Below are 72,089 nucleotides of genomic sequence, written 5' to 3'. Positions count from 1 at the left end.
ATCTGTGACTACAGCCCAGTGTTTAAGGTTTATTGGAGCCTGTCTTTTACATATTTTATTGTTTTTTTTCTGACAAAACTGCATAACATCTGACATGAAGTCCGCTTAGCAGTCACTGTCCCTGTAGATTGTTACTGTCCAGGTTCACCGCTGTCTCTTTTTGTTTTTAGTGCCAATCTGACAGCAGTGAAGGTTCCGCTGATAATGGCGGTCGGGTTCCGAATAGAATGTTCATGTCTGTTCTCATTGAAGTAACATCACGGAATATGCTAATTTCTTCTGACCACACCCGATGACTGAATAAAGGCGCCTCACCCACTTGTCTATGTCATCACTTTGTGGTGTCACAATGATCTAAGGGGATAAAAAAACGCTCCTGGCAGCTTTACAGTCGTCCCTTCGTGTTAAAGGAGCAGGATGATAGAGCCGCACCATGCCAGCCAGAAGAAAAGAAAGTGGAGCCCTTCAAGATGATGAAGCAAGAAAGCAGACTGTGGAAGGCCATCCAGGACCAAGAGCATCATGAGGGCCTGGTAACGTATACTACACAACTGTTCTGTATATGCTCATGCCATGTAAACCTATGGTGGCCGATTCATCAAGGCTGGTGGATTTCTATACCAGCATTCATGAAGCGCCTATTGGAGGAACGTGCACCAAATTCATTAAAAAGACTAAACCTCTTAATGAACTTGACTCATCCTTAAAGGGGTTGTTCACTTTCAATAAATGAATGTCCCTAGATGCAGGTCATTTAATTAAAAAAAAGAGGTTCCACCATCTCAGAGCTGCAGCAGCTCAGTGCGCTCAGCTGGGCAGTCCGTCTGATTACATTTGTTGGCTGCGGCAGTATTGAGGTGATGGCAGTGCCATACACAATCCCAGGAATGGGTCAGGACAGCACAGTTTGATTCTTTATACCTGCAGCCAGGGTCATTCATTTATTGAAATATCCCCTTAAAGCTGACGTACTACACCTCAAGAAATGTACTCCAGTCAAAAGATGGAGTCAATTTCAGTCCTAATTTACACCGCTTTTCCAGCCTAATTTGTAATAAGTTTTCAGGTAAAGCTAAGCCACAAGCGGTCCAGATAAGCTCTGTTCACTATTTAAGAAGTTAAAAGAGTGGGTGTAAAAAGGTCAGAGTATTTAAATGTAAGTTGTGCAGGAATTTACTGAGATTCAAACAGTTGTGCAACACATTTCCGGTGAAAACTGCTTGATGAAAAATGTTCCTTGAATAATATAACATTTCAGGTTAGTGGTAATAGATTTTGTTATGTTACGTTGATCCAGGGAACTAGTCTGACTGCCATATGTGGAGTCGGGAAGGAATTTTTCCCCTAATATGGGGCAATTAGCATCTGCCTCATGGGGTTTTTGCCTTCCTCTGGATCAACACATTAGATTTTAGGTTGAACTTGATGGACTTGTGTCTTTCAACCTTAAAACTATGAAACTGTCCCTGTATTGAGGTTCAAGGGTGAAGCCCAGGGTTCATTTGGAACCATCAGAAATGGTGTGTTTTGCGCCCAGTCTGTCCAAGAAAGCCTGTTTGAGCCAACGGCCTCAGAAATATCCTAACATTTAAGAAAGTAGCAATAGTTAGGGTGGGTGATCCATTCTAGCCTTAAGTTCGCCCCTCCAGTCAGCATCTACTATGTAGATGCAATCCAAGGCCCTGTAATAAGTCTTTATCACTGTACAGGGCTGTAAGAGTGAAGGCCAGAGTTCCTTTGGAACCTGTAGGATAGACTGGCTTTTGCCAAGTCTTTCCAAAGAAGCTTTTTTGAGCCATAGGTCTTAGACAGGTCCTAACAAGAAATTGGCATTACATAGGTTTTTCTTTAGTTAGGATTGATTCAACTACTCAAGCCTGAAGCGCACTCCTCCGGCCAGCAGCTACTCTGTAGATGCAACCCTGGGCCTATGGTAACTATCTATCCCAGTGCAGGGGTGTAATGGTAAAAACCAGGGTTCCCTTGGGATCTGCACAATGGAGTAGCTTGCGCCAAGTCTGTCCGAGGAAGTCTGTTTGAGCGAACAGCCTTAAACAGATCCCAGTATTTAGGAAAAAAAAAAGCTTTAGTTAGAGTTGAATCAACCACTATAGCCTCAAGCTCGCTCCTCCGGCCAGCAGCTACTCTGTAGATGCAGCCCTGGGCCTATGGTAAGTATCTATCCCTGTACAGGGGTGTAATGGTAAAGGCCAGGGTTCCCTTGGGATCTGCAGAATGGAGTAGCTTGCGCCATGTCTGTCCGAGAAAGCCTTTTTGAGCTGATGGATTTAAACAAATTTCAACATTTAGGAAAAAAACATTAATCTATTTCAGTTAGAGTTAATTCAATTACTCTGGCATAAAGATCTTAATTCACTTTGTCTAAAGGAAGTTAGTTGGCAAATTTTTATTGTGTGAGCAATGAGGTTATGAAACTGTCTACCACATGAACTTGAAATACTTAATTTTCTAAAAAAAATTCAAGGAGGGCATGTGTGTGCCTTTCTTGAATAATATAAAATTGCAGGTTATTCGTACTAGATTTTGATATGGGACATTGATCCAGGGAACTAGTCTGATTGCCATATGTGAAGTCGGGAAGGAATTTTTCCCCTAATATGGGGCAATTAGCATCTGCCTCATGGGTTTTTTCCTTCCTCTGGATCAACACATTAGCTTTTAGGTTGAACTTGATGGACTTGTGTCTTTCAACCTTAAAACTATGAAACTGTCCCTGTATTGAGGTTCAAGGGTGAAGCCCAGGGTTCATTTGGAACCATCAGAAATGGTGTGTTTTGCGCCCAGTCTGTCCGAGGAAGCCTGTTTGAGCCAACGGCCTCAGAAATATCCTAACATTTAAGAAAGTAGCAATAGTTAGGGTTGGCTGAACCATTCTAGCCTTAAGTTTGCCCCTCCAGTCAGCATCTACTATGTAGATGCAATCAAGGCCCTGTAATAAGTCTTTATCGCTGTACAGGGCTGTAAGAGTGAAGGCCAGAGTTCCTTTGGAACCTGTAGGATAGACTGGCTTTTGCCAAGCCTTTCCAAAGAAGCTTTTTTGAGCCATAGGCCTCAGACAGGTCCTAACAAGAAAGTGTTATTAGATAGGTTTTTCTTTAGTTAGGCTTGATTCACCTACTCAAGCCTCAAGCGCACTCCTCTGGCCAGCAGATACTCTGTAGATGCAACCCTGGGCCTATGGTAAGTATCTATCCCTGTACAGGGGTGTAATGGTAAAAACCAGGGTTCCCTTGGGATCTGCAGAATGGAGTAGCTTGCGCCAAGTCTGTCCGAGGAAGTCTGTTTGAGCCAACAGCCTTAAACAGATCCCAGTATTTAGGGAAAAAAAAGCTTTAGTTAGAGTTGAATCAACCACTATAGCCTCAAGCTCGCTCCTCCGGCCAGCAGCTACTCTGTAGATGCAGCCCTGGGCCTATGGTAAGTATCTATCCCTGTACAGGGGTGTAATGGTAAAGGCCAGGGTTCCCTTCGGATCTGCAGAATGGAGTAGCTTGCGCCAAGTCTGTCCGAGAAAGCCTTTTTGAGCTGATGGATTTAAACAAATTTCAACATTTAGGAAAAAAGCATTCATTTATTTCAGTTAGAGTTAGTTCAATTACTGTAGCATAAAGATCCTCATTCACTTTGTCTAAAGGAAGTTGGTTGGCAAATTTTTATTGTGTGAGCAATGAGGTTATGGAACTCTCTACCACATGAACTTGAAATACTTAATTTTCTAAAAAAAATTCAAGGAGGGCATGTGTGTGCCTTTCTTGAATAATATAGAATTGCAGGTTATTCGTACTAGATTTTGTTATGGGATGTTGATCCAGGGAACTAGTCTGATTGCCATATGTGGAGTCGGGAAGGAATTTTTCCCCTAATATGGGGCAATTAGCATCTGCCTCATGGGATTTTTGCCTTCCTCTGGATCAACACATTAGCTTTTAGGTTGAACTTGATGGAATTGTGTTTTGCAACCTTAAAACTATGAAACTGTCCCTGTATTGAGGTTCAAGGGTGAAGCCCGGGGTTCATTTGGAACCATCAGAAATGGTGTGTTTTGCGCCCAGTCTGTCCGAGGAAGCCTGTTTGAGCCAACGGCCTCAGAAATATCTTAACATTTAAGAAAGTAGCCATAGTTAGGGTTGGCTCAACCATTCTAGCCTTAAGTTTGCCCCTCCAGTCAGCATCTACTATGTAGATGCAATCAAGGCCCTTTAATAAGTCTTTATCGCTGTACAGGGCAGTAAGAGTGAAGGCCAGAGTTCCTTTGGAACCTGTAGGATAGACTGGCTTTTGCCAAGCCTTTCCAAAGAAGCTTTTTTGAGCCATAGGCCTTAGACAGGTCCTAACAAGAAAGTGTCATTAGATAGGTTTTTCTTTAGTTAGGCTTGATTCAACTACTCAAGCCTGAAGCGCACTCCTCCGGCCAGCAGATACTCTGTAGATGCAACCCTGGGCCTATGGTAAGTATCTATCCCTGTACAGGGGTGTAATGGTAAAAACCAGGGTTCCCTTGGGATCTGCAGAATGGAGTAGCTTGCGCCAAGTCTGTCCGAGGAAGTCTGTTTGAGCCAACAGCCTTAAACAGATCCCAGTATTTAGGAAAAAAAAAGCTTTAGTTAGAGTTGAATCAACCACTATAGCCTCAAGCTCGCTCCTCCGGCCAGCAGCTACTCTTTAGATGCAGCCCTGGGCCTATGGTAAGTATCTATCCCTGTACAGGGGTGTAATGGTAAAGGCCAGGGTTCCCTTGGGATCTGCAGAATGGATTAGCTTGCGCCAAGTCTGTCCGAGAAAGCCTTTTTGAGCTGATGGATTTAAACAAATTTCAACATTTAGGAAAAAAGCATTAATCTATTTCAGTTAGAGTTAATTCAATTACTCTAGCATAAAGATTCTAATTCACTTTGTCTAAGGGTATGTGCACACGATGCAGAAATGAAGCAGAAAATTTCTGCATCATTTCTGCATTTCCCTGGCAGAAAAAACGCATGCAGATTGTGCATGCGTTTTTCCTGCAGAATACATGCGGATCCACATGCGGATTCACATGCATTTCCGCATGCAGATTGACAAGCGCTTTCCAGGCGATTTTAGCATCACCTGGAAAGTGCTTGACAACTAGGTCACACTATATAAATCCATGCAAACAGCATGGATTTATATAGCGTGACCCGAGAGAGTGTATATACTTACCTCCGATGGCCCGCGCTGTCCTGCTTTACACTCCGTTCTCCCGGCAACTTTGAATTGAAAGACCTGCCGACGTCAGCGTCACGTGACCCGTCACATGACTCTGACGTCAGCGCAGGTCCTTCAACTCACTGCAAGTGCCGGGAACCAAGCAGGAGCGCTGCGCGGGCCGACAGATGGTAAGTATATATATATATTTTATTTTATTCTTGTTTTACAGCTTTTTTAATGGTACCTGGGTGTGGAGGAGACTCTCCTCTTCTCCACACTCGGGTACCATCCGCACATTAGAACGCGCCAATTACGCAAGTACAGATGCTGTCTTGCGGAATTGGCGCGTTCTAATGCAAGTTAATGGCGGCGAAAACGCTGCGTTTACGCAAAATTAATTGACATGTGGCGGATTTTTGAGCGCAGCGTTTACGCTGCGGAAAAATCCGCATCATGGGCACAGCACATGCGGATTTCAATTGGGGAACATTGCTGCCCTTCTACCATGCGTTTTTCATGCGTTTCCGCGGCGTTTACGCAACTGCAAAAACGCCGCGGAAACGCATTAAATATGCATCGTGTGAACTCAGCCTAAAGGAAGTTAGTTGGCAAATTTTTATTGTGTGAGCAATGAGGTTATGAAACTGTCTACCACATGAACTTGAAATACTTAATTTTCTAAAACAAAATTCAAGGAGGGCATGTGTGTGCCTTTCTTGAATAATATACAATTGCAGGTTATCCGTACTAGATTTTGTTATGGGATGTTGATCCAGGGAACTAGTCTGATTGCCATATGTGGAGTCGGGAAGGAATTTTTCCCCTAATATGGGGCAATTAGCATCTGCCTCATGGGGTTTTTGCCTTCCTCTGGATCAACACATTAGCTTTTAGGTTGAACTTGATGGACTTGTGTCTTTCAACCTTAAAACTATGAAACTGTCCCTGTATTGAGGTTCAAGGGTGAAGCCCAGGGTTCATTTGGAACCATCAGAAATGGTGTGTTTTGCGCCCAGTCTGTCCAAGGAAACCTGTTTGAGCCAACGGCCTCAGAAATATCTTAACATTTAAGAAAGTGGCAATAGTTAGGGTTGGCTGAACCATTCTAGCCTTAAGTTTGCCCCTCCAGTCAGCATCTACTATGTAGATGCATTCAAGGCCATGTAATAAGTCTTTATCGCTGTACAGGGCTGTAAGAGTGAAGGCCAGAGTTCCTTTGGAACCTGTAGGATAGACTGGCTTTTGCCAAGTCTTTCCAAATAAGCTTTTTTGAGCCATAGGCCTCAGACAGGTCCTAACAAGAAAGTGTCATTAGATAGGATTATCTTTAGTTAGGATTGATTCAACTACTCAAGCCTCAAGCGCACTCCTCCGGCCAGCAGCTACTCTGTAGATGCAACCCTGGGCCTATGGTAAGTATCTATCCCTGTACAGGGGTGTAATGGTAAAAACCAGGGTTCCCTTGGGATCTGCAGAATGGAGTAGCTTGCGCCAAGTCTGTCCGAGGAAGTCTGTTTGAGCCAACAGCCTTAAACAGATCCCAGTATTTAAGGAAAAAAGAGCTTTAGTTAGAGTTGAATCAACCACTATAGCCTCAAGCTCGCTCCTCCGGCCAGCAGCTACTCTGTAGATGCAGCCCTGGGCCTATGGTAAGTATCTATCCCTATACAGGGGTGTAATGGTAAAGGCCAGGGTTCCCTTGGGATCTGCAGAATGGAGTAGCTTGCGCCAAGTCTGTCCGAGGAAGCCTTTTTGAGCCAATGGCCTTAGACAGAACCCATCATTTAGTAATAAAAAAGCTTTAGTTAGAGTTATAGCCTCAAGCTCGCTCCTCTGGCCAGCAGCTACTCTGTAGATGCAACCATGAGCATGTGGTAAGTCTCCATTCCTGTACAGGGGTGTAATGGTAAAGGTCAGGGTTCCTTTTGACCTGCTTATGCCAAGTCTGTCCGAGGAAGCCGTTTTGAGCTGATGGCTCTACACAGATCCTAATGTTTAGGAAAAAAGCTTTTGTTTATTTCAGTTAGATTAAAAGTAAAGCCAACAAAAGAGAATTTAACTTTCCCCCAAAAATCAATTATTAATATAGCATTTACCTGCCCAGATCTCAGAACTAATGCACTATTAGGATGTAGCAATCCCATATAATTTTTGGGTAAAGTTTTAATACTATGTAATCACCCCCCTCCATTAATTGGTAATATGTGAGTGGTTGTCGCATCAGTATTTTGCACCTGTATTGCTGTCATCGTTATTATATGGTATGATTAGTACTGAGACCTAGGCAGGTAAACACTGTTGCCCTTTTTTTGCTGTGATAATTCTTGAATTTTGGTGGGAATTTAAATTTGTCTTTGCTTTTAATGTTAGTGTAGGGACTCGCAAGTATGAGGACCCTTGACGCGGGTTGCGAGCTTGTGTATTTTGGCCAAAATATTTACTAATACCTCATATATATCATATATATTTTTTGCACGTTATTTTTATTCAGGGTGCAGCCAGACCCATCAATGTTGGCCTTGTAAACTAGGGTGTCTGTCTTCATGGGGTGCACTTAAAAAGTGCTGGGCAGCCCGCCTAATCTAATAGTTTGGGCTTCACTAATAGGCTGTAAGCCAGACATTGTGCACTACCTATGTGTGACCAGTGCCCTATACAAGGCTTATTTGTGTGCAGTTTTAATACTAAGCAATCACCCCCTCCATGAATTGGTAGGTTGTGAGTGGTTGTCTCATCAATATTTTGCACCTGTGTTGCTGACTTCTTCATTATATGGGTTTGCTGCATCCTTGTAATTATTGTTGCTGTATTTGCGGTGTTAATTCTTGAATTTTGGTGGGAACTTTAATTCCTTGTTTTTGTGACTTTGCTTTTAATGTTAGTGTAGGGACTCGCAAGTATGAGGACCCTTGAGCAGGTTGCGAGCTTGTATATTTTGGCCAAAATATCGACCAATACCTCATATATATCATATATATTTTTTACATGCTATTTTTATTCAGGGTGCAGCCAAGCCCATCTAAAGGTGCATCTCACAAAATTAGAATATCACCAGAAAAGTTAATTTAATTCAGTTCTTCAATACAAAAAGTGAAACTCATATATTATATAGAGCCATTACACACAGAGTGATCTATTTCACGTGTTTATTTCTGTTAATGTTGATGATTATGGCTTACAGCCAATGAAAACTCAAAAGTCATTATTTCAATTAATTAGAATACCTTATAACAACAGCTTGAAAAATGTTTTCAAAATCCAAAATGTTATCCTACTGAAATGTATGTTCAATAAATGCCCTCAATACTTGGTCGGGGCTCCTTTTACATCAATTACTGCATCAATGCGGCAATGTGGCATGGAGGGATCAGCCTGTGACACTGCTGAGGGGTTATGGAAGCCCAGGTGGCTTTGATAGAAGCCTTCAGCTCGTCTGCATTGTTGGGTCTGGTGTCTCTCATTTTCCTCTTGACAATACCCCATAGATTCTCTATAATAGATTCTCTATGGGATTAGGTCAGGCGAGTTTGCTGCAAATCAAGCACAGTGATACTGTTGTGTGTAAACCAGGTATTAGTACTTTTGTCAGTGTGGACAGGGGCCAAGTCCTGCTGGAAAATGACATTTCCATCTCCAAAAAGCTTGGCGTAGCTAAGGTTTTGGTTCAGGGGGCCGAAACTTCTGAGTGGGCCTCTAACCAGGTAACCCTGATTACAACTATAGCGGCGCACCCAGATAGTGGATGTAGGAAAACCTCAGCAGATGACCGCGCTGTTACTAAAAATAATCTCTATACAAAGACCAGCACTGATATTACCGCCATATGGTGACATATATTGATAGATGCCAGTCCTGCAGAACATATAAGAGATCACAGCTCAGTTATATATAGTACCTTACAGCTGACGTTCTTTCTGATTAAATTGTTCACTTTTCCCGTCTTTTCCTTCTGGCCCAGACCGACACGACAACTTCTCCAGCCAGGACTCAGAGTCTCAGGTATGCAGAGATCACAACAAAGACACATTTGACTCCTTACATTTCAGGCACTGACCACATCTATCCCCAACCTGCACAAACTTCTCATCCTGCTGATACCCCAATACTGAGCCTCTGCTGCAAAATGTGTCCCTATTACTGCACCTACTGTGTGCCCTCTAGATGGTAAAACAAACCTCTAAAATAAAGTAATGCCGTGTGCAAGTGTCCTAGAAAACAGTGCCCACATTGTGCCCCCTAGAAAGTAATAGTGCCCCTTCGACAGTCACGATAACCTGAGTTCCCCTATAACAATAAGTGCCCACCTAAGATTTAATAATGTCCTGAGTCTCCCCCCATGTAGAGCTCCGCTCTAACCAGTATGATGTTCTCCTATTCACTATATAATTCCCCCTCACTGTATAGTACCCCCACACAGTATACTGACCCCTTAGTAGCCCCCAAGCTGATGGCTCCAACACTGTATAATGGCCTCCACACCATACAAAGATCCCACATTATCTCCCACACTGTATGATGGCCCCCACACTGTTCAAAGAACCCACATTATCTCCCACACTGTATAAATAGCCTACATATAGTATAATGCACCAGATAGTCCTCAATATAGTATAATGCACTCCCCATAGTCCTTCATATAGTATAATGCACCCCCATAGGCAGAGTCTGTAGTATAATGCCCCCCATAGTATAATGCACCAGATAGTCCTCAATATAGTATAATGCACTCCCCATAGTCCTTCGTATAGTATAATGCGCCCCTATAGGCAGAGTCTGTAGTAAAATGCTCCCCCCATTGACAGAGTCTGTAGTATAAAGCTCCCCCCCATAGGCAGAGTCTGTAGTATAATGCTCCCCCCCTCATCATAGGCAGAGTCTGTGGTATAATGCCCCCCCATAGGCAGAGTCTGCAGTATAATGCCCCCCCCATAGGCAGAGTCTGTAGTATAATGCTCCCCCCTCCTCATCGGCAGAGTCTGTAGTATAATGCCCCCCCCTTCCTCATAGGCAGAATCTGTAGTATAATGCCCCCCCCATCTCATAGGCAGAGTCTGTGGTATAATGCCCCCCCATCTCATAGGCAGCGTCTGTAGTATAATGCCCCACCTATAGGCAGAGTCTGTAGTAAAATGCACCCCTCATAGGCAGAGTCTGTAGTATAATGCTCCCCCTCTTATAGGCAGAGTCTGTAGTACAATGTCCCCCCCATAGGCAGAGTCTGTAGTATAATGCCCTCCCCTGCTCATAAACAGAGTCTGTAGTATAATGCCCCCCATAGGCAGAGTCTGTAGTATAATGCACCTCCCCCTTCCCATAGGCAGAGTCTGTAATATAATGCCGCCCCCCACCCGGCAAAAAATAAATAAACGGTACTCACCTCTCCTCCTGGTTCCCTCGCTGCTCAGAGCACCCAGCCCGCACACATCTTCAGCACAGCGGGCCGGGCGCCAAGTGATGATGCCAGGGACGTCAGTCACAGAAGGGACTAATGGGAGAGAGATCCGCGCTCCCTCTCTCATCAGTAAACTTGCGGCGGTGACGGGCGGTGGGGCCCGATGCTGGCACCAGGGGCATGCCAGATACAGTTACACTGGCGTAGCCCTGGATGGGCCCCCTAAGAGCGAGGGGCCCGGGGCCACCGCCCCTTTGCCCCCCTGGTAGCTATGATACTGTGGCGGAGGGAAGCATGAAATGCTCTAAAATTTCCTGGTAGACGGCTGCGCTGACTTTGGTGTTGAAAAAACACAGTGGACCTACACCAGCACATGACATGGCTCCCCAAACCATCACTGATTGTGGAAACTTCACACTAGACCTCAAGCAGCTTGGATCGTGGCCTCTCCACTCTTCTTCCACATTCTGGGACCTTGATTTCAAATGAAAATTGGAACTCTGGGACCTTGTGGAGTGTGTCAATGACTGCCTTCTGGACATCTGTCAAGTCAGCAGTCTTCACCATGATTGTGGAGCCTACTGAAACAGACTAAGGGACCTTTTTAAATGCTTAGGAAGTCTTTGCAGGTGTTTTTTGTTAATTATTTTAATTTACTGAGTTAATGACTTTTGTGTTTTCATTGGCTGTAAGCCATAATCATCGACATTAACAGAAATAAACACTTGAAATAGATCACTGTGTTTGCAATGACTCTATATAATATATGAGGTTCACTTTTTGCATTGAAGAACTGAAATAAATTAACTTTTTGATGATATTCTAATTTTGTGAGATGCACCTATATGTTATGGCCTTGTAAATTAGAGTGTCTATCTTCATGGGTTGCACTTAAATAGTGCTGGGCAGCCCATGTTCTGGCCTCAGCAGCGAATTTAGCTATCCAGGGAATCTAGTCACTTAATGTGTATATCAGTTCTGACATTATGTTGCTTGCATTTGAATCCTGTCTATTTTTTATTGTTTGATAACTGCACTGTCTGCTAGTGATTTAATGTATTTGCTCTCGGGCACTCGGAGCCGGGCAATAGGGAGAAGATGGGGGTAGTGGTGGCAACCCGGTCCGTGGCTCAGGGTGGTCAGGCCAGTGGCAGTCCTTTATAAGTTTTAAGTAATGTCCGACTACGCCACCCATGGATTGCGGTCAGTGCTAACCGCCGCTGCAGTGCAGACCTCTGGGGCAGATGTAAATGTGCAGCTCCGAATAGTACAACTCCCCACGGGAAGAGTAGGGCCCCAGGGTAGTGTATGATGGATGATGGAGGAGATGATTCCAACCGCATTAGCCAGGAAACGGAGGCCTCTTAAACAGTTCAGGGTCTTTATTAGAACAGGTAAAACGACCCAGAAACAGGCCCGGCTAGGAGGGGGCCTGGATGTCTGAGAGCAAGTGGGAAGCTGGCCCTGGTCAGAGTGAGGATGTCGGCCTACCGTGCTCTCTGTGCTCCTTCTGGCTATTTCCCTTCTGGTAATGTAACAGCCCACATTCCTGAGCTCACCGTGTCCTCTCGCCCTTATGGCTTGCAACTTGGGTCCCTTGCTACTCCCGGCCTGGTACGGCTCTGCTGGTCCCTTCTGCTGTGGCGGAGCCTCCGGGCTTCTTAGGCCAAGGAACATACAGTCCCCTGCGGACTGGTTATCTGCTGTAGGATGTGGAATCCTCACAGCCTCAGACACCAAAGTCTGGAAGATTAGTTTCTTTATCTGCCAGGACAGACTCACTTCGCCTTTTGTCGCTGGCTCATGGCTCTCCTACTGCCACACGTCCTCTTAGGCTGCAACACAACTGTCTGTCCCTGCTCTGGGACACCTCTCAATCCAGAGACAGGTTGTCCAGTTCTCTCTAACCCTGCCCCCAGTTCCAGCTTTTATAGGGGCAGCCTGCTCCCCCTACTGGCCTGTGACAGGAGGTATTGCATGCTAATGGCCCTTGACTAGAGGACCTCCCCCTTGCTCTCAGACACAGCTTTATTATACATTTGTGTTATCCAGGCCAGGGTGACACATTCCCCCCTAGTAAAATTTAGTACTCCGGGACTAAACAATAAACAAAGATCATATGCATGACCATAAAACATTATCAGGCAAGTGACGCACAGATTGAGTTCTTAAGGTCACAGTGTGGTCTGTGACCGGGTGTCCATTTTCACCAACACAACGGGGAGCCTTAACCAGGTGGGGGTCTGTCCTAGCCCCAAGTCCTTTACAGTCTTAGTTCATTCCTTGGTCAGGCTCCGAACGCAGTCCATACAAAGTCCCGGTTATTAAAAGTCCATAACCTTTGAGTCCGTACGGTAACTGTAAGAAACTGAAATACACAATTACTAATCATGCATGTAAATTTGCAAACATTTCAACACTTGGCAACAGGGTTATTTACAGTTTTAGTGCACCCTATATTCTCCAGCGAGCGGGTTTCTGCCCCTTTGTGCTTCTGGTTGACCTGCGTAACCCACTGTCTGGTGGTGGACCAACCTGGTTTTCTTCACTAGCGTTAGGGGTAGAGCTACCAGCTTGGTGTACAGGTAGGGCAGGCAGCTGTCTACGGGTCCTTTGGCTCATCGCAGGCATGGCAGGCTCACTGTCAGCAGAGGGTTGATTCTCCTGGGCTGCTGGTACAGGCTCTTCTGCCTCTGGAACTGCTTGCTCTTCTTCACCTTCCGGCTCTGGTGTAGGTTGTTGCTGAGCCGGTTGCAGGAAATGCAGGACGGGTACCACTATGGCATCGTTTATTCGAGTCCAGGACTGAGGGAACTCTCAGAGAACGGTGCTGATCATTTCTTCCTTGTCCTCTGCGGGTTCAAGGTCACTTTGATCCTCTTCTGCACTACGGAGTTGTTCGGGGCACCTTTTTAGGTGGTCTCTGGAGACGGTACTAGTGGTTTCTCCTCCATCCTTGGTGATCACGCACACCTTCGAGTTGTCATGATCAGACTGCAGTACGGTGTAGGGTTCCCTTTCCCACTGGTCGTCCATCTTATGTAGCCTTCTCTTTCGCTTCAGGACCTGCTCACCAGGTTCTAGGGGACCAGCAGGGGCGTGCTGGTTGAAGAGTCTTTCTTGCCTTTCTCTCACCTGGGCCAGGCTCTTCTCCACACTCTCCTGTACATTCTTGTACTGCAGTCGCCTCTCCGTATCCCAGTCCCAGTCCAGGGAGGTGTCCTCAGATGTTAGGACTCCCATCTCCAGATCTAGGGGCAGCTTACCTGGTCTGGCTCGCATCAGGTAAGCCGGGGTGCAGTTTGTAGCGTTCACCGGGATATGGTTGTATAAGTCTATCAGGTCCGGCAGTTTTTCTGGCCACAGGCTGCATTCCTCCAGGGGCAAAGTCTTCAGGAGATCAATGACTATATTGTTCATTTAATCACACATCCCGTTGGTTTGTGGGCGGTAAGGCGTTGTCCGAATCTTCTTACAGCCATAGAGGTTGCAGAACTCTTGCAAGATTTCAGCTCCGAACGCTGGACCCTGGTCCGTCAGGACCTGTTCCGGATACCCGTGTGGACGGCAGAAGTATTGCTGGAAGGCTCTGGCCGCCGTTTGGGCTGTCAAGTCTTTTACCGGGACCACCACTAGAAAACGGGAATAGTGGTCCACGATTGTCAGGGTGTAGATGTATCCTGACCGGCTTGGAGCCAATTTGACGTGGTCCAGAGCTACCAGCTCAAGAGGCTGCTGGGTGACGATGGGCTTCAAGGGTGTCTTCTGGCTGGTGCGGTCTTTTCTCCTTAAGTTACAAGGGCCACAGTCCCTGCACCACTTCTCTACAGCCCCTCTCATGCCGACCCAAAAGAGCCGTCCTCTTAGCAGGAACTCCAGTTTCTTCCAACCGAAGTGCCCCGCTCTGTCATGGTAAGCCCCCAGGACCATAGCTGCATCCCGCCTTGGGACCACGACTTGCCAGGTCAGCTCTTGTGTCCGGTGGTTGACAAGTCTTCTGTACAGCTTGCCTTCATAGAGGAACACCTTGCTCTTCTCTTTCCATAGCTGCTTGGCTTCCTCTGGAGCATCCGGATCTAAGCGGGCATCTTCCTGGGTCAGCAGATCTTTCACCAGGCGGATTGCAGGGTCACTATCTTGGGTCTCGGCCCAGCTGTGGTGAGGTAGGGGATTGATCATAACGGTTGTTAAATCTTCCTCCTTCACGCGGTGGGAGTATTGAGCGGCCCCATACCGGTGAAACGCGGGGAGTTCTACCTCCTCCAGCTCTTCTGGGTCTTCGTCACTTTCAGGTAAGTGAGGCATCAGCGTTGGCATTGGTTTTGCCTGCCCGGTACTTGATCACGAAGTCATAATTGGAGAGATGGGCCATCCACCGCTGTTCCAGGGCACCAAGTCTTGCATTGTCTAGGTGTGTTAACGGGTTGTTGTCCGTGTACACAGTGAACTTTGCGGAGGTCAGGTAATGCTTAAAGCGTTCCGTTAGGGCCCACACCACCGGCAAGAATTCTAGCTTGAAGGAGCTGTAATTCTCCGGGTTCCTCTCGGTGGGCCTCAGCTTCCGACTGGCGTACGCGATCACTCTTTCTCTGCCCTGTTGGTTTTGTGACAGTACGGCTCCCAGTCCCACATTACTGGCGTCTGTGTGGAGAATAAAAGGCTGGCCATAATCAGGGTAGGCCAGGATCTCATCCCCTGTGAGGGCCATCTTCAACTGACGGAAGGACTCCTCTTCCGGTTTATCCCACTTGAAGGGTGGCTTTTGGCTTCTGGACTTAGACTGTCCTATCAGGAGGTCCTGCATAGGAGCTGCCATCTTAGTGAACCCGGGGATGAACCTTCGGTAGTAGCCTACCAACCAGAGGAATTGCCTCACTTCCTTGATGTTCGAAGGGCTTGGCCAGCTCTTGATTGCCGTGACCTTGTCAGGGTCGGGGGCTACTCCTTCCGCACTTACCACGTGCCCTAGGTACTGGACCTTCGGTTTCAACAGGTGACACTTTGATGGTTTCACCTTCAGGCCATAGCCTGCCAGGGCTTCGAACACCTCGGCCAGGTGCTTTAGATGGTGCTCGTAAGTCTTCGAATAGACGATCACGTCGTCCAGGTAAAGGAGGACAGTCTCGAAGTTTCGGTGCCCTAGACAGCATTCCATCAGCCTCTGGAAGGTCCCTGGTGCGTTCCAGAGCCCGAAGGGCATACAGTTGAACTCGCTCAGTCCCATCGGGGTGGTGAAGGCGGTCTTCTCCTTGTCAGCCTCTGCCACAGGAACCTGCCAGTACCCGCTAGTAAGGTCCAAAGTAGAAAAGAAGTTAGCTGATTTTAGTGCGGCTAAAGACTCTTCTATTCTAGGCAGCGGATATGCGTCTTTGTGGGTGATACGGTTGATTTGTCTATAGTCCACGCACATTCTCATGGTGCCGTCTTTCTTTTTTACCAGAACCAGGGGGGCTGCCCAGGGGCTACAGCTATCTCTAATGTCCCCAGCTTCTTTCATTTCCCGCAGCATACCTTTGGCGTTCTGATAATGTGCAGGGGGTACAGGCCTGTGTCTCTCTTTTATTGGTGGGTGGCTCCCTGTGGGGATGTGGTGTTCTATCCCTTTTACTCTGCCGAAGTCTAGCGGGTGCTTACTAAAGACTCTCTCGTACTCCTGTACCACCCGGTAGACTCCTTGTTTTTGGTGCAGGGGAGTGGAGTCAGCACCCACATGGAGTTTCTGGCACCAGTCCTCCTTTTGTTTCTGGGAGCCATTACTCTCCGCCTGTGGAGAGGGAGGCAAAGGTTCCACGGCCCTGATAGCTTTGTGCTCAACAGCAAACAGTTTGGCAAGTGTAGCGTACCTGGGTAAGTGTACCTCCCTCTCCCCAATGTTGAGAATGTGAACGGGCACCCTCCCATGACGGACATCAACCACCCCCCAGGCTGTCAAAATGGTGGGCCTGCTGTCTGAGTACACGGGTTCTACTATGGCTTGGTAGTCTCTACCTCTCAACCCGATTGCAGTCCGACACCAGATCATCATTTCACTTTTGGGAGGCATGGAAATGGGGAATGGGTCACTCAGTCTTATGCTACCGATCTCACCACCAGACAGTTCTACCTGCTGCCGTCTCATCAGGGCTTTTATCTCCTTGCTGAGGACTCTCTGTTGGCTGGAACTAGCATTCACTGCCACCTGTTGTAGAATTACAATTACCTCTGAAAGACAATTTTCAATCACGTTAGTACCCACAGTTATTTTAGGGTGACTTTCACGACGGTCAATGTCCACAATAATCACTCCCTGTGCCGGTAGTTCAACTTTACCAATTTTAATGGTCATTTCCTTGAACCCCATCTGCGGCACGGGCAAGCCATTACTGGCGATGATGCTCAAGTCACTGTCTGGGTACCGTGTTATATCAGCATCAGTCCAATACTGCTTAAAAAGTACATAAGGGATAGTAGTTACTTGCGACCCGGTATCCAGCAAGGCGCTCATGGGGATACCGTTCAGCACCACGGGTAAAACCGGGCGCCCCCCCCAACGTACTTATCACGCCAATTATAAGGGCCTGGTGATCTTATGCCTGGGGGTTGGCTCTCTGCCCCAGGTTGGACCCGTTTAAATTACAGTACCTGGAAATGTGTCCGGGCTGGTTGCATCGACGGCAAATGGGCTGTCCATCCTCTGCGTAGCGATCTGTGGGCCTTCCTCGGAACGACGGGGTCCTCCTCTGTCGACGCCACGGGACATCCTCCGGACTTGAAGCCAACTCGATGGGTCTTAACGGGTCCACTTGTAACGCCTGGACGGTCCTGGTCAATGCCGCAACGCTCCTGGTCAGCTCCTGGACTTGGTGATGCAGATCTTTCGACGGGGCTTGGTTCAGGGCCTGTGCATCGTCCCCCACAGAGGAGGGCGCCGCCTTCTGGTGGTAGGTGAGAGCAGGGCGCCGGGGGTTTATAGTGCCACTTGTTGCGGGTTCACGGAGCACCCTTATGGCCCTGTCCTTGAATTGGGCAAAGGTCAGATCAGGGTTCTGAAAGAACATGAGGCGCAGCTGGGTCCTGTGGGCGCTAGACAGCAGACCTTCTATGAACTGTTCTGTTAGTAGCTTATCCGTATCCTGCACGCTGCCAGGGTCAGCTTGTTTGATGGCTCTCAAGGCTTCCTGCAAATTTAGGGCATAGTCTCTGATGCTGTCCTGTGCCCGCTGCTTACATCCGTAGAACCGCATTTTAATTTCAGCGGAGGTACGTGTATCAAAGGTACCCCGCAGCCGGGCCAGAATGTCCTTTACGGTCCTTTTCTCCTCAGCGGGCCATTACTTTACCTCCCGCTGGGCTGTGCCAGTTAACTGCCCTGTCAGTATGCTAATCTTCTGTTCCTCTGTCAGGGGGTAAACTTGGAAGAAACTGTACAGCCTTTCCTTAAAGTCAGTTAGGGCATGGGGCTCCCCTGAATACTTAGGCAACCAGGCCGCTCCATTGACGTAGGGCAGGGAAAATGGCATCACCGCTGCTGCAGCTGTGCTGGTGGTAGTGGGCGCCTCAGTGTCCGACATCTTCCTCCCCCCTAGTTAAGCGTGGCCTACCTTCTGACGATCCTCTTCTGTAGGCCGCGACTCCACTGGTGCTGCTCCGGACGAGGACCTGCGTCGCGTCCTGATGACGTCAGCGTCGCTCTCTCTCCCTTCCAGGACCTTGCGCAGCGTCGGTGCGTGGGGCGGAGATTCGGGTCTCGAGCGGTTTGGACGTCCACGCCCCTCCTCTTCCCGCGCAGCGTCCTGAAGATGGCATCCGTTGGCGGGAAAACGGCTGAAGATGGCGGGAACCGACGGAAGATGGCGGGAGACGGTTGAAAATGGCGGGAAACAGCTCCGGGTGGTGGAAAAACTCTTCTTCAGGTACGTGTACAGTCTTTTTCAGGCACGCAATACCCGTTTGTGGCGGGTTGGTTACAATCCTGCCGACTACGCCAAAGCTGACTCGCCCCCTGGGCCGTGGGGCACTCGGAGCCGGGCAATAGGGAGACGATGGGGGTAGTGGTGGCAACCCGGTCCGTGGCTTAGGGTGGTCAGGCCAGTGGCAGTCCTTTATAAGTTTTAAGTAATGTCCGACTACGCCACCCGTGGATTGCGGTCAGTGCTAACCGCCGCTGCAGTGCAGACCTCTGGGGCAGATGTAAATGTGCAGCTCCGAATAGTACAACTCCCCAAGGGAAGAGTAGGGCCCCAGGGTAGTGTATGATGGATGATGGAGGGGATGATTCCAACCGCGTTAGCCAGGAAACGGAGGCCTCTTAAACAGTTCAGGGTCTTTATTAGAACAGGTAAAACGACCCAGAAACAGGCCCGGCTAGGAGGGGGCCTGGATGTCTGAGAGCAAGTGGGAAGCTGGCCCTGGTCAAGATGAGGGTGTCGGCCTACCGTGCTCTCTGTGCTCCTTCTGGCTATTTCCCTTCTGGTAATGTAACAGCCCACGTTCCTGAGCTCACCGTGTCCTCTCGCCCGTATGGCTTGCAACTTGGGTCCCTTGCTACTCCCGGCCTGGTACGGCTCTGTTGGTCCCTTCTGCTGTGGCGGAGCCTCCGGGCTTCTTAGGCCAAGGAACATACAGTCCCCTGCGGACTGGTTATCTGCTGTAGGATGTGGAATCCTCACAGCCTCAGACACCAAAGTCTGGAAGATTAGTTTCTTTATCTGCCAGGACAGACTCACTTCGCCTTTTGTCCCTGGCTCGTGGCTCTCCTACTGCCACACGTCCTCTTAGGCTGCAACACAACTGTCTGTCCCGGCTCTGGGACACCTCTCAATCCAGAGACAGGTTGTCCAGTTCTCTCTAACCCTGCCCCCAGTTCCAGCTTTTATAGGGGCAGCCTGCTCCCCCTACTGGCCTGTGACAGGAGGTATTGCATGCTAATGGCCCTTGACTAGAGGACCTCCCCTTTGCTCTCAGACACAGCTTTATTATACATTTGTGGCATCCAGGCCAGGGTGACACACATTGTGGTCCTGTTCTTGTCACAGTTTGGGCAGCGACCATTATTTCCTCTTCTCTTCTGATCGAGAAGTTCCCTTATCACTAATCTTGTAAAGTGGCACAGAGCGGTAGTCGTGACTGAACGTCTGTCTGATTTCGCTCTGGCACTTTACAGACAATGGGTGTCCCAGTCCCAGTGTGCTCTAGGGTGTGGGGTGCAGCACATTCTCTTGTAGGCCGCAGGCCTCCACTGCCTTCAGGCTTCTTTCCTCAGAAGCCGCCGCACACAATTTAGGGGACACAAAGTTCTTTGTAACAGTCAAACATATACTTGACAGTTCTAGTTCATCAGGTGGGTACAGACAGGATAAGGCACAGCAATTCACATTATCCTCCTTCTTAGCATAACTCCTCTTCAGCCCTGTTGCTAGCTCATCCTGTATTTCTCGTCCACCTCTGCAGTGCACCCGGGACTGGCCTTCAACTTCCATCTATGCAGGTCCCTGTCCATCTTCCTTTGTACTTCAGAGCACACAAAGTGTCCGGCAGCTCCTATGCCAGACCTTAGGCTCTGGACGTGACTGGAGCGACTGCTCTGGATCCCAGTAATGCCTCCCACTGCCTGGAACAAGTGACACATGCTGCCCCTAGCAGCCCACCGCACCTGAACTTCACCTTCACTATGCACTTCACTAACTCTCACTGAACTCACACTATTCTGACTCCATGACTAAGCTGCAAGCATAGGGCGCTGTGAGACACCGTTTCTAGGCTGTCTCTTTACCGTACTCACACATAGTGATGTCTTCAGATAGTTTAACTCGACTGCAAGAAGCACATTGTTGAAGATTCAGAAGAAGATTTATTTTCTAGCAGAATACTCGATGATGTGCAAATGTACAGCAGGTAAAAAGACTTTTTTAGAAACGGGCTGGAAGCACATAAGCTTCTAACATGGCTGAAGATGGTGAATGAGGAAGAAGAATGGAGAAGAAGGGAGGGGTTACTGACATCACAGCTACATCTGAGAGAGACAGGGAGAGACAAAGGACAAACTTATAAGAAAGGAAAACCTTACTGCATAGCAACAAAACAGCAACTTAATGATAGTGCAATATGGTCTGTAAGATTCCCAAATCATGGGACATGGCGCACACTATCAGGAAGTGCCCCTCTTTTTATTAACACTAGTGCCCATCCACTGCACTAGTTCTATCAATAACTATTTCCTATCTCATATACTAAACCTATTATCCTTATCCTATGTGTTATGCAATTCAAAAATTCTATAAACAAATTAGGAAATCCCAGAATTATAATAGAAACCCTAAAATACAAATGTTATTAAATCTCATTAAAAGCGGGACATATATCACCCTAAGTGAAAACAAATTAGTCACACCCCTAACGATAGACCCTTATTCAGACTGCCGGAAGAGGCAGTTCTCAATCAGAGGCAGGCCACACCCATTGAGTACTATATACAGTGGGTACGGAAAGCATTCAGACCCCTTTACATTTTTCACTCCTTGGTTCATTGCAGCCATTTGGTAAATTCTAAAAAGTTCTTTTTTTTTTTCTCATTAAAGTACACTGTGCACCCCATCTTGACTGAAAAAAAACAGAAATGTAGAAATTTTTGCAAATTTATTAAAAAAGGAAAACTGAAATATCACATGGTCATAAGTATTCAGACCCTTTGCTCATATTTAAGTCACATGCTGTCCATTTCCTTGTGATCCTCCTTGAGATGGTTCTACTCTTTCATTGGAGTCCAGCTGTGTTTAATTAAACTGATAGGACTTGATTTGGAAAGGCACACACCTGTCTATATAAGACCTCACAGCTCACAGTGCATGTCAGACCAAATGAGAATCATGAGCTCAAAGGAACTGCCTGTTACGATGTTAGTAGATACCCTGAAGTCCAATGGCGTGGGCCAAAAGCAGAGACTGAGACAAGAGTAGTGTGAAAGTCTATTTTAAACTCAAGTGCAAAAGATCACAGCAAACAGTTTATGAAGGTAAGTTCATTCCAAACAATACTTCTTAGAACCTAATCTGTAAGGCACGGCCTTCATTACTATTAGGGTATGTAAACGTTAACGATAGTCCAAGTTTACTTAGGTACAGTAATATGCAAACAGAAATAAGGATAGTAAGCAGACGTAGGCATTCCTCAGTTGATTGTGGACTCACGTAGTGCAGAAGAGAAGACATACTGGAATATGGATCTGGATATTGAAGAATGCAGGAGGTGCAGCGGAGGAAACAGCGATGTCTTAAACCAGAATGAGGGAAATTATGCCAGAATGGGGACAATATGCCAGAGAGGGGCCCATGATGGGGGAAAATGTTATAGCATGAGGTCTGACCCAATTCCCAACTCCATTTGCTGAAATGCAGCCCCAAACTTACAGGACCCTTCACCGTGGTTATGCATCACTATTGACCACAGACACTCATTATTGTTCTGCTCTCCAGCCCTTCAGTGAACAAACTCCCTACAGTAACAACCACATTTTTCATATTTTGGCTCAACCGCGCACATCTTGCCAATCCCCCCCCCTCCTTTCCCGTTTTCTCTGTTTTAATGCAGTGACTCAGCGTCACTTGGCCTTGTTTTGATGTGGAAGATATGGCTTTTTCACCATAATTCTGCTATGAAGACCACTTCTGGCCAGTCTTCTCTGAACAGTAGATGAGTGAAGCTGAGTCCCACTGGTTGCTGCCAGTTCTGAGCTGATGGCACTGCTGGACATCTTCCGCTTTTGAAGGAAAGTAACCATAATGTGTCATACATCTGCTGCACTAAGTTTCCTTGGCCGACCACTGCATCTATTGACCTCAACCTTGCACATTTTCTTGTGCTTCTTCACTAGTGCTTGAATGACACATCTTGAACCCTCAATCTGCTTTGAAATTTGTGCCTTAGAGACCTTGCTGATGTAGTATAACTTCCTTGTGTATTCTTGCTCAGTCTTGCCATGGTGTATGACCAGACACCTGACTGTATTATTACAAAATCCCTGACTTTGCGCAGGTGTACCTAGAAGAATTGATGCTGTTTTAAAGTGAAAAGTTGGTCACACCAAATATTGATTGGATCTAGATTTTTCGTTTGTTCATTCACTTGTATTTTGTTAATTGATTAAATAGATCATTAACATTTCTATTTTTGAAGCATTCTTACTTTACAGCATTTTTTCTACACATTTCTAAAAATTATTTTTATGTGTCTTTTATTTGCTCATTAATAATCTGATATACCTTTTGGTATTTTGTGTATAGTTGTTTTTTTGCTGTTGGGGTAAATTGTAGGATATTGATTTCAGAGGGGTTTCCTGATCCTTTGATTGTAGGAATGAGTGGTATATATGTGCTAATAAATTAGGACAAACGTAGGAAATTTAGGAAAAAAATTGGACATATCGGCAGTAATAACATGCTGATTGTGATGTCATGAAGATGACTTGAATTTCCACCATTAAGAGAACAGCATTGCTGGTCATTTATATTAAGTAAATTGGATATTCATTCTTCTCGATTGTGATGTCATGAAGATGACTTGAATTTCAACCAATCAGAGATCAGCATGTTTCAGATCACCCAGATAGAACAGTCCATGAAACATGAGTCACGGCCACTGTGAGGTCATAATGCTGATTAGAATTTCCACCAATCAGAAAACAGAATTGCCCAGAAGAACCACCCAGGAGGTATGAGTCATCGCCACTGTGAGGTCATAATGCTGACCAATCACAGAGCAGCCATGCCCAGATTTTCCACCAATCACAGAGCAGGCACCCCCAGATTTTCCACCAATCAGAGATAAGCAGTGGGTATAAATAGCAGCCACACCCAGATTTTCCACCAATCAGAGATCAGCAGTGGGTATAAATAGCTGCTGCCGCCTGCCCGGCTTAGCCTTGCACTGGTTGGGTCTCTCTCTTTTTCTCTCTCTTGGTATCTCCCGGTATCTCTCCCTCCCCTCTCTCTTCTCTCTCTCTCTCTTTGACCCAACGGCCCTCTTAAGGGCTACCCCAAATGTGTAAAAGATAGAACCAATATTTGTGTTGTTTGTCCGTTTTATGAGCCTTTGATTAACCCCTTCCCACTCTTTGCTATATATATATATATATATATATATATATATATATATATTTATTATGTGCAGGTGGGCCTTAAAGGGATTTTCCAGGACAAACATTTTGATGGCTTATCCCCTGGTTAGCTCATTAATATCAGATTTGTGGTGGTCCGGCACACGGCACCTCCACTAATCAGCTGTTTGCAGCTTCGGCCGAGGTCAGATGTAAACAGTGTTGAGGAGCTGAAAAATCACTGATCTGTTCACTCTGTAGTGGCCGCTCCCTGGTGCTGCAGATCAGCTCCTATTACATGAATATTAGCTGATCTGCAGGACCCACAGTACAGTGAATGGAGCTGTGATGTTCAATCTTCACACTATTTACACTTGAGCGCTGCAATCAGCTGATGGGTAGAGCCGGTGCCGCGTGTCGGAGCCCCACCGATCTGATATTGATAACCCATCCCCAGGATAAATCATCATTATTATACTACTCATACATGAAGAAAGCGAGGTGGCACACCGATTTAATAAAATCTTCTTTTATTCCATTTCCATTAAAAATACAGGGAAGCTGCGCCTTTTGCGGACGACGGCCGTTTCGCGTGTCTATCACGCTTCTACGGGTCGAGGCATATGGTCATGGGGGTGTGCAGGGGTTAAAATACTCCCGACCCCACACCCTGCACCAAACAGCCATACAAAATGTTACAACAAAAAATACATTAAAAACAACCACCCAGGAGGTATGAGTCATCGCCACTGTGAGGTCATAATGCTGACCAATCACAGAGCAGCCACACCCAGTTTTTCCACCAATCAGAGCAGCCATACCCAGATTTTCCACCAATCAGAGATCAGCAGTGGGTATAAATAGCCGCTGCCGCCTGCCCGGCTTAGCCTTGCACTGGTTGGGTCTCTCTTTTTTCTCTCTCTTGGTATCTCCCGGTATCTCTCCCTTCCCTCTCTCTTCTCTCCCTCCCCTCTCTCTTCTCTCTCTCTCTTTGACCCAATGGCCCTCTTAAGGGCTACCCCAAATGTGTAAAAGATAGAACCAATATTTGTGTTGTTTGTCCGTTTTATGGATGGAGCGAGACATGATGTCCCAGATGTGTCCCGGATTCAGGTCTGGGGAACGGGCGGGCCAGTCCATAGCTTCAATGCCTTCATCTTGCAGGAACTGCTGACACACTCCAGCCACATGAGGTCTGGCATTGTCCGGCATTAGGAGGAACCCAGGGCCAACCGCACCAGCATATGGTCTCACAAGGGGTCTGAGGATCTCATCTCGGTACCTAATGGCAGTCAGGCTACCTCTGCCGAGCACAAGGAGGGCTGTGCGGCCATCCAAAGAAATGCCACAGAACACCAGGATTGGCAAAGTCGCCAGTCTGAGGATCTCATCTCGGTACCTAATGGCAGTCAGGCTACCTCTGCCGAGCACAAGGAGAGCTGTGCGGCCATCCAAAGAAATGCCACAGAACACCAGGATTGGCAAAGTCGCCACTGGCGCCCTGTGCTCTTCACAGATGAAAGCAGGTTCACACTGAGCACATGTAACAGACGTGACAGAGTCTGGAGACGCCGTGGAGAGCGATCTGCTGCCTGCAACATCCCTCAGCATGACCGGTTTGGTAGTGGGTCAGTAATGGTGTGGGGTGGCATTTGTTTGGAGGGCCGCACAGTTCCCTTTATTTTTTGAGCAGTGCATATACATATATAAAATGTTCCTCCCCCACCATGTGACATACTGCATACCTCATAGGGACAGCAGTCAGGAAGCACCAGTAGTACCAGCAGCTTCCACAGTACAATGCAAATGTAGCATTCTCAGCGTGTACTGACCAATGCTGTCCACCAGGTGGCATCAGCAGGAAATTACAGGGATGAGACAAGCACTGCATGACAGCCCCGCCCCAATCTGCCCTATACCAGACACGCCCCCTACCAACGCCCCACCCCCGCTGCCATGACAACCGAATTGTTTAATGGCAGAATGAGACCTTATATGAGCAAAGAAGTAGCGGCCGGAGAGCGGGGTCCGCACAGGTGAGCGCCCCCATAACACAGTGTATGTACTGCACGTCAGCTCTATGGCAGACTGTCACCTGTGCTGGATCCAGTACGTGTTACACTTATATCTGTACAGAGACACAGAGGACGCAGCGGGGCCCTGTCGCCAGATATATATATTTCTATATATTTGTGTGTGTGTATATATACAGTATATATATATATGTGTGTGTATATACAGTATATATATATATATATATGTGTGTGTCTATATACAATATATATATGTGTGTGTCTATATACAGTATATACTGTATATGTGTGTGTGTATATACAGTATATATATATGTGTGTGTCTATATACAGTATATATGTGTGTGTGTCTATATACAGTATATATATATATGTGTGTGTGTGTATATATACACAATATATATATGTGTTGTGTATATATACAATATATATATATATATATATATATATATATATATATGTGTGTGTATATATACAGTATATATATGTGTGTGTATATACAGTACAGAAAAAAGTTTGGACACACCTTCTCATTTAAAGACTTTTCTGGATTTTCATGATTTTGAAAATTGTACATTCACACTGAAAGCATCAAAACTATGAATTAACACATGTGGAATTATATACTTAACAAAAAAGTGTGAAACAACTGAAAATATGTCTTATATTCTAGGTTCTTCAGAGTAGCCACCTTTTGGTTTGATGACTGCTTTGCACACTCTTGGCATTCTCTTGATGAGCTTCAAGAGGTAGTCACCGGAAATGGTCTTCCAACAATCTTGAAGGAGTTCCCAGAGATGCTTAGCACTTGTTGGCCCTTTTGCCTTCACTCTGTGGTCCAGCTCACCCCAAACCATCTCGATTGAGTTCAGATCTGGTGACTGTGGAGGCCAGGTCAACTGGTGTAGCACCCCATCACTCTCTTTCTTGGTCAAATAGCCCTTACAAAGCCTGGAGGTGTGTTTGGGGTCATTGTCCTGTTGAAAAATAAATGATGGTCCAACTAAACGCAAACCAGATGGAATAGCATGCCGCTGCAAGATGCTGTGGTAGCCATGCTGGTTCAGTATGCCTTCCATTTTGAATAAATCCACAACAGTGTCAGCAGCAAAGCACCCCCACACCATCACACCTCCTCCTCCATGCTTCACGGTGGGAACCAGGCATGTAGAGTCCATCCGTTCACCTTTTCTGCGTCGCACAAAGACACGGTGGTTGGAACCAAAGATCTAAAATTTGGACTCATCAGACCAAAGCACAGATTTCCACTGGTCTAGTGTCCATTCCTTGTGTTCTTTAGCCCAAACAAGTCTCTTCTTCTTGTTGCCTGTCCTTAGCAGTGGTTTCCTAGCAGCTATTTTACCATGAAGGCCTGCTGCACAAAGTCTCCTCTTAACTGTTGTTGTAGAGATGTGTCTGCTGCTAGAACTCTGTGTGGCATTGACCTGGTCTCTAATCTGAGCTGCTGTTAACCTGCGATTTCTGAGGCTGGTGACTCGGATAAACTTATCCTCAGAAGCAGAGGTGACTCTTGGTCTTCCTTTACTGGGGCGGTCCTCATGTGACCCAGTTACTTTGTAGCGCTTCATGGTTTTTGCAACTGTACTTGGGGACACTTTCAAAGTTTTCCCAATTTTTCGGACTGACTGACCTTCATTTCTTAAAGTAATGATGGCCACTCGTTTTTCTTTACTTAGCTGCTTTTTTCTTGCCATAATACAAATTCTAACAGTCTATTCAGTAGGACTATCAGCTGTGTATTCACCTGACTTCTGCACAACACAACTGATGGTCCCAACCCCATTTATAAGGCAAGAAATCCCACTTATTAAACCTGACAGGGCACATCTGTGAAGTGAAAACCATTTCCGGTGACTACCTCTTGGCTACTTTGAAGAACCTAGACTATAAGACATATTTTCAGTTGTTTCACACTTTTTTGTTAAGTATATAATTCCACATGTGTTAATTCATAGTTTTGATGCTTTCAGTGTGAATGTACAATTTTCATAGTCATGAAAATACAGAAAAATCTTTAAATGAGAATGTGTGTCCAAACTTTTGGTCTGTACTATATAATCAAAAGATGTCAGCAGAACATCGGATGGAGTCAGTTTATTATCTGCAATGGAGCAGCTTAACATTGTATGTACCTTTGACATTGCTATGTAGTCCAAACCATCAGAGCAGTTAAAGACCACACACTGCACGGCCAGCACCTTGGCCAAATCTTTGGTGGTCTCAGTTTTTCCTGTGCCGGCCGGACCTTCTGGAGCTCCACCAAGATTTAGATAAAAAGCACCGATCTACCAATGAAACATGAAAGAACTGGTATGAAATATCAATAATAATTGCTAATAAGTTTCATGCATCATACAAAAGTCAAAAACATTTCTGAGCATAACCCATCACATCATAGCAGAGTCCGCTAGCATCGGTCAGTGAGCGGAGTGATGACCAGGCGTGGGGAGCTGCCCAGGTACTCATAGGCGGACTTCACATTGCAGTTGATGATTCGCACTCTCGCATTCTCATTCTCCCAGTAATAGCGGAGTTGGGCAAGCCACCGGAAGTCTGTTCATGAGAAACTCCTGAGGAATGTAGGAAAAGATAGTCAACCTCTAAGACACTGCAGAATCACAAGGGAGAGTTTCTAAAGGGAAGGCAAATGCACATACATTATAGGACAAAACTCCTAGTCACCGAATTCTGCTTTTTTCATTTAGTCCCATTGCCCACGGTGTATAATATCCGGACTCTCAGCCCCCAGTTTATAAAATCCGGCCTCTCGCCTCCCCCGGTGTATAACATCCACCCCTCGCCCCTAGTTTAGTATAACATCTCTCCCCTCGCCCCCCGCCAGTGTATAAAATCCATCCCCTCAACCCCACTGTATAACATCCAACCCCAAGCGCTCCATTGCATAACATCTGGCCCCCAGGGTATAACATCCGGCCCCCAGCCCCGGTGTATAACATCTGTCCCCTCGCTCCCTCCCCCTGGTGTATAACATCCGGCCTCTCGCCCCCCCGGTGTATAATATCCGTCCCCTCGCCCCCCCCCCGCCAGTGTATAAAATCCATCCCCTCAACCCCACTGTATAACATCCAACCCCAAGCCCTTCTTTGCATAATATCCGGCCCCCAGCCCCGGTGTATAACATCTGTCCCCTCGCTCCCTCCCCCTTGTGTATAACATCTGGCCTCTCGCCCCCCCGGTGTATAATATCCGTCCCCTCGCCCCGGTGTATAATATCCGTCCCCCCGCCCCTGGTGTATAATATCCGTCCCCTCGCCCCTGGTGTATAATATCCGTCCCCTCGCCCCTGGTGAATAATATCCGTCCCCTCGCACCTGGTGTATAATATCCGTCCCCTCGCCCCTGGTGTATAATATCCGTCCCCTCACCCCTGGTGTATAATATCCGTCCCCTCGCACCTGGTGTATAATATCTGTCCCCTCACCCCTGGTGTATAATATCCGTCCCCTCACCCCTGGTGTATAATATCCGTCCCCTCGCACCTGGTGTATAATATCCGTCCCCTCGCACCTGGTGTATAATATCCGTCCCCTCGCCCCTGGTGTATAATATCTGTCCCCTCACCCCTGGTGTATAATATCCGTCCCCTCGCACCTGGTGTATAATATCCGTCCCCTCGCCCCTGGTGTATAATATCCGTCCCCTCACCCCTGGTGTATAATATCCGTCCCCTCGCACCTGGTGTATAATATCCGTCCCCTCGCCCCTGGTGTATAATATCCGTCCCCTCACCCCTGGTGTATAATATCCGTCCCCTCACCCCTGGTGTATAATATCCGTCCCCTCGCACCTGGTGTATAATATCCGTCCCCTCGCCCCTGGTGTATAATATCCGTCCCCTCGCCCCTGGTGTATAATATCCGTCCCCTCGCCCCTGGTGAATAATATCCGTCCCCTCGCCCCTGGTGTATAATATCCGTCCCCTCGCCCCTGGTGAATAATATCCGTCCCCTCGCACCTGGTGTATAATATCTGTCCCCTCACCCCTGGTGTATAATATCCGTCCCCTCGCACCTGGTGTATAATATCCGTCCCCTCGCCCCTGGTGTATAATATCCGTCCCCACGCCCCCCGGTGTATAATATCCGTCCCCTCACCCCGGTATATAATATCCGTCCCCTTGCTCCTCAGTGTATAACATCCAGCCCTCGGACAGTATAACATCTAGCCCCTCGTACCCCTAGGGTATAACATCTGGCCCCTCGGCCTTGTATAACATTAAGACTCTCGCCCCCCACCAGTGTATAACATCAATCCCCACGCCCCCCGGTGTATAACATCCGCCCTCCCATGCTGTGTGCTGTTACTAACATATGACAGAACGGCTGGTGGTGCAGAGCTCTCTGATACCAGCGCGGTCCTGTAATAGGAGCCACCGGGGTAACAAGTCTGGATATTACATTTCTTCCCTCCTAAATCTTCCCCCATCACATGTGAGTGATATTATTAAGGAGTGGAAGGAACTGCAGCACCTCAGGAGACCCCGGAACATTACAGAGCGGGGTCACTGAGTGCTGAGGAGCAGAGGGCAGAACGCTCTCCTGACTCCATAACTGCAGAGTCCAGATCTACTTTGGTAACAACATCACCGCAAACACTGCGCCCCCGCCTGGAGCTTTATGGCCGAGCAGCTGCATGCAGCCTTACATCATCAAGCACGATGCCGAGCGTCGGATGGAGTGGTGTGAAGCCGCCACCACAGGACTCTGGAGGAGACCTGTTCTGTGCAGTGACGGATCACACTTCTCTATCTGGCATCTGATGGACGAGTCTGGATTTGGTGAATGCCAGGAGAACGTTACCCTATTAACTGCATTGTGCCCGCTGGGCAGTTTGGTGGTGGAGGTATGGCCTTGTTTTTAGGGGGTGGTCTAGGCCCCTTAGTTCCAGTGAAAAGATATCTTAATGCTTCAGCACAAGACATTTTAAACAATTGTAGCTTCCAACCCTAAGGGAATAGAAGAGCAGAACTGTTTCCCACACGTTCTCAACCTCAACCCCACTAAACACCTTTAGGATGATTAATTAGAACAAATACTGGAGAATGGCAGCATAAATATGTCACCGCCACATAGGGAAGAACAATGTCAGGCACACATCAATTACATTGCCATATGTCTGCTCAGGCTTAGAATGGCTGACCACTCGGAGAATGACATAATACCTACAAAGAAACCGAACAAAAGGTCATTAAAGGAATTGACATAAAACCCCTTTATTAGTCCATCCATGGTTATAGAACGACACTGCACAGAGGAGGGCACACACACCATTGATAGAAAATATTACAAACCGCACCTAGGCCATCCAAACCACTGACTATAAAGATCAATTGTGGCAATGAGTCATATACAGGGGATGCCGACACCTACAGATGCCAAAACATTCCTATATAGGGACCACCATCTCAATATGCAGAAATGACTACTGCCCCATAGACGTCATTGTAAGTACACCCCAAGATTGCTTTACTGTGACAAGATCAATTGTGTCCTATGAAAACTCAAAGAAAAGAGGGGGGAACATAACATAGATATGGAAAGAACATAGGAATGTGGTGAAATGTATGAAGGTGCTCGGCATACTGAGCTGTGATATCTGTAGAGGGACGGACTCCATATTAACATCCTGGATATGGATTAGAATAGGAGGCCATAAAAGCCCCTGTAGGTGTAATGTGGAGGGGGCACAATACCTTTCTCCATGTAGTGTATAATAAATAGAACATGGTATTGGAAAGTTTGCTGCCAGCCATGATGTTTGCACAAACCTGTTTCGATCATTTCTGTGACCACGTCACGAGCGTGCCCCTCTATGGTGACGAGAGCCCCCAATGTGCTGCGAGTCTGCTGGGACAATTTGCCTCCTCGCAAATTGCTCCAAATACCCAGATGTACCTCTATAAAACCCTGCTACAAACAGCATGGAAAACTCAATGCAGATGGATTAATTTTATGCTGGTATTATGGGAAATCCCATACAATGTCTTCCCTTATTGGTAGATATGACGAGAGTAGAGATGAGCGAATGGATTTGCAGGACTCTGGTCCAACAGTCCGGTCAGTATTCCACGGCCGCAGGACCGGAGCCCCGTGAACCGGCATCTCCGGCTCCTCTTTTGATGTCGATGTCATAGTTGTGGTGTGAGGCACAAATGACATCACGCCTGGCCGGCTAATCAAAAGAGGAGCCAGGGATGCCGGCATGTAAGAGGCGGTTAGCAAGGCTCCCATCCAACAGCCACAGACTACTAACCTGCTCTCTTAGACCAAGGTCCTGCAAATTTAGTTGCGCATCTCTAGACAAGATGCATGAATCAATGCAAAATCCCAACAATACTATGGAGCCTTTTGGGTACCTTCAAGATATTGAGCCGCTGTACAACTGCAACCCCCAGGAGAAGACCCCTGGGCAAGAACACTACATGGGCTCTTTGCAGTCTAATAACGTACTGTGAAATAAGCTGCTTGCATCTTTGGATGTGAATGTGGGTCCCCTTACCTCTGTTGCACCAATGGTATATCCCCCCCTGGAAACTCCTATAAGCTGCGTCTCTGGGTATGACAGTCTATTAGCAGGAGAACTCATGAAGTCTGTCTATGAATGTATATATATGTATTTCTCCCAGAAAATTATTACAATTACACGTTTTGTTGTTCACATGTTTATTTCATTTGTGTATATTGGAACAACACAAAAAGAAGATATTAGTCAACAATTTTGGTTCTCAAGTCCTCAGACAGTTCTCTTCTCCTCTTTCTGTTCTCCCTGCTTAGTGTGGCACGTAACAACGCAAAGACTGAGTCAACTTTGTATCAGGTTTCAGGTGTGATTTTCATATTGCCCGCACCTTTTACTTGCCACAGGTGACTTTGAACGAGCATCACATGCTTGAAACAAAATTGTTTACCCACAATTTTGGAAAGATGCCAACAATTTTGTCCGACCCATTTATGGGGTTTTGTGTGAAATTATATCCAATTTGCCTTTTTTTGTGTTGTTCCAATACATACAAAGGAAATAAACATGTGTATAACAGAAAATACACATGCAATTTTTTATGGAAAAATACTTCATTTTCTGGAACAACTTCAAGGGTGCCAACACTTCCGGCCATGACTGTTTATAGTGAAGCAACCTTGATCAGTAAAGGAGCTTATGCCGTACCTCCGGGCCACTGTCGATAGCTTCATGCACTTCACTTGTCCAGAACATGAGACACACAGAGCACGACCTGTCCCGGCCATTCCCTCACCCAGTCTTTTCTTGCAGTCGCAGGGTATGCCTTTTAAAAAAGAAAGTTAAATTACGTTGACAGAAGCATTTAAGAGAGGGACAACCTTACTAGTATTATCTAGCAAATTCATTTCTACCGATTGCAGGTAGAAGATCTGCTACCTGGCTCTATTGCAAGAGATACATCATCCACAAATCATTCACTGCCGCCAAATAATCTTATACAAATATAAAAGAACTAGATGGTGGCCCGATTCTAATGCATCGGGTATTCTAGAATAGGTATGCGGCCGACCGGGTGCAATCAGCAGAGCTGTGTTTAAATTTGGCGCCAAAATCGCTGATTGGTCGCGTTCGGCAACCGCGACCAATCAGCAAAGCGGTGTTTAAATTTGGCGGCAATATCGATGATTGGTCGCGGGCGGCGGCCGCGACCAATCAGCGAACCGTGTTAGTGAGGACTGGAGAGCGTGTTGAAATTTGGCACCAAAATCGCTGATTAGTCGCGACCAATCAGCCGAGCGGTGTTTAAATTTGGCGCCAATACTGCTGACTGGTCATGGCCGCCGACCGCGACCAATCAGCAGAGCGATGCAGAGCGGGGTTTAAATTCGGCGCCAAAATCACAGATTGGTCGCCGGCCGCGACCAAACAGCAGAGCATTCTTTAAATTTGGCGCCAAAATCGCTGATTGGTCGAGGCCGGCGACAGCGAACAATCATAAGAGCGTTGTTTAAATTTGGCGCCAATCTCGCTGATTGGTCGCGGATGGCGGCCGCGACCAATCAGCAGAGCGGCGTTTAAATTTGGCGCCAATCTCGCTGATTGGTCGCGGCTGGCGGCCGCGACCAATCAGCAGTGCGGTGTTTAAATTTGGCACCAAAATCGCTGATTAGTCGCGGCTGGTGGCTGCGACCAATCAGCAGAGCAGGGTTTAAATTTGGCACCAATAATGCTGATGGGTCTTTGCCGGCGACCGCGACCAATCAGCACAGCGGGGTTTACATTTGGCCCCAATGCTGCTGATTGGTCTCGGCCGGCGACTGTGACCAATCAGCAGAGCGTTGTTTAAATTTGGCACCAAAAACGCAGATTGGTCGCGGCCGGTGGTTGCGACCAATCAGCAGAGTGAGGTTTAAATTTGGCGCCAATACTGCTGACTGGTCACGGCCGACATCCGCGACCAATCAGCAGAGCGTTGTTTAAATTTTGCGCCAATACTGCTGATTGATCTCGGCCAGCGACCGCGATCAATCAGCAGAGCGTTGCTTAAATTTGGCGCCAATCTCGTTGATTGGACGCGTCCGGCGTCCGCGTCCAATCAGCACAGCAGTGTTTAAATGTGGCGGCAAGATCGGTGAATGGTCGCGGCCGCTATTTAAATGTGGCGCCCAAATCGGTGATTGGTTGCGGGCAGCGGACGCGACCAATCAGCAGAGCGGTGTTTAACTTTAGCGCCAAGATCACTGATTGGTCGGGTGTGGAGAGCGCGACCAATCAGCGAATCGTATTGGTGAGGAGCGGGGAGTGGAATCGTATTAGAGAGGACAGGGGAGCGCCCCTGCCTGTGCGGCTACTTCCGCTGCGAGAACCCGGGACATGAGCGGGCGCTCGGAGCAGAAGTATCCCGACCCGCAGCGCCGCTCCCCGGTCCTCCCTTCACACCCTAGCCGCTGATGTCCCCACAGTATCCGCAGGGTGTTACAAAGGTCCGGACATTTGTGTTCAAAATCGCTGATTGGTCGCTGGCGCTGCCCGCGACCAATCACCGATTTGGGCGCCAATTTTAAATATCGGCCGCGACCAATCACCGATCTTGGCTCCACATTTAAACACCGCTGTGCTGATTGGTCGCCGACGCTGGGCGCGACCAATCACCGATTTTGGCGCCACATTTAAATTTAAATAGCGGCCGCGACCAATTGGATGTCAGCACCGCTCCCCGGTCCTCCCTTCACACCCTAGCCGCATGGATGTCAGCGCCGCTGCCTGTGCGGATAGTTCCGCTGCAAGAACCCGGGACATGAGCGGGCGCTCGCAGCAGAAGTATCCGGACTCGCAGCGCCGCTCCCCGGTCCTCCCTTCACACCCTAGCCACTGATGTCCCCACAGTATCTGCATGGTGTTACAAAGGTCAGGACATCTGTGTTAAAAATCGCTGATTGGTCGCTGGCGCTGGCCGCGACCAATCACCGATCTTGGCGGCAAATTCAAACACCGCTGTGCTGATTGGTCGCCGACGCTGTGCGCGACCAATCACCAATTTTGGCGGCACATTTAAATAGCGTCCGCGACCAATCAGTACAGCGGTGTTTAAATGTTGAGCCAAGATCGGTGATTGGTCGCGGCCGATATTTAAATTTGGCGCCTAAATCGGTGATTGGTCGGCGGCAGCGTCAGCGACCAATCAGCGATTTTTAACACAAATGTCCGGACCTTTGTAACACCATGCGGATACTGTGGGGACATCAGCGGCTAGGGTGTGAAGGGAGGACCGGGGAGCGGCGCTGCGGGTCGGGATACTTCTGCTGCGAGCGCCCGCTCATGTCCCGGGTTCTCGGAGCGGAAGTATCCGCACAGGCAGCGGCGCTGACATCCATGCGGCTAGGGCGTGAAGGGAGCACCGGGGAGCGGCGCTGACATCCAATTGGTCACGGCCGCTATTTAAATGTGCCGCACAAATCGGTGATTGGTCGCCGACTTGGCCCGCAACCAATCACTGATCTTGCGGCCAAAGTTAAACACTACGGTGCTAATTGGTCGCGGACGCTGACAGCGACCAATCACCGATTTGGGCGCCACATTCAAATATCGGCCGCGACCAATCACCGATCTTGGCTCCACATTTAAACACCGCTGTGCTGATTGGTCGCCGACGCTGGGCGCGACCAATCACCGATTTTGGTGCCACATTTAAATAGCGTCCGCGACCAATCCGCACAGCGGTGTTTAAATGTGGAGCCAAGATCGGTGATTGGTCGCGGCCGATATTTGAATGTGGCGCCCAAATCGGTGATTGGTCGCTGTCAGCGTCCGCGACCAATCAGCACTGTAGTGTTTAACTTTTGCGGCAAGATCCGTGATTGGTTGTGGGCCAAGACCGCGACCAATCACCGATTTGTGCGGCACTTTTAAATAGCGTCCGCGACCAATTGGATGTCAGCGCCGCTCCCCGTTCCTCCCTTCACACCCTAGCCGCATGGATGTCAGCGTCGCTGCCTGTGCGGATACTTCCGCTCCGAGAACCCGGGACATGAGCGGGCGCTCGGAGCAGAAGTATCCCGACCCGCAGCGCCGCTCCCCGGTCCTCCCTTCACACCCTAGCCGCTGATGTCCCCACAGTATCCGCATGGTGTTACAAAGGTCCGGACATTTGTGTTAAAAATCGCTGATTGGTCGCTGGCGCTGCCCGCGACCAATCACCGATTTGGGCGCCAAATTTAAATATCGGCCGCGACCAATCACCGATCTTGGCTCCACATTTAAACACCGCTGTGCTGATTGGTCGCGGCTGATATTTAAATTTGGCGCCCAAATCGGTGATTGGTCGCGGGCAGCGCCAGCGACCAATCAGCGATTTTTAACACAAATGTCCGGACCTTTGTAAGACCATGCGGATACAGTGGGGACATCAGCGGCTAGGGTGTGAAGGGAGGACCGGGGAGCGGCGCTGCGAGTCCAGATACTTCTGCTGCGAGCGCCCGCTCATGTCCCGGGTTCTCGGAGCGGAAGTATCCGCACAGGCAGCGCCGCTGACATCCATGCGGCTAGGCTGTGAAGGGAGGACCGGGGAGCGGCGCTGACATCCATGCGGCTAGGGTGTGAAGGGAGGACCGGGGAGTGGCGCTGACATCCAATTGGTCACGGACGCTATTTAAAAGTGCCGCACAAATCGGTGATTGGTCGCTGTCTTGGCCCGCGACCAATGACTGATCTTGGCGCCAAAGTTAAACACTATTGTGCTGATTGGTCACGGACGCTGACCGCGACCAATCACCGATTTGGGCGCCAAATTGAAATATCGGCCGCGACCAATCACCGATTTTGGCGCCAAATTTAAATATCGGCCGCGACCAATCACCACAGCGGTGTTTAAATGTGGAGCCAAGATCGGTGATTGGTCGCGGGCAGCGTCGGCGACCAATCAGCACAGCGGTGTTTAAGTTTTGCGCTAAGATCAGTGATTGGTCGGGTCCGAAGACCGCGATCAATCATCGAATCGTCTTGGTGAGGACCGGGGAGCGGCGCTGCCTGTGCGGCTACTTCCGCTGCGAGAACCCGGGACATAGCGGGCGCTCACAGCAGAAGTATCCCGACCCGCGGCGCCGCTCCCCGGTCCTCCCTTCCGCATGGAGGTCAGCGACGCCGGCGGTCCTTCCGCTGCTACCGGCCGGGAGATGAGCGCCTCGCGGCGCTCATCTTCCGGCTGCATCTCCATCCCGCAGATGGGTCCGTCGGTCGGGTTCCTTCTGCTGTTGCCGGCCGGGAGATGAGCGCCTTGCGCCGGTCATCTCCCGGCTGCATGGCCGCTCAGCTCCGTCCCGCAGATGAGCCGCTAACGGCCGCCATCTTTTTTTAGAAATCCCCCGGCGCTGATTGGCCGCTGCCGGACCAATGAGCGACGCGGGATTTCCTGGACAGACAGACACACAGACAGACAGACAGACGGGATAAGACGATTATATATATAGACTAGATTAGTTCCAATTAATGCTTTTGGTCTGTAGGTAGATCCGTACCATTCGTGACCGAGCAATAACATCATGCACGCTCCTTAACATGACATCTTCCCCTTGGATGAGCCACTTCTCCACGGCCCCCCGAGCCTCGGAGGTGGAGATGGTCTGGATGAGCTCTACGCGTTCCCCCTCGGTGCTGTACATGGCTTTGATGTCCAGGTTAGGAAGGAGCTCCAGCTTTGCTATGCCTTCAAAGCCCTTCTTTAGATGTGGTTGGACCCGCAGAGGATCTTTAGTCTCAGAGAGAATTTCTAGCATTTCGTCGTTGGACAGGAAGAAAAAGCTAAAGCGAAAATGCACAATATGATAAAGATGTCATTAAAGTATTGGGTCAGGCGCCATTTGTATTAGTGTCTATGTGAGAAAATAGAAAAGCAAAGCTTTAAAGTAAAGATTCAGTCCCCATACACATTGGATTAAAATAGTTTAAACCTGACGATTGCAGCAGGACCGGCCTACCCACTGATGTGTATGGGGGTCTCCTGACTCTCCCCCGATAGAGGATGTCAGGGCCAGAAGGATCGGGCAGATGGGATTTCAATACCCGGTCTTTTGGTTCTCAGGGGAGATAACCCGCTGCCGGAGGTGTCCAGTACCGACTTTCTCCTCTCTCCCCATTAAAACCACATGACTGTTCAGCAGAATAGGTGGGAGTCAGGAGAAATAGCCAAATAACCATTCAGACCACGGGTATCTCATATGTCATGCGTATGGTTAGCTTAAAGGGGCTATCCAGCTTTGGGAACTTTTTTTTATTTAACTGAAATGTGTATTCCCATCTCCAGGATTCTACCCCAATATGTAGTATGCGTAATAATAATAATATTAGCAAATACCTCCAATTAGAAGTTTAGTATAGTTCTTCTGATTTGTTTTGTCGCTTACCCCATGTGCAGGGCATTGCAGTAGCTTAGGTTACGACCACTAGCAAATAACTGTCACTATATGAGTGGTCGTAACCATGGATACCGAAGCTACTGCAATGCCTTGCACATGGGGAAAGCGACATAGTGAATCAGAAGAACTATACTACACTTCTAATTGGAGGTATTTGCTAATATTATTATTATTACTACGCCTACTACATATTGGGATAGGATCTTGGAGATGGGAATACCCATTTAATTGCGAGTATTTGCGACAATTCAGTTTCATTAAAAATGTTGCACCGTTAGGCTTTTTGTTTCCTGCACATTCAGCTTTGATGTGATCTGTGGTCATAAATCGGCTAAGAGGAGCTGAAAAAAGACAGATTAAAAATAAGTCCAATAGCCAGCGCAACACAGAGCCAATAGAAGGCAAACAGTGCAAAATTATTAATGAAATCCAATTACAAAAATGATTTCAATGCGTTTAAATAAGAAAAAAAAATATTTAAGGAATATATACAATCATTGCAACAAGTGAAAGGACTATACCGTGGGAAAAAAGCCTCTTCTTCTCCAGCCCTTTCATGATTTTATCCAGAAGCACATTGCTGTCCTGAAGTTTCTCCAGAAGTCCGGTCAGAGAAGTGGCGCTTAAAACCTAAAACAAAGTAGATAGCCCATAAGTAAGATTCCATTATATAGTTATAGAGACTGAAAAAAGGTCACATTCATTGACTATTGTGCCAATAGTTTATATTAAAAGAAAAATTAGAACCTATTTGGATAGAAAATAGAAGATGCGGGAGGCTGGAGTCCAGGCAGTGCGGAGCCCCATAACCCGGGATCCTTGTGATGGAAGCATCAGGACACGGACTCTTGGAAAACATCAATCCTGGATGCAAGATGACCGTGCTTTCTTGTATCAGTCCACCATGAAGCATCCATTTACCTTCGGGTCTTTAACGCAATGTTTCATGATCTCTCTCCAGTTTCTGTCCACAGTCTGGAATAAGCGTCCTTCTTCAGGCATTTGCTGCATGATGTCCTCAGAAGAGAAGATTAAAGCCACTGGGTCGGCACCTTCAGCCATTCATCAATGGTTTCCTGGATCCTTATCAGTCGTTCCTCCCATTGCTTAAAGGAGGAGAGCAAAAAGTTAATTACACATAAAATGAAAAGGATAGAAAAAAAATGCTATCATTTTAGAAGATAAATTATCAATGGATATGAATTCTGAATTGTTGGACATTTGTAGGGAAAGTTTGGCGAGACTCCTTGATACCATCCCCTTTACATGTAAGCTGGAGCCGCATGTAACTTTAGCCTCGGAGATCCTAATGAAACCTTAGCTTCTGCTAATAAGCAAGTGAAGATTTTAAGCTGAGTGACAACATTTACTGTGGGTGGGAACTCCTTAATCCCTTCAGGACCGGATAATTTTTTGTTTTGCATTTTTTCCTTCCCTTCTTCAAAAAGCCATACATTTTTTAATTTTTCCATTGATATAGCTGCAAGAGGCTATGTAATGTGCTGTAGCTTAACCCCTTCCCAACATATGACATACTGTTAAGCCATATGCCATGTTCCTGCAGATGTGCAAAATTTGGACCTGGGCCCCCACCAGCATGTTGGTCAGATGTATGGGCCCTTGTAGCATTCTAGATCCGATAATGATGCGCGTGTTCGTCCCTGCCTTGGATGTTTCCCATTGTAGCCCCATCCTATAATAATGTCTCTCATTCTAGGCCCCTTCCTGGTATAATGTTCCCCATCCTGCGCCCCTTCCTGTTATAATATCCCCGATCCTGGGCCTCTTCCTGTTATAATATCCACCTTCTGTGTATAATACCCCCCATCCTGAGCCCCTTTCAGCAATAACGTCCCAATCCTGGGCTCCTTCCTGGTATAATGTCCTTGGTCCTGGGCCTCTTACTGTAATAATGTCCCCCATCCTGGCCCCTTCCTGTAACAATGTCCCCAATCCTGGTACAATGTCCCCCATCCTATAACAATGTCCTCCATCCTGGTATCCTGTCCCCCATCCTAGGCCCCATTCTGGTATAATGACCTCCATCCTTGTGCCCTTCCTGGTGTAATGTCCTTCATCCTGGCCCATGTCATGGTATAATGACCCCCATTCTGGTATAATGCTCCCTATCCTGGGCCCTTTCCTTGTATAATGTTCCCCATCCTGGGCCCCTTCTTTATATAATGCTCCCCATCCTGGGCCCCTTCCTTGTCTAATTCTCCCCACCCTGAGCCCCTTCCTTGTCTAATGCTCCCCATCCTTGGCCCTTTCCTGGTATAATGTTCTGTCGTTCTTTTCTAATACATTAAATAAACAAAAATAAATGATTCTTCTTACCTTCCTGCGCTCCCACGACATGCGGCGTCTTCTTCTGTAGCTGATTTCAGTGTGCCGGTAGAGGCAGCGCATGACGTCACTTCCATGCGTCGCTCGTGACTGGCACGCCGACATCAGCTACCGGCCTTTGATTGGCTGGCGGCATGCATTGCAGCTCAGGGACCCGGCATGTTCCTGCGCAGCAATATACTTCAGCCGAATGTGCGTCCTCAGACTGTGGAAGTGCCATAAATATATGAGATGGGAATACCACTCTGCCACTGTGCGTTCCTTTATGCACTTTACCCTCCTTTTTGGCACTCTTTGTGGTAAGAGACTACCTTAAAAAATGTTTTATATGACATGTATCTGATTATTTGTGGGCAGGAGCATTATTTAGATGGATACCTGATGCATATGGCAAGTGTAAATCCAATGACTATGGAATACTTATGGATTACTTTTTGATATATTATTACACTCATTGGATTGTCTTGATATACTAACCTTATGCTATATTATCTATATTGCTCATGTCCCACTGTGACCATATGCGTGACCATATATGTATACTTTGTAACATATCTTGCTACATTGGTAATCTAATTAGTGTCTTTATACTATCCGTATTATGTCATTTCTCTTTTTACTATGTACGTTTTTTAACTTGATGGAATAAAAATTTATATTTTTTACGCCAATTAACTCTTTCTTCTCCTATGTACCCATGTGTTTCATGAGTTGGCTCAGTTTGGCAAATCTGGGATATATTTCCCCCCGGATATGCCAACTTTACCCCTATAGGGTCTATTTAGTTGTATCACTCTGAGTCTATGTCTGATCCAGAGATACAATAATGAACATGAATCCTTATATATCACGGATCTTGCAGCCGCCTTTACCTGCTTGGACATAAGTGTTACATAGTTACATAGTTTAAAAGGCCGAAAAAAGACAAGCGTCCATCCAGTTCAGCCTATTTCTTGTGCACTGCAGCTATTCCGCAGCGTTGATCCAGGGGAAGGCAAAAAAAACCATGCGGTATAGGCCAATTTACATCATTGAGGAAAAATTCACTTCCCGACTCCAATCTGGCAGTCAGATTAAATCCCTGGATTAATTATCACTAAGCATAAGATGTAATTTTATTGTTCTCAAGAAAGGCGTCCAGTCCTCTCTTGAACTCATTAAGTGAGTTGGACATCACCACTTCCTCTCCCAGAGAGTTCCAGAGTCTCACGGCTCTGACCGTAAAGAATCCCCTTCTATGCTGGTGCAGGAACCTCCTTTCCTCCAGACGCATAGTGTGCCCCCTCGTCTTTGTCACCATCCTTGGTATAAACAGGTCATGGGAGAGATCTCTGTACAGCCCCCTGATGTATTTATACATGTTTATGAGGTCTCCCCTAAGCCTTCTCTTTTCCAACGTAAATAGGCCTAATTTGGACAACCTCTCTGGGTATTCTAGTCCCTCCATTCCCTTTATTACCTTAGTCGCCCTCCTTTGTACCCTCTCTAGCTCCAATATGTCTTTCCTGAGTACCGGAGCCCAGAACTGTGCACAATATTCTAAGTGCGGCCTTACCAGCGCTTTACACAGAGGAAGAACAATGTTCTCATCATATGCCCCTATTCCTCTTCTGATGCATGCCATGACTCTATTTGCCTTCGCAGCTGCTGCCTGACACTGGGCACTCCAATTTAATTTGCTGTTAACCAAGACGCCCAGGTCCTTCTCCATGTCAGATTTCCCCAACGGTTTCCCATTTAATATGTATGGGTGACTGCTGTTTTTCTTTCCCATGTGCATGACCTTACATTTATCGGCATTGAACCCCATTTGCCATTTTTTGGCCCAACTCCCCAATTTATCTAAATCCTCCTGTAGCTGTGCCCTATCCTCATCTGTATTAACTACGTTACAAAGTTTAGTATCATCTGCAAATATTGCTATTTTACTATGCAACCCTTCCACTAGATCATTAATAAGTATATTAAATAATATAGGGCCCAAGACAGACCCTTGAGGCACCCCGCTAGTCGAGACGCAGTTATAAAAGGAATCCAATTTGTCCGCATTAATCAACTGCAGGGCATCTTGATTGGCAAATAGATTGATCACGTTGGGGTACCAAGTGTTCAGCAACTTTTCTTCTGTCTTGGCACAAGCCAAGGATCCGCTGTTCCTCAGGGATTCACATTCTACAGGACCCCTGGACCCGACAAAGAATAAAGCACTTTATCATATTAAACCTGACAGGGCACACCTGTGAAGTGAAGACCATTTCCGGTGACTACCTCTTGAAGCTCATCAAGAGAATGCCAAGAGTGTGCAAAGCAGTCATCAAAGCAAAAGGTGGCTACTCTGAAGAACCTAGAATATAAGACATATTTTCAGTTGTGTCACACTTTTTTGTTAAGTATATAATTCCACATGTGTTAATTCATAGTTTTGATGCCTTCAGTGTGAATGTACAATTTTCATAGTCATGAAAATACAGAAAAATCTTTAAATGAGAAGGTGTGTCCAAACTTTTGGTCTGTACTGTATATATCCACCCATATACAGTATACATATACACACATATACAGTATACATATATACACACCCATATACAGTATACATATATATACACACATATACAGTATACATATATATACACATATACAGTATACATATATACACACATATACCAGTATACATATATATACACCCATATACAGTATACATATATATACACACATATACAGTATACATATATACACACATATACAGTATACATATACACACATATACAGTATACATATATACACACCCATATACAGTATACATATATATACACACATATACAGTATACATATATACACACATATACAGTATACATATATATACACCCATATACAGTATACATATATACACACACATATACCAGTATACATATATATACACCCATATACAGTATACATATATATATACACACTTATACAGTATACATATATACACACCCAGTATACAGTATATATATATATATATATACACACCCATATACAGTATATATATATATATATATATATATACACACCCATATACAGTATACATATATACACACATATACAGTATACATATATACACACATATACAGTATACATATATACACATATATACACACATATACACACACATACCAGTATACATATATATATACACACGCCCATATACAGTATACAGTGGTGGCCAAAAGTATTGGCACCCCTGCAATTCTGTCAGATAATGCTCAATTTCTTCCTGAAAATGATTGCAATCATAAATTCTTTGGTATTATTATCTTCATTTAATTTGTCTTCAATGAAAAAAACAGAAAAAGAATTGTCCTAAAGCCAGATTGGATATAATTCCACACCAAACCTAAAAAAGGGGGTGGACAAAAGTATTGGCACCTTTTGAAAAATCATGTGATGCTTCTCTAATTCGTGTAATTAACAGCACATGTAACTTACCTGTGGCACCTAACATGTGTTGGCAATAGCTAAATCACACTTGCAGCCAGTTAACATGGATTAAAGTTGACTCAGCCTCTGTCCTGTATCCTTGTGTGTACCACATTGAGCATGGAGAAAAGAAAGAAGACCAAAGAACTGTCTGAGGACTTGAGAAACCAAATTGTGAGGAAGCATGAGCAATCTCAAGGCTACAAGTCCATCTCCAAAGACCTGAATGTTCCTGTGTCTTCCGTGCGCAGTGTCATCAAGAAGTGTAAAGCCCATGGCACTGTGGCTAACCTCCCTAGATGTGGACGGAAAAAAAAATTGACGAGAGATTTCAACGCAAGATTGTGCGGATGGTGGATAAAGAACCTCGACTAACATCCAAACAAGTTCAAGCTGCCCTGCAGTCCGAGGGTACAGCAGTGTCAACCCGTACTATCCGTTGGCATCTGAATGAAAAGGGACTGTATGGTAGGATACCCAGGAAGACCCCACTTCTTACCCCGAGACATAAAAAAGCCAGGCTGGAGTTTGCCAAAACTTACCTGAGAAAGCCTAAAACGTTTTGGAAGAATGTTCTCTGGTCAGATGAGACAAAAGTAGAGCTTTTTGGGAAAAACCATCAACATAGAGTGTACAGGAAAAAAAAGAGGCATTCAAAGAAAAGAACACGGTCCCTACAGTCAAACATGGCGGAGGTTCCCTGATGTTTTGGGGTTGCTTTGCTGCCTCTGGCACTGGACTGCTTGACCGTGTGCATGGCATTATGAAGTCTGAAGACTACCAACAAATTTTGCAGCATAATGTAGGGCCCAGTGTGAGAAAGCTGGGTTTCCCTCAGAGGTCATGGGTCTTCCAGCAGGACAATGACCCAAAACACACTTCCAAAAGCACTATAAAATGGTTTTAGAGAAAGCACTGGAGACTTCTAAGGTGGCCAGCAATGAGTCCAGACCTGAATCTCATAGAACACCTGTGGAGAGATCGCAAAATGGCAGTTTGGAGAAGGCTCCCTTCAAATATCAGGGACCTGGAGCAGTTTGAAGTGACCGCGGGCAAGGCCGCGCATTGGTATCTATGATCTGGCCCAGCAAGATCCCCACACACAGACTCTATCTTGACAACCGTATCTTTACTCGCATACATTTTTAACACAGCAAAGAAAAAAAAACAATAAATGACAACCGTAAATATGCACAGTAATAACTTGTACTGATAAGCTGACCCTCACTGTCCCTACTCACACGTTACCAGTCCTTTACTCCAGAAGGATGTGTCCCCCGTCGCAGGCCTGTCTGTCTTTGCAGGAAGGCGTCCCAGCCGGAAAAAAAACAGGAACAGCAGAATTCGCGGAAACAAAGGAAGGGATACTTCGGCCTCTCGCCAGAGGTCCCGCTTACAGTCTCTCTGATCCGGATAGAAGCTCTGGTGGGTCCCCTTATGTAGTCCACACTCCAGTAGCAGGGAGTGTAACAGCTGAATCCTTCAGCAGTGCAGGAGCTGGGGAAGGCTCCGAGGATATGGTGTCAGATAGAAGAAATCACGTTGAGAGTCTCTCCTGCGCCACACACGAGGGCCTGCACACCGTCCTGGCTCTTTTCACAGACCACAGCAGACTCTGCGCGCGCTTTTTCCTGCTTCCCACTTTGGTCACGTGACTCTCTAGGGCGGGACACAGGAGGCTCAGTCTTTTTCTCTGTCATCACACCCTGCGCAGGTGCAACCTCTGGCCACAAGGTGGCAACATCATCCTGTGTAATCACTTCTGTAACAGGCTCTATATCAATTATCACAGAACAGCCAGAGACGGCCAGCTCACTACAAGTTTGCCAAAGAAGAATGGTCTACAATTCCAGCAGAGCATTGTAAGAAACTCATTGATGGTTACCGGAAGCGGTTGTTCACAGTTATTTTGGCTAAAGGTTGTGCAACCAAGTATTAGGCTGAGGGTGCCAATACTTTTGTCTGGCCCATTTTTGGAGTTTTGTGTGAAATGATCAATGATTTTATTTTTGCTTCATTCTCTTTTGTGTTTTTCCTTGCAAGCAAATTAAATGAAGATAATAATACCAAAGAATTTGTGATTGCAATCATTTTCAGGAAGAAACTGAGTATTATCTGACAGAATTGCAGGGGTGCCAATACTTTTGGCCAGCACTGTACATATATATATACACACACATACAGCATACATATATACACCTATATACAGTATACATATACACACATCTACAGTATACATATATATACACCTATATACAGTATACATATATACACAGTATAGATATACACACACATATACAGTATACATATATATACACACATATACAGTATACATATATACACACACATATACAGTATACATATATACACACCCATATACAGTATACATATATACACACACATATACAGTATACATATATATATACACACACATACAGCATACATATATACACCCATATACAGTATACATATACACACATCTACAGTATACATATATATACACCTATATACAGTATACATATATACACACCCATATACAGTATACATATATACACAGTATAGATATACACACACATATACAGTATACATATATATACACACACATACAGTATACATATATACACACCCATATACAGTATACATATACACACCCATATACAGTATACATATATACACACCCATATACAGTATACATATATATATACATACAGTATGCATATACACATATACAGTATACATATATATATATATATACATATAGAGTATCTATAATATAACGCTACAAGCGTCCCTCTGTCTGAAGCCTTTATAGTCTGCGCTAGTGCGACACGCCTGCACAGTCTGGCTCCAGACTGAAGAACGCATGGAGCCGTTACAGGTAAGAGGAGTGTATGGTGCTGGAGATCACGGTATGCGTATACACTGAACACATACCGCGATCTCTGGCGCCATACTTACATACTTACCTGACCGGGATGAGCGCTACCGCGGCGCTTCTGTTCGGTCCGGAGTCCGGGGGAAGAGGGAGGCATTGAAATCGGCACATGCGCATAGCGCTATCCGGCGCCATTTTACTGAAGACACATTTGCAATGTGTCTTCAGCAAAATGGAGCCGGACAGCGTGGTATGAGCACACGCGTACTTCGGCGCCGCACTCCTCCCCCGGCCTCCAGCAGAACGGGAAACAGCGCTGGAGCACAGGGAAGAAAGGTGAGTATAAGTGTTTATTTTCTTGTATGTGTGTGTAGCATGATAAGGATGAGGGGTGCCATACATACCAGGATTGGGGGGTGAGGGGTGCCATACATACCAGGATTGGGGGGTGAGAGGACCATACATACCAGGATTGGCGTGTGAGGGGACTATCCATACCAGGATTGGGGGGTGAGGGGTGCCATGCATACCAGGATTGGGGGGTAAGGGGACCATGCATAACAGGATTGGGGGTGAGGGGACCATGCATAACAGGATTGGGGGTGAGGGGTGCCATGCATAATAGGATTGGGGGTGAGGGGTGCCATGCATATCAGGATAGGGATGAGGGGTACCATGCATACCAGGATTGGGGATGTGAGGGGGTACCATAGATACCAGAATAGGGATGAGGGGGTACCATGCATACCAGGATTGGGGGTGAGGGGTACCATGTATACCAGAATTGGGGGGTGAGGGGACCATGCATACCAGGATTGGGGCTGAGGGGTGCCATGTATACCAGAATTGGGGGGGGGACCATGCATACCAGGATTGGGGATGAGGGGTGCCATGCATACCAGGATTGGGGAATGAGGGGTGCCATGCATACCAGGATTGGGGGGTGGAGGGACCATGCATACCACAGTAGGATGGGGGCAGCACAAATACCAGGATGGGAGACCATATACCAATAAAAATGCTCGCCACCCGGGCGTAGAACGGGTTCAATAGCTAGTACATATATACACGCATATATACAGTAATACAGCATATACATACACATATATACTGTATACACACACACATACACATATATACTGTATATCCCCCCACACACATATATACAGTAATACAGCATATACATACACATATATACTGTATATACACACACACACATATATACAGTAATACAGCATATACATACACATATATACTGTATATCCCCACACACACACACATATATACAGTAATACAGCATATACATACACATATATACTGTATATACACACACACATATATATATATATCTGGCGACAGGGCCCCGCTGCGTCCTCTGTGTCTCTGTACAGATATAAGTGTAACACGTCCTGGATCCAGCACAGGTGACAGTCTGCCATAGAGCTGACGTGCAGTACATACACTGTGTTATGGGGGCGCTCACCTGTGCGGACCCCGCGCTCCGGCCGCTACTTCTCTGCTCATATAAGGTCTCTCTTTCTGCCATTAAATAATTCGGTTGTCATGGCAGTGGAGGCGGGGCGTTGGTAGGGGGCGTGTCTGGTATAGGGCAGATTGGGGCGGGGATGTCATGCAGTGCTTGTCTCATCGCTGTAATTTCCTGCTGATGCCACCTGGTGGACAGCATTGGTCAGTACGCGCTGAGAATGCTCACATGGTGGGGGAGGGGCAGCTTATATATGTATATACACAGTCACAATGCAGTTAGGGTTATGTTCACACAGTGTTTATTTAAACGTTTTTTTCCACATTATAAAACTCAGTGTTGTCAGGAAAAGCATTGCATGTATTTTTGATGTATGCCTCATACAAAATACATTTTTGAAGATTTTTTTTAATCTTCCATCCTATACTCGGGCACTGGCTGTATATTGTTGAGGCCCCGGGACTTGCTTAGATCCGCTGGGTGGCATTGCCAGCTACATTGCAGTAAATGGGTGACCTGAAATCCCACATTTATCCTGTGACCAGTTAGGGACTGTTTTTTCTTAAAGAAGGGGCTCGAGTTATTAATCCCAGACAATCCATTAATGGAGTTTCCAGTAGTATAATAATGATGATTTATCCTGGGGGTGGGTTATCAATATCAGATCGGTGGGGCTCCGACACGCGGCACTGGCTCTACCCATCAGTTGTTTGCAACGCTCAGATGTAAATAGTTTGAAGATCTGAACATCACTGCTCCATTCACTGTACTGCGGGTCCTGCAGATCAGCTAATATTCATGTAATAGGAGCTGATCTGCAGCACCAGGTAGCAGCCACTACACAGTGACCAGATCTGTGATGTTCAGCTCCTCAACAATGTTTACATCTGACCTCTGCCAGAGTTTCAAACAACTGAGTAGTGGAGGTGCCACGTGCCGGACCCCCACAAATCTGATATTAATGAGATAACCAGGGGATAGGCCATCAATATGTTTGTCCTGGAAATTCCCTTTAAGGCCCACCTGCACATACTATGTATATAATATATATATATATATGGCAAAGAGTGGGAAGGGGTTAATCAAAGGCTCATAAAACAGACAAACAACACAAATATTGGTTCTATCTTTTACACATTTGGGGTAGCCCTTAAGAGGGCCGGAGAGAGAGAGAGAGAGAAAGAGAGAGAGAGAGAGAGAGAGAGAAGAGAGAGAGAAGAGAGAGAGAAGAGAGAGAGAGAGAAGAGAGAGAGAAGAGAGAGAGAAGAGAGAGAGAGAGAGAGAAGAGAGAGAGAAGAGAGAGAGAAGAGAGAGAGAAGAGAGAGAGAGAAGAGAGAAGAGAGAGAGAGAAGAGAGAGAAAGAGAGAGAGAGAGAGAGAAGAGAGAGAGAAGAGAAGAGAGAAGAGAGAGAGAAGAGAGAAGAGAGAGAGAAGAGAGAGAGAGAAGAGAGAGAGAAGAGAGAGAGAAGAGAGAGAGAAGAGAGAGAGAGAGAGAGAGAGAGAGAGAGGGAGACCAAGAGAGAGGAAAAAAAAGAGAGACCCAACCAGTGCAAGGCTAAGCCGGGCAGGTGGTAGCGGCTATTTATACCCACTGCTGATCTCTGATTGGTGGAAGATCTGGGTGTGGCTGCTCTCTGATTGGTGGAAAATCTGGGTGTGGCTGCTCTGTGATTGGTTAGCATTATGACCTCACAGTGGCGATGACTCATACCTCCTGGGTGGTTCTTCTGGGCGGTTCTGTTTTCTGACTGGTGGAAATTCTAATCAGCATTATGACCTCACAGTGGCCGTGACTCATGTTTCATGGACTGTTCTATCTGGGTGACCTGAAACATGCTGATCTCTGATTGGTGGAAATTCAAGTCATCTTCATGACATCACAATCAGCATGTTATTACTGCTGAGATGTTCAGTTTTTTCCTAAATTTCCTACGTTTTGTCCTAATTTATTAGCACATATATACCACTCATTCCTACAATCAAAGGATCAGGAAACCCCTCTGAAATCAATATCCTACAATTTACCCCAACAGCAAAAAAACAACTATACACAAAATACCAAAAGATATATCAGATTATTAATGAGCAAATAAAAGACACAATCACATAAAAAGAATCTTTAGAAAGGTGTAGAAAAAATGCTGTAAAGTAAGAACGCTTCAAAAATAGAAATGTTAATGATCTATTTAATCAATTAACAAAATACAAGTGAATGAACAAACAAAAAATCTAGATCCAATTAATATTTGGTGTGACCAACTTTTCACTTTAAAACAGCGTCAATTCTTCTAGGTACACCTGCGCAAAGTCAGGGATTTTGTAATAATACAGTCAGGTGTCTGGTCATACACCATGGCAAGACTGAGCAAGAATACACAAGGAAGTTATACTACATCAGCAAGGTCTCTAAGGCACAAATTTCAAAGCAGATTGAGGGTTCAAGATGTGTCATTCAAGCACTTGTGAAGATGCACAAGAAAATGTGCAACGTCGAGGTCAGTAGATGCAGTGGTCGGCCAAGGAAACTTAGTGCAGCAGATGTATGACACATTATGGTTACTTTCCTTCAAAAGCAGAAGATGTCCAGCAGTGCCATCAGCTCAGAACTGGCAGCAACCAGTGGGACTCAGCTTCACTCATCTACTGTTCAGAGAAGACTGGCCAGAAGTGGTCTTCATAGCAAAATTGTGGTGAAAAAGCCATATCTTCCACATCAAAACAAGGCCAAGTGACTCAACTATGCATTAAAACAGAGGAACCAGGGTGTAGAAAATTGGCAGGATGTGCTCTGGACGGTTGAGTCAAAATATGAAAAATGTTATTACAGAAGAGATTTTGTTCACTGAAGGGCTGGAGAGCAGTACAATAATGAGCGTCTGTGGGCAATAGTGATGCATAAGCACGGTGGAGGGTCCAGTAAGTTTGGGGCTGCATTTCAGCAAATGGAGGTGGAAATTGGGTCAGAATTATTGGTTCCCTCAATGCTGAGATATAGAGGCAGATACTTATCCATCCTGCAATATCATCAGGGAGGTGTCCGATTGGATCCAAATGTTTTCTTCAGCAGAACAACAACCCCAAACATACAGCAAATGTCATTAAGAATTATCTTCAATGTAAAGAACAAGGAGTCCTGGAAATGATCTGGTCCCACCTAGTGGAGTAACTAGAGTCTGATAGGCCCCCACCGGCATGTTGGTCAGATGTATGGGCCCTTGTAGCGTTCTGGATCCTATAAAGAAATATGTGTTCTCTCCCTATGTAGTAATGTCCCCCATCCTGGCTCCTTCTTGTAATAATCTCCCACATGCTGGGCCTTATGCTATGACATTTTCCCCCACCTGTGCCCCTGTCTGGTAATGTCCCCATTCTGGCATCATTTACTTCATTCTGGTTTAATGTCCCCATCCTGGTATAGTGTCCCCATTCTGATATAATGTCCCCATTTTGGTATAATGTCTCTAACCTGGTATAATATCCCCCATGCTGGTGTAATGCTCCCAATTCTGCTATAATGTCCCCAAAGCTGGTATAATGCCCCACATCCTGGTATGGTATCTCCAGTTCTGGCATAATGTCCCCCATGCTGCTATAATATCCCCCATACTGGTATAATATCATCATTGTGATGTAATGTCCCCATTCTGATATAGTGTCACCCATCCAGGTATGGTGTACCCCATTCTGGTATAGTGTCCCTTATTCTGGTATAATGTCCCCAATTCTGGTATAATGTCCCCAATTCTGATATAATGTCCTCATTCTGATATAATGTCCCCATCCTGGTATAATGACCCCCCATCCTGGTATAATGACCCCCCATCCTGGTTTAATGACCATCATACTGGTTTAATGCCCCCCATCCTGGTACAATGCACTCCATTCTGTTACAGTGTCTCACATTCTGGCATAATGACCTAATTCTGGTATAATGTACCCATTCTGGCATAATGTCCCCCATCCTGGTATGGTATCTACTGAGATGCCATCCTGGGGATGGGTTATCAATATCAGATAGGTGGGCTCCCACACATGGCACTGGCTCTACCCATCAGTTGTTTGCAACGCTCAGATGTAAATAGTTTGAAGATCTGAACATCACTGCTCCATTCACTGTACTGTGGGTCCTGCAAGTCAGCTAATATTCATGTAATAGGAGCTGATCTGCAGCACCAGGTAGCAGCCACTACACAGTGACCAGAGCTGTGATGTTCAGCTCCTCAACAATGTTTACATCTGACCTCTGCCGGAGTTTCAAACAACTGAGTAGTGGAGGTGCCACGTGCCGGACCCCCACAAATCTGATATTAACTCCTTACTGATGTCAGGCGTAATAATATGTACCTGCGACCTGGGCCTATTGGACCAGGTGCGTATTATTATGCCTTGGCGATCGCACCCATACAGAGGCTGTGCTGGCGCGATCGCTGCCGGGTGTCAGCTGATTCTCACAGCCAACACCCGATGCTTTGTGCCAGGAGTGGGGCCGCACCGCTCCCTCGAAATGTTGCGAACTAAGTCGATCGCAGCATTCCGGGAGCAGGGGGGAGGTAAGCGCGACTCTCTTACCTTGAATCAAAAACTGCACTGTGAGCACGGGGTCCCGATCGTTGCTATGATGACCCGATGTCGTCATGACAACATCCGGGTCACCAGAAAGTTACTTTGATCATGCGCAGTGCACAATCAAAATAACTTGTGCGTGTGCAGCGCTGACAGGCTGCATGCATAGAGATGCTGCTGCTGCATCTCTATGCTGTACAAGCGATCGGCCTGCAAAAAATGAAAGTCCCATAGTGGGACAAAGTGTAAAAGTAAAAAAAAGTGTAAGAAAGTGAAATATATATATATATATATATATATATATATATATATATATATATATATATATATATATATATATATATATACACATAATCAAAATATTTGGGTATATATATATATTGTATATGTGTGTGTATATATATGTATACTGTATATGTGTGTATATATACAGTACAGACCAAAAGTTTGGAAACACCTTCTCATTTAAAGATTTTTCTGTATTTTCATTACTTTGAAAATTGTACATTCACACTGAAGGCATCAAAACTATGAATCAGCTTTGACGCCTCTTACTCGAAAAAGCCCTTTTCTTTACCCTGGGAGATGGGGGACTCGGAGTCAGGTCCTGTGATGGAGAGATGGGGTGTAGCCGTGGCCCGGACCCGACCCGTGCTCAGGGCCGTCACAGTAAAAAAAGAGATGGTGTATGCTTGTCCGGGTTGAGTGGCTGATTAACGACTACGCCACCGGTGGTACCTGGTGACGGGCCACCAGCGCCGCTTCAGTCCGCTGAGGCATGGTGTTATGGCGGTCAAAGTTATTACTACTCCCCACAGGCGGAGCGTGGCCTCAGGGCAGAGGGACAGGATGGAGGGGGTAGTAGTGAAGGAATGCGGGCTCCGCGTCTCGTGGTGTGGCGCAGAATGAACAGTCCGGAGGCCGTAGGGGTGAACTTCCAAGGCTTTACTCACATAGATGGCATGAGGAAGGTGACTCCCTGCTCCCCGCGGAGTCCTTCGGTCACCAGAGACGGGGGTCCGACAACCTCCGAGTAAGTCCAGCATTCAGTCGGGACACTACACCAGAGTGTTCCTGAACTACGGGCCTAATCCTTTCCTGTCAGTGTGTGTGCAAATAGGCCGGGTCTCCCTCTGAGCTCCTCTCAGAACAAGGGCTCGGGTGGCAGCTCCGCTCCGTCCGGTACCCGGTGGGATCCTCAGGGCCTACCGGGCTTCCCCGACCAGGACATGGAGTAGCAAGGTCGGGTGTCGGGGGTAGGTACCCCTCTTGCAGCCGGACTCCCTCTGAATATATCAGGTTGGCGAGGACAGGTGGCGTACACCGCTCCGTCTGCATCCTGCCTGGGATCCATTTGCTGTGGAGTCACACTCTTAAGCTCCAGGCCTTCTTGGTCATGGTCATTGGCCGGGTTGAGACATTCCCCGTCTGCAACTTGCCTCTCGTCCCAAGACCAGGGTACGAGGGCCGTGTCTCCGACCTCTGCAGGCCCACACAGGGTCCACTATCAGAGTGGGAGAGCACAGTAACACACAGTATTTAACAGCACAAAGACCAAAACCAAAGATGGCTTTTTATTAAATATGAAATTTAAAGTGTAACTAACTTGTAGGTCCTCCACCCACACCCACTAACTGGTTCCCCTCACTCTTGGTTCCCCAGTCTCCCTGTAACATACTAGCCCCCTCTGGTGGAGAAGTGTGGTGTTGGATGCAAAGATTGGGTCACGACTATCACACTGTTCTTACCTCAGAGGAGGAACACTACAGTCCATTAAAGAAGTGCAGCATCCCTGTGGCGGTCGAACCCTCAGGGGCGCCACACAACACATGTGGAATTATATACTTAACAAAAAAGTGTGAAACAACTGAAAATATGTCTTATATTCTAGGTTCTTCAAAGTAACCACCTTTTGCTTTGATGACTGCTTTGCACACTCTTGGCATTCTCTTGATGAGCTTCAAGAGGTAGTCACCGGAAATGGTTTTCACTTCACAGGTGTGCCCTGTCAGGTTTAATAAGTGGGATTTCTTGCCTTATAAATGGGGTTGGGACCATCAGTTGTGTTGTGCAGAAGTCAGGTGGCTACACAGCTGATAATCCTACTGAATAGACTGTTAGCTGCTTTTTTCTTGCCATAATACAAATTCTAAGCAAAGAAAAACGAGTGACCATCATTACTTTAAGAAACGAAGGTCAGTCAGTCTGAAAAATTGGGCAAACTTTGAAAGTGTCCCCAAGTGCAGTTGCAAAAACCATCAAGCGCTACAAAGAAACTGGCTCACATGAGGACCCCCCAGGAAAGGAAGACCAAGAGTCACTACTGCTTCTGAGGATAAGTTTATCCGAGTCACCAGCCTCAGAAATCACAGGTTAACTGCAGCTCAGATTAGAGACCAGGTCAATGCCACACAGAGTTCTAGCAGCAGACACATCTCTTCAACAACTGTTAAGAGGAGACTTTGTGCAGCAGGCCTTCATGGTAAAATAGCTGCTAGGAAACCACTGCTAAGGACAGGCAACAAGCAGAAGAGACTTGTTTGGGCTAAAGAACACAAGGAATGGACATTAGACTAGTGGAAATCTGTGCTTTGGTCTGAGGAGTCCAAATTTGAGATCTTTGGTTCAAACCATCGTGTCTTTGTGCAACGCAGAAAAGGTGAACGGATGGACTCTACATGCCTGGTTCCCACCGTGAAGCATGGAGGAGGAGGTGTGATGGTGTGGGGGAGCTTTGCTGGTGACACTGTTGGGGATTTATTCAAAATTGAAGGCATACTGAACCAGCATGGCTACCACAGCATCTTGCAGCGGCATGGTATTCCATCCGGTTTGCGTTTAGTTGGTATCACGGTCTCCACACTTTCCTTGTCTGCTAGGTTACTATTGTGTGGAGGCTGTCAGTCTGTTTTGGGTTTGCTGGGTTGTTTCTGCAATCATCTGTGTTCACTTCCCTTGATTAGTCTTCTACTTAAGCATGCTAGCTCCTTCACCCAGTGTCAATTGTACATTTGGTATTACCTGTGTAGGACTGATCTCTCTGTGCTCTGTGCCTGACCCCGCCTGACTATTTTCCCTTACCTGGATTTTGACCATTTGCTTGTTATCTGACTACTCTTTTGTCTGCTCCCTTTGTACTGCGCCATCTTCCTGGACTTGACTTTGGATTGTTTGACCTCCCTATTTTTATCTAGTAAGTAGCTCTAATATTATATTTCTTTCAGTAATATTAGTCTTTTCTCTCCTCTTCTGAGACTGTTATTTCTGTAGTGACTCGCGTCACAGTTGGACCATCATTTATTTTTCAACAACACAATGACCCCAAACACACCTCCAGGCTTTGTAAGGGCTATTTGACCAAGAAGGAGAGTGATGGGGTGCTACGCCAGATGACCTGGCCTCCACAGTCACCAGAACTGAACCCAATCGAGATGGTTTGGGGTGAGCTGGACCACAGAGTGAAGGCAAAAGGGCCAACAAGTGCTAAGCATCTCTGGGAACTCCTTCAAGATTGTTGGAAGACTATTTCCAGTGACTACCTCTTGAAGCTTATCAAGAGAATGCCAAGAGTGTGCAAAGCAGTCATTTAAGCAAAAGGTGGCTACTTTGAAGAACCTAGAATATAAGACATATTTTCAGTTGTTTCACACTTTTTTGTTAAGTATATAATTCCACATGTGTTAATTCATAGTTTTGATGCCTTCAGTGTGAATGTACAATTTTCATAGTCATGAAAATACAGAAAAATCTTTAAATGAGAAGGTGTGTCCAAACTTTTGGTCTGTACTGTATATGTATACTGTATGTGTGTGTGTGTGTGTATATGACGCGCCCCCTGGGACATATTCCTTTTTGAGGGGAATACCCGGCACCGGATCAGATGGGGGGTTGTAGTCTCCGAGCGGCTGTGACCCGGCCCGTGCCCAGGGCGTCAAGCTCAGTGTGATGTGGCAGTTCTACAGATGTTACTAAAGTTCTTTTGTGTCGACTACGCCACCCGTTGTGATGCGGTCACTGTGGCCGCCGCTGCAGCAGGGTCCGCTGAGGCTGATGGTGGGTGCGCAGCTTGGTGGGATAACCCCCAACGGGAGGGGTATAGCCTCAGAGGGGACAGGCGCAGAGGATGGGGGTTGTGGTGGTGTAGTGCAGACGGCAGTGAAGACAGAGTCGGGTTGTGCAGTTAAGGGTGTTTACTTACTGCAGATGTTGTACTGGTCACTCCAGCTGCTAGTGACCACCCGAGCCGTGCTGCGTCCACCAGGTCCTGGATCCAGCCAACCCCCAAACAAGTCCGGAGCGTGGCCCTGAGCTCTCCCTCTGTCCTTTCTTCAGCCGTCCCCACCAGTGATCCACCTAGGTCCAGCTCCCTCGGGCCTGCTGTTGGGACACCCTTGGCCTTGGGTTCCCTGACCCTTCATGTGGTGTGCCTTCGGGGTGAATGTGGTGGGTGGCCGTGGCAGATGCTGCCCACGGCCTCCGGTCTCTGGCTGGGGATTGTTTTTACCCCCACCAGCTTGGGTTCCGGTACCCTGATGCCGACTCCTCACCCGGTGCTTTAATTTGGGTTCTTGGGTCCTCTCTGTTTTCCCCTCTGGGTACTCCTTCTCTGCTCCTCTCTCACTCAGGGTCACTCTTCTCCCTTGCTGCAGGCTGACTTCCTCTCTCTGCTTGCTGTCTGCTCCTCTGCAGCTGACTTGTTCTCTACAACTGACTTGTTCTCTGCATCTGACCCTGATTCTAGTTGGTGCCCACCTTATATATCCCTCTATGTGTGAGCTCAGGTGACCAGCACCCAATGAGCTCCTATCACTACCCAGACTGCTCCCCCTATCTGCCCCTACACTACATGGGATGTACCACCCCCCTCCCACTCCAGCCAGGAACAGACTCGGTCGTACCTGCACATTTCCAAGTGGGAGTACCGTCGGCCTGTTCCCCGGAAATGGGATGTATGTAGTGCATGCAGCCTACCGAGCTCAGTTCCACACTCCATCCTTACCCGGGAGTGGAATATCACACCTCTGGTTTGAGGTGCAATACCCCTGCAGCAGCCGAATCCTCAGGGTGCTACATTCCCCCCTGGTAAATCACAGCACGTCCTCGGGCTGTAAGACATAAAACACCAAAAACATACATTTTTTTTTTTTTTCATAAACATATAAAACATATAAAACATTATATATATAAAACTTTTCATATAAACATTCTCGTCGTCTCTTGTTTCAGGTTCCTCCTCCGGACACTGTGCAACGTGTGTCCGGGAAACGTGCGACAGTCTCTTAGAAAAAACTGGTTTTCTATAAAACCGGTAGGGGGCGCTTTAGGAAGCGCAACTATATACAGGGGAAGTTGGCCGCTCTCAGTCCTCGGCCAGGTAGAGGGAAGGGAATGGCTGCTCACAGTCCTCAGCCTGTGGGATTAAGGGGAAACGGGTGAACAGTTCACTGGTCCCAACGGGGACTATTTTAGCAGCAACGGTTCACTGTGCCCCGACGGGCAACTATATACAGTCTCTACTCCCGTCCTCAACGACGGCTCCCTCCTGCTTTTTCTTGGTGATACGGTGTTGCTTCAGACCCGTCCGGGTCCTCTGGCTCCTCCTCCCCGTACCGCAACTCCTCCTCCGTCAAGCGGTGTACGTGGAGGGCGTAAGGTCCTTTGGCACACTTGTGCCGGGTGAAAGTGACCTCGTCTCCGACGTAGAGGTCACGGCCTTTGTGACCTTCCGGCAGGTGAGACTCGACGTCTCTGCGGGTCACAAAAACGTCACCGCGGTTGTTACGGTCCCGAATAAAGCCCCACCCATGCTGCGGGTTGAACTTTATCACCGTCCCGATGGTGCGGGGACAATGCGCTGCACGGGGGTCCCTCCTGGTCCGGCTCTTCTGCTCCGCGCTCCTCACTTGAGCTTGCTGTTCCCGGACCCGCCTCTCTCTCCGCTCCCTCGCAAACTCCTCGAGCTGTTGGCGGCAGCACTCAGCACGCTCCGCTGCAGCCGCCCTGGTTTCCTGAGTGAACCCCATTAGATCTTCTCCGGTGGGGTCCCACTCAAACTGCGCTTCCGCTAGCGGGGGCGAGATCCTTATGACGGGCTTCGGAGCCGGAATCAGGGGTGCACACATGGCCCCAACCCTCCTCTGGTGCTCCAGTTCGTAATACTTCTGGGGCCAGATGAAAGGCTGCCCGTCCGGCCACGTGTGCTGGGCAAACAAGTCCTCTCCCAGACGCGGCACCCTTGGTTTTACGGGTGCGGGCGCGGTGGTGGTGGCGCCCGGGTTGCCCAGGCCTTGCGGCCAGGCCTGGGGCACCTGGAAGGTGAAGGGCACCGTTAATACGGCGGCGCCCTGGGCTACCTGGCCTTGCGGCCAGGCCGGAGGCTCCGCGGAGGTAGGGGGCGCTGTTGGTGTTGCGGCGCCCGGGGGTACTAGGCCTTGCGACCAGGCTGGTGGTACTTCCTGCTTGGTCACGCTCGGGGTCGAGGCGTGTGACGTCACAGGGGTCGCGGCGGCGGCTTCCGGTTGGGGCCTAGTCTGCGTCGGTGACATGGCGTTTTCGGGCACAGCAGGGGGACTTTCGGGCTCTGCGACGGGGAGCTGGGGCAGGTAAGCGGTGTCACGGCTTGGGGTATAGACGTCCCCTTTACCTGCCTCCATGCGTTCGGCTCCCTTCTCGGCGCCGTCTCCGGCCTTGGGTCCTCCCGCGCCATCCTCAGAGGCGGTCTGTCTCCTCATCTTGGCTGGCGTGCTCCGGGTCTTGGTTTCAGCTTGCTGGGCCATCTCCCGGCTCCATTCCGCCAATATCTCGCGCTGTACCCGGGCCATCCTCCGTGCGAGGCCCTCCAGGGCAGTCTGTGCACACTCCCGGTCTCGGGGGAGCTGTGCAAGGACCTCCACTAGGCCTAGTGGGGTCGTGGTGTCCAGCAGGCTCCTGACCAACGGGTCGGTGCTGCTCTGCTCTTCTTCCAGCAGGCTCCTGGCCAGCGGGCCGGTGCTGCTCCGCTCTCCTTCCTCGGTCTCTAGCAGACTCCTGGCCAGCGGGCCGGTGCTGTTCTGCTTTCTCTCCATCTCCGGGTAAGCTCCTCCGCTACTCCTCTCCAGGCTTCTTGCCTCCGGGTGCGCTCGCTCCAGACTGCTCCAGGCGACACCCATCTTTTCTCTTCTCTTTCGTCTCCTCCCACTTCGAGGGCGGTCCCGGGGCAACCCGGTGACTGTCAGCTCCAGGGGTAGTTCTTTCACGCTGACAGACACCTCCAGCATCACAGTCTCTGTTGGTGGGGGCGGTTTCCACTTTTGGCGCCATTTTCTGTCCCGGCCCACGATGGGAGGCGGCCTCTTGCCCTCCTTTGGCACGCCCATAATGGCGTCCGCTGCTCTTCCAAGGCGGGAAATCTTCGGATTTGGCGGGAAGCGTCGCCCAGTGGCGGGAAACTCTGCAGATGGCGGGAACAAGTTGGAAATGGCGGACAATCGGCGGGAAACGACTGGTGATGGAGTCCGATGGCGTGGACCCTCCGGAACCGGCGGGAGACTTCTTTCTGAGGTAAACTTGCACTTTTCTTCAGGCACGCAGTACCCGGGTGTTGCGGGCACGTAATCCTGCCGACTACGCCAAAGTTGACGCGCCCCCTGGGACATATTCCTTTTTGAGGGGAATACCCGGCACCGGATCAGATGGGGGGTTGTAGTCTCCGAGCGGCTGTGACCCGGCCCGTGCCCAGGGCGTCAAGCTCAGTGTGATGTGGCAGTTCTACAGATGTTACTAAAGTTCTTTTGTGTCGACTACGCCACCCGTTGTGATGCGGTCACTGTGGCCGCCGCTGCAGCAGGGTCCGCTGAGGCTGATGGTGGGTGCGCAGCTTGGTGGGATAACCCCCAACGGGAGGGGTATAGCCTCAGAGGGGACAGGCGCAGAGGATGGGGGTTGTGGTGGTGTAGTGCAGACGGCAGTGAAGACAGAGTCGGGTTGTGCAGTTAAGGGTGTTTACTTACTGCAGATGTTGTACTGGTCACTCCAGCTGCTAGTGACCACCCGAGCCGTGCTGCGTCCACCAGGTCCTGGATCCAGCCAACCCCCAAACAAGTCCGGAGCGTGGCCCTGAGCTCTCCCTCTGTCCTTTCTTCAGCCGTCCCCACCAGTGATCCACCTAGGTCCAGCTCCCTCGGGCCTGCTGTTGGGACACCCTTGGCCTTGGGTTCCCTGACCCTTCATGTGGTGTGCCTTCGGGGTGAATGTGGTGGGTGGCCGTGGCAGATGCTGCCCACGGCCTCCGGTCTCTGGCTGGGGATTGTTTTTACCCCCACCAGCTTGGGTTCCGGTACCCTGATGCCGACTCCTCACCCGGTGCTTTAATTTGGGTTCTTGGGTCCTCTCTGTTTTCCCCTCTGGGTACTCCTTCTCTGCTCCTCTCTCACTCAGGGTCACTCTTCTCCCTTGCTGCAGGCTGACTTCCTCTCTCTGCTTGCTGTCTGCTCCTCTGCAGCTGACTTGTTCTCTACAACTGACTTGTTCTCTGCATCTGACCCTGATTCTAGTTGGTGCCCACCTTATATATCCCTCTATGTGTGAGCTCAGGTGACCAGCACCCAATGAGCTCCTATCACTACCCAGACTGCTCCCCCTATCTGCCCCTACACTACATGGGATGTACCACCCCCCTCCCACTCCAGCCAGGAACAGACTCGGTCGTACCTGCACATTTCCAAGTGGGAGTACCGTCGGCCTGTTCCCCGGAAATGGGATGTATGTAGTGCATGCAGCCTACTGAGCTCAGTTCCACACTCCATCCTTACCCGGGAGTGGAATATCACACCTCTGGTTTGAGGTGCAATACCCCTGCAGCAGCCGAATCCTCAGGGTGCTACATATATATATATATATATATATAATATATGCTCTGTCCTCAGTGGTTAGCGGTACACTGCAGGGCGCGGACCTGCGCCCCGCAGTGTGCTGCCAGGACCTGCAGTGAAGTCAGCGTTCACCTGATGGTCACGTGACCATCAGGTGATCAGTGCCGTCAGCGATCACCTGATGGTTATGCGACCATCAGGTGATCAGTGAAGTCAGCGGTCAGCTGATGGTCGCGTGATCATCAGCTGATCAGTGCTGGCAACAATCAGCTGATGACCACGTGACCATTAGCTGTTGCTGACGCCGGTAATCAGCTGATCAGTCTCATGTCCGATCAGCTGATGTTCAACCTGAGAACATTTGCAAGAATGTTCCCATGGTGGTAAACTCTCAGGGGCTCATCAGCTGATCTTCAGCTGATGAACCACAGTGACCCCCTGAAGCACTGTATTCTGACTAGGGGTGATTTTACACCCCTGTCAGTATACATTAAAATACTTTATTCTGGCCGTGTTTTTATTGAAAAAGCGCCGTTCACTTTACTACACGGTTAGTATTGGGGATCTTATGCGCCATTTCTGGGACTGCTGAGGGGTGATATTAATAGCCGCGAAGGGGGCTAGTATTCATGACCCCTTCCCTGGCTATTAATATCAGCCCACAGCTGTCTAGTTTAGCCTTTGCTGGTTAGGTTTTATAGGGGGACCCCATGTCAATTTTTTTCTGGGCTGCTCCTGTAATCTAGTCAGTTAAGGCTAAACAAACAGCTGTGGTTTGATATTAATAGCCAGGGAACATTGTTGGCTAATGGAGCCTTCTGCGGCTACTAATATCCGCCCCCACAGGTGGAGGTCCTGGGGAGAGGTCTTACATTTTCTCCAACTAATGCTTTCAACTTCTTCACAGGGATAAAAGATCTACACCTATTTTCTCGCAAATTGGTATTGAAGAAGTTGCATCACAAGAGCCCGGAGGTTATGGATGCAGCAGTGACTGAGAGAGAAGCATTGAGATGTTTGGAAGAACTGGCAGAGGAACACTGCAATCCTTCACGAGGTGGGTTCCCTCAATCTATTATGCCGAAATCTACAAGGTTCCCCCCTTATCTCTATGCCCTGCAGTAGAGATTTTCACCAAACTTGTCACTGAAGATTTCCTTAGATTACCAACAAAACGGAAATTTGATAATCTCACATATAACCATTGCCGAGCTTTACAACAGCTTCAGGAACTCAGTGACGTGGTTATCAAGGGTGTAGATAAGGGGGGCAACATTGTTATTTGGCCTATCAACAAGTATGAGCGGGAGGCTTTCCGCCAATTGAGAGACCCCAATACCTATGCTAGATTGCCCTCTTGTCTTTTGACCCACTTCACTGCTAGGCTGCAGGACATCCTAACCCAGGCTCTGGAGTGCTCAATAATCTCCAAAAAGGTTTATGAGGGCTTGACAGTGGCCTTCCCCAGGATCCCCACCTTTTACCTTCTACCCAAAATCCACAAAGATCCCGTCGACCCTCCAGGGTGTCCGATTGTGTCTGGTATTGGGGGACTATGTGAACCCATATGTAGATTTATTGATCACTATTTAAAACCCTTAGTGACCAATTTACCATCATACATCAAAGACACAACGGACGCCCTTACTAGGGTCGACGGTATCACGGTGGATGAGGGGACTCTCTTGGTCACTGCCGACGTTGAAAGCCTGTATACCAGCATTAACCACACTGATGGTTTGAACGTGGTGCGTCTCTTTCTCGGAGCCTCCGACCTGGATAGTCCCTTGTGTGAACTCATCCTTGAGCTGATGGAATTTGCCCTGACTCATAACTTTTTTGTTTTCAAAGATCAATTTTATCTCCAGAAGCGTGGCACAGCCATGGGGGCGGCCTGTGGCCCCTCATATGCCAACCTCTTCCTAGGGCTGTGGTAAAGGGAAATCTTTGATGGGGATACCATCCCTGCTGCCCACCATGTGCTGTGCTGGCTGAGATATATTGATGACATTTTATTTTTGTGGCGGGGCTCTATACAGCAGCTCGGAGAGTTCATGGACTGTCTTAACATGAATCAATATAACATCAAGCTGACCTATATACATGACACTAAGAGGGTGGACTTTCTGGACATATCCCTGTGTGTCGACATCCATGGGGGCCTGCAGACGGACGTGTTCAGAAAGCCCACCTCGGTCAATGCTTTGATTCATGCGGGATCTGCCCACAGTCCAGCCACAATTGGAGCTGTCCCGGTCGGACAGTTCCTGAGGATGAGGCGCATCTGCTCTACTGAACAGAGCTTTCAGCGTCAGGCACAGGACCTTAAACAGCGCTTCCTGCAACGTGGTTATAGTCGGAGATGTATTAGGAGGGGGTATGATAGAGCATGTAAGACTCCTCGTACTGTCCTCCTGCATCCGAAAATACGATCTTCGGATAGGGAAGAAACCATACGTTTCATCTCCACCTATAACCACGAATGGGATAGCATGAGAGCCATCCTTCAAAAACATTGGAGTATCTTGATGGTGGAGCCCTCCCTGAGGGGACACCCGGGGTCTCTTCCATCAATGACACCAATGAGATGTCGGAATCTTGGCGACATATTGACCAAGAGTCACTACGTTGCACCGGTAACGCGACCCTTTGGCTCTGGGGGCCCTATTAAAGGCAATTATAAATGTGGACACTGTGTGGCCTGTCCAAATGTTTTGCGGTACACCAGCTTTTGTTCAGCTGATGGCCACAGAACATTCGATATCAGACACCATATTTCCTGCGGTACATCCAACATCATTACTATGCCACGTGTAGCTGCCCCATGATCTATGTTGGTTTAACCACAAGGGAACTACGGGTTCGCACACGTGAGCATATTTGTGACATTGCAGCAGCTACCTCGGCGAGCGATCTAGCTCAGCTAAAAACAATACCACGGCACTTTAAATTGAAACATAACTGTAATCCCTGCTCTTTCATGGTGCGTGGTATTGATGCAATACACATGGGGATACGGGGTGGTAATGCCAAAAAGCTATTGGCTCAGAAAACACTGTGACACCTTATGGCTTGAACGAATCTCTGAGCTTCTCTCCATTCTTATAGCCACAATCTATGCATTTCTTATTTGGAGCTATATAATCTCCTTACACATGCATATATTGGGTGGTTGTTCATTATTTATATTTTATTTTTTTCATTTTATTTTTCATTCTGGTTTTTATCTGTGGCCTTTCTATTTGTGTTTTCTTTTTGGTTTCAGGAGTGTATAGATTTGGCTGCTTCCCTAACCCAATTTGATTTGGCGAATTCTGTGATCACATCCATTATGGGATATATGTCCTGATGAGAGCATTACAAATTAGAATACACACCTATGCCGGGATGATGCTGCTGAATATGGCTAATCTCTATTACTCTGTAGTGGCATTTGTATTATTACTGTTTCATCCCTGTATTGTTATACTGTTATACTCTCTCGTGGCTGCTCCTAGTCGTTGTCCCCGTTCTTCTCCTTTCTTATATCTACAATTGGCAGTGCCATTCACTGACGTGATGTGCGCGTGCGTGTATGATGGGGGAGATTGCGTCGCGCGCTTGCCTGGCTGTCTCCATGCCTCTCTGCGCCTGCGCGAACCTTTTTGGTTCGCGCTTGCGCAGTAGCGGCTTGACGGCCGGGTCGTGCGCGGTGCGCCCCTCTCGCCCGCGCGCATGCGCCGTTACAGCTTTACTTCATGTCATGTGATTTGCGGGACACGCCCCCGGTTTAGCTGGCTACTTCCGGGTGCGCGCCCCGCATCACAGCTGCATGTATTTTCGCTAGTATCAAAGGGATATGGACATATATATATATGCCTTGGGGGCGCCATACATCTATCACCCGCCCTTGAGAAAGCGGTTTTACCGCGAAACGCGCGTCAGGCTCCATGCTACCACCACACTCTCTTCTCTCCCCCTCCTCCCCTCTCTGACTGTGAGAGCTTTCTACAAGTAACATACTTCTCATTATATATTTTGCCCTGGTATTAGGTAGATGTTGGTGCGCCCCCTTGACATATGGCAATGCTTTTCTCTGTTACATTAAGAATACTCCTTTACCCGACACAAGTGACAAGTGGAATGCTTTTATTATATATAGCACATTCATTGCTTCCACTATTTATGATTCATGTTTTGCCTTGGGCTAGTGTGCAATCCTATCTATATCAAAGGGCTAAAACCATTGTCTTATTAGTGCATATATTTGAGTATTAGTATGTTCCTACTCAGTCATCTTTTACCTACAATTTGTCTGGTCTAAATACCTATTTTTCTATATATGTTTAAATAAAGATACTTTTTTGCAATGATATGCTGAGCTTTCCTCCTTTTTTTGATATGATGTTTTCAGCGTGCTTTTGGACGGATGCTCGCCATTTGGCTGGCTATCCGCCCACCTTTTTGTAGCTATTGTGTGGCTTTTTTCTGTATTATTAATATCAGCCCCCAGCGGTCGGCTTTCCCTCTGCTGGTTATAAAAATGATGCGGGAGCCCACACCATTTTTTTTTTCTTAGGCTCTGTGCCCATAATTCAGACGTAGCAGCGCTTTGGAAGCAAAGTTTTCCTGCGTCCAAAATGCTGCATTCTATTGAACACAGGTAAATCCACATGTGTTCACTGAACCATGCTGATTTACCGCATTCAATACATTCTGGTGGTCAATTTTCTGTTGCGGAGACTAGCGACTCCGCAAGAGAACTTGACATGCTGCGGTCCTGAAAGACGCACCGCATGTCAGTGTCCACGGGTGATTCGCAGCCTCTGATGCACGCATAGTGGACGTGGGATTTCTAGAGATCCCATCCACTATGCTGTAACATCTGGACGCTGCGGGTTTGACGCTGTATAAACACGCCGCATCAAACCTGCAGCGGCTCCTGATCGTGGCCACGAACCCAAACTCACACGCTAGTCTCTGCTGCAGATTTTGACCGACCTGAAGTGTCATTATATGTGGTGGATTCACATGTACCGACAACAAAAGTGCGGCGGTAGAACATCACGTTTTGGATGCAACATAAATACATTGTGTCCAAAGCGCTGCTGAGTGCTGATCGGGGGATGTAGCGGCTAACAAACCAGCTGTGAGATGTTATTTAATGGCCAGGGACCATGTTTGCCTAATGGCACCTTCCCAGGCTAAAATTAGCATCTCACACAAGTCGCATAAATTACATGAATAGAAATGCTAATGAAGATTGATTGAATGGGACTAGCTGACACCCAGCTCTTTTGTTTAGTGATGTCAAGGTGTCAATTAGACCTTTTCATGACCAAACTTTAATTTAAAAAAGCATAGACACAGTGTAAACACTTTATCTGAAATACAACAGACCCATTCTTTAATCATTTAAATGAACCAGTATAAACACCCAAGTTCTTATGGTAATCCAAGAGCTTAAGCAATGTCCCACCACCTTTATTTAGCTCCAAAAAGCATTCATTGATGTACAAAAACACTTAAAAAAGCGCATGTAAATCCGCATGCCTTTTACTCTGTCGCCTCTTTGGGGGACACAGGACCTTGGGTGTTATGCTGCTGTCCACTAAGGGAACACTATGCATAATCTGAAAAAGATTAACCGTGGCTCCTCCTCTGCAGTATACACCCCTGGACGGCATCAGCCTTCTCCAGTTTTTGCTTAGTGTCGCATAGGAGGCACACCTAAAACTTTTACTCCGTTTTCTCCGACGGGATTACAGATGAAGAAAAGTGGGTCTACTGCGAGACTCCTGGCATGGCTCCTTCCTCGGCCTCTTATTACGAGGTGCACGGTTGAAGTCGAGATGGCTATTCCCCATGTCGCTCCTTCCCCAGCCCCTCGGGTGCTGGTTCGAAGTCGAGACCCCCCTCCTTCCCCAATTCCTTTTGGTTTCTGGGTTGAGGTCGAGGCGAGGATATAGCCCCCTGACGGTGACAGCAGCACCTCCCTAATCCCCACCCTGGGGGTATTAGGTTGAAACGCCTCAGGTAGGGCCTGTACAGGCAGCAGCTCCCAGCAGCCAGCACACTACGGCTCAATCCAGGGACCCCAGTCCTACTGCGGGCTCCTGTTGGGGCCAGGGGGTTGCAGGCAGGCATGACACAACAGAGGCACAGGCCTCCCTGCGCCCTGTTTCTGCGGCAGCACCAGCTCTATGGTGCATCAGGGGGACTCTTCACAGGGCCCCCCCTTCCGCTCATACCCCACCGCTATCCTGCCTTTAAATCCGGGGGTTCCGGTTCAGATCCGTCCCCCTCCTGGACTTCCGCGCCAGTCTGGAGTCCCTTTGGGCATCAGGCATCTAATTTAAGCCGCGGCTTCGGCCTAGCCGAAGCCACCACCTCCTCTCCCCGGCCCGCCCCCCCGGATGACAAATTTGACACTCTACAGTGTCATAGAGGGGGCAGATCGAGACTGAAAGGGCGCGATTTCACACAGTTCTGCCGCCCTTTTCAGCTCTCAACCCCACTTCTTTCTTAACTTTACTCCGGCGGCCATTATCTGCTGCAGGATAAGGGAAGACCAGCCAGTCTCCGGGGGGCACAGGACTGTGGATCTTCGGCGCTGGAACTACGGACACACTGGTGGGATAAGATCACAGCTTGAGTTCTTCCTCGGCTGTGAATCCATTATTCCTTATAGGCTCCTCTGCATAGCCAACCCTGTAGGGCCCTCTGCATAGCCACCCCAGTGCACTATGCCTGGCTCAAGGTCCAAGAGAACCAGGCAGGACTGCTATTATGCACTCTGTACAGCCTGCAGCAATACTCTCCCCAGTGGCAGCACGTACCCGTGCTGCCAGGACTGCATCCAGACTACTGTGCCAGAGCCCCAAGAAGCCCCTGTCAATGCTTCGGTGTCTAATTCCATGCCGGAATGGGTCACTCAGATGTCGCAATCTATGACGCAGTCTATAGATAACCTAACCTCCACATTGCTTCAGGCTCTGCAGAGTCATGCCTCGGCTATGAACGCTACCCAGCAAAGGGAAGGCTCGACTCAGGGACATGACGACCCGGGCACATCCACGTCTAGGTCACGACGCAAGCGGACCCACAGGTCACGTTCATCTGCGTCATCCTATAGCACACGGTCATCCCCTTCTAGAGAGAGACACCGTAGTTCCAGGTCATCTAGACCGTCCCCTACCAGGGACAGACAATGCAGTTTTCCACAGCGATCCCCGACCAGACCTCCACCCCGGTTCACCCAGCAGGAGATGCCTTAGCGATACACAGGATTCGGAAGGCATCTGTAATTCCGACTCAGACAAGGAAACTGAAGGGTCCCTGATCCCAATTCCCCCTAGCAATACAGCGCTAGTTGAGGACGTAACCTCGTCCATCCATCGGGTGCTGGACATTTCTGATCCGCCCCCGGAGGCACCACAACACAAGATTTCCTTTTGAAGGAGTTCTGAAGCCGCCTAAGGTCTTCTTTGACCACCCAGAGTTTAAGTCAATCCTTAAAAAGCAGTTCTCACAGCCTGAGTAGAAGTTTACTAATCGCAAATATCTGGAGGCGCGGTACCCCTTCTCACAGGAGGCCACCAAGGAATGGACAGATCCACCCGAAGTGGATCCCCCAGTCTCTAGGCTAGCAGCACAGTCACTCCTTTACAAGCTGGCCTCCAAGTATCTGCTCCTGAGCTGTTGGACCAAGCGGTTCAAATAGCAGTTGTAGCAGATTGCACGCTTCATGCAGCTCTGGATTCTGCAAGGGGTGCAGCGGGGATAGCATCAAACGCCATCAATATTCGGTGTATCCTCTGGCTGCGGGAATGGAAAGCAGATGCAGCCTCTAAGAGGTCCCTCACGCACCTCCCGTACCTCAGTGGTCGACTTTTTGGTGAATAGTTGGACACGATGATATCCAACGCCACCGGGGGTAAGAGTACCTCTCTCCCCCAACTGCAACCCAAACGCACTTACAAGAAGAGTAACCAAACTCGATTCCGATCCTTTCGGAACTCTTCGTGCTGGTCCGTCTCGAGGCCAGCACAAAATAGCAACCACTCCCCACACAGGGACAACTCACGGTCGACTCAAAAGTCGGACAAGACCTGGCAGTCAAAAGCAGGCTAGTCAAAGTCCAAAGGAGGAAAATCTCAGACTTCCTCCTCATCATGACTCATGGACTCCGGAAGACACCCCACCTATAGGTGACCGACTTTTGCTTTTTCATCAAGTCTGGCTGCCTATTACAGAAGACAGGTGGGTCAGGGAACTAGTGTCTTCGGGATGCAAAATAGAGTTCACTTCCAACCCACCAAACAGACTCTTCCTTTCTGTTCCCCCAAAACCGCCAGCCAAGGCTCGTGCCTTCCGCCAAGCGGTCTTCTCGCTTCTTCAAGCATGAGTCATATTACCGGTCCCCGCGGCCGAGGGTTCTACTCCAATTTATTCATAGTCCCCAAGAAAGGAGGAGGCATACGGCCCATACTGGACCTAAAACAGCTCAACAAATATGTACGGGTACGTCACTAACGCATGGAGTCCCTTCGGTCAATCATTGCGTCCATGGAAAAGGGAGAATTTCTCGCCTCCATAGACATACAAGACGCATACCTGCATATACCAATTGCACCTCCCCATCAGAGATTTCTCAGGTTCGCAATCGACCAGGACCACTACCAGTTCGTGGCTCTCCCGTTCGGACTCGCCACGGCTCCCAGAGTGTTTACCAAAGTCATGGCAGCCACCATGGACGTCCTGCACTCCAGAGGCATAGTAGTCGTTCCATACCTGGACGATCTCCTTATCAAGGCTCCCACCTTCAAGGACTGCGAGCTCAGCGTCTCAATCACAATCGACACTCTGAGTCGCCTGAGCTGGTTAGTCAACCTACAAAAGTCATCACCAACCCCGAGTCAGTCTCTGACCTTCCTGGGAATGCTACTCAACACCTTCAGGGGTCTAGTGCTCCTTCCCAAGGACAAGGCACTGCCTCTCCGTCTAGAAGTTCGCACTCTCCTCAGCAAACCCCCTCGATCTCTCCGGTTTGCCATGAGAGTCCTTGGCAGGATGGTGGCGGCAATAGAAGCGGTCCCATTTCCCCAGCCTCTCCAACTAGCCATCCTCAAGTCATGGGACAGGAACCCTTTTTCTCTCGACAGGGAGTTCCAGCTGACGTCGTCAACCAGGAGGTCCCTGCACTGGTGGCTCAAGCCAACCTCACTAACAAAGGGGAAATCCTTTCTCACGGGTCAATGGAAGGTTCTGACCACCGACGCGAGCCTGACGGGTTGGGGTGCGGTGCACCTACACCACAGAGCACAGGGCAAGTGGTCCCCAGCGGAAGCGACCATGCCCATCAACATCTTGGAAATTCGTGCCATCCTTCTGGCGTTGAGAGCCTTCCATTTCTTACTGGCAGCCTCTCACATTAGAGTACAGTCGGACAATGCCACGGCTGTGGCATATGTGAATCACCAAAGGGGGACCCGCAGTGCCCAGTCGATGCGAGAAGTGACACACATTCTCCACTGGGCGGAAGACACAGGTTCGATTCTCTCTGCGGTCCACATTCCGGGGGTGAACAACTGGGAAGCAGACTTACTCAGCCGGCAAGGAATGGACTCGGGAGAGTGGTCTCTCCATCCCGAAGTTTTTCGACAGATCTGCCATCGCTGGGGGACTCCGGACGTGGACCTAATGGCATCCCACTTCAATGCCAAGGTCTCCAACTTCATGGCCAGAACACACGACCCGTGGGCGCTAGGAGCGGATGCCCTGGTTCAGGACTGGACCCAGTTCCAGCTCCTGTACATTTTTCCACCTCTCCCCCTGATATCCAGAGTCGTGAGGAAGATCAAGCAAGAGGGAGTTCCAACCATCCTAATCGCACCGGACTGGCCCAGACGTACATGGTATGCCGACATCGTACAGCT

The 72,089-nt window shown here is 47.8% G+C and overlaps 1 protein-coding gene across 2 annotated transcripts; it reads right to left on the bottom strand.

Annotated features, from left to right (window-relative positions):
* Positions 1–27,697: 27,697 nt before the first annotated feature.
* LOC141217707 (dynein axonemal heavy chain 12-like) lies at positions 27,698–48,863 on the bottom strand. Of its 2 annotated transcripts, XM_073665842.1 has the most exons (7): positions 48,759–48,863; positions 43,179–43,285; positions 39,517–39,701; positions 39,117–39,225; positions 37,699–37,981; positions 32,891–33,008; positions 27,698–28,275 (listed from the first exon to the last, which is right to left on the bottom strand). In XM_073665842.1, exons 3-5 carry the CDS (start codon positions 39,655–39,657, stop codon positions 37,950–37,952), a joined length of 282 nt encoding a protein of 93 aa, XP_073521943.1. In that variant the 5' UTR covers positions 39,658–39,701; positions 43,179–43,285; positions 48,759–48,863; the 3' UTR covers positions 27,698–28,275; positions 32,891–33,008; positions 37,699–37,949. The 2 variants fall into 2 exon arrangements, with proteins under 2 accessions (XP_073521943.1, XP_073521944.1); XM_073665843.1 differs by lacking the exon at positions 43,179–43,285 and having other exon boundaries at positions 48,759–48,846.
* Positions 48,864–72,089: the final 23,226 nt, after the last annotated feature.

Source organism: Phyllobates terribilis, unplaced genomic scaffold (assembly GCF_046119375.1).
Source record: "Phyllobates terribilis strain yellow unplaced genomic scaffold, ASM4611937v1 Scaffold_246__1_contigs__length_2949330, whole genome shotgun sequence".
Taxonomy (NCBI): domain Eukaryota; kingdom Metazoa; phylum Chordata; class Amphibia; order Anura; family Dendrobatidae; genus Phyllobates; species Phyllobates terribilis.
This window is presented reverse-complemented; position numbering and strand designations above follow the sequence as displayed.

What these genes read in the sequence shown, in the direction of transcription:
- LOC141217707 (XM_073665842.1), bottom strand. Translation starts at nt 39,657, where the DNA reads ATGGCTGAAGGTGCCGACCCAGTGGCTTTAATCTTCTCTTCTGAGGAC. An exon ending in ATTGCGTTAAAGACCCGAAG is followed by an intron (nt 39,226 to 39,516) that starts GTAAATGGATGC and finishes ACTTTGTTTTAG; the next exon opens with GTTTTAAGCGCCACTTCTCT. An exon ending in GAAGAGGCTTTTTTCCCACG is followed by an intron (nt 37,982 to 39,116) that starts GTATAGTCCTTT and finishes TTTTCGCTTTAG; the next exon opens with CTTTTTCTTCCTGTCCAACG.